The following is a 72,089-nucleotide window of genomic DNA, read 5'->3' as shown; positions in this document are numbered from 1 at the left end:
CCTCGGTGTTGGCAGGTCACCCGGGCATTTTTGGCACCAGAGATCTGGTGGCCAGGTCCTTTTGGTGGCCTTCCTTGTCAAGGGATGTGCGGTCATTTGTGCAGTCCTGTGGGACTTGTGCTCGAGCTAAGCCTTGCTGTTCTCGTGCCAGCGGTTTGCTCTTGCCCTTGCCTGTCCCGAAGAGACCTTGGACACATATCTCCATGGATTTCATTTCTGATCTTCCGCTATCTCAGGGCATGTCCGTTATCTGGGTGATATGTGATCGCTTCTCCAAGATGGTCCATTTGGTTCCTTTGCCTAAGCTGCCTTCCTCTTCCGATCTGGTTCCTGTGTTTTTCCAGAACGTGGTTCGTTTGCACGGCATCCCTGAGAATATTGTGTCAGACAGAGGATCCCAGTTCGTTTCCAGGTTCTGGCGATCCTTTTGTAGTAGGATGGGCATTGATTTGTCGTTTTCGTCTGCTTTCCATCCTCAGACTAATGGACAGACGGAGCGAACCAATCAGACTTTGGAGGCTTATTTGAGGTGTTTTGTCTCTGCTGATCAGGACGATTGGGTGACATTCTTGCCGTTGGCTGAGTTTGCCCTTAATAATCGGGCTAGTTCCGCCACCTTGGTTTCGCCTTTTTTCTGCAACTCTGGTTTCCATCCTCGCTTTTCTTCGGGTCATGTGGAGCCTTCTGACTGTCCTGGGGTGGATTCTGTGGTGGATAGGTTGCAGCAGATCTGGAATCATGTGGTGGACAACTTGAAGTTGTCACAGGAGAAGGCTCAGTGCTTTGCCAACCGCCGCCGCGGTGTGGGTCCCCGACTACGCGTTGGGGATTTGGTATGGCTTTCTTCCCGCTTTGTTCCTATGAAGGTCTCCTCTCCCAAATTTAAACCTCGTTTTATTGGGCCTTACAAGATATTGGAAATCCTTAATCCTGTATCTTTTCGTCTGGATCTTCCTGTGTCGTTTGCTATTCACAATGTATTTCATAGGTCCTTGTTGCGGCGGTACATTGTGCCTGTAGTTCCTTCTGCTGAGCCTCCTGCTCCGGTGTTGGTTGAGGGCGAGTTGGAGTACGTGGTGGAGAAGATCTTGGATTCTCGCCTCTCCAGGCGGAGGCTTCAGTACCTGGTCAAGTGGAAGGGCTATGGTCAGGAGGATAATTCCTGGGTGGTCGCCTCTGATGTTCATGCGGCCGATTTAGTTCGTGCCTTTCATGCCGCTCATCCTGATCGCCCTGGTGGTCGTGGTGAGGGTTCGGTGACCCCTCACTAAGGGGGGGGTACTGTTGTGAATTTGCTTTTTGCTCCCTCTAGTGGTTACTAGTTTTTTTGACTCTGGTTTTTCTGTCATTCCTTTTATCCGCACCTGGGTCGTTAGTTAGGGGTGTTGCTATATAAGCTCCCTGGACCTTCAGTTCAATGCCTGGCAACGTAGTTATCAGAGCTAGTCTGCTGTGCTCTTGTCTACTGATCCTGGTTCCAGTTATATCAGCTAAGTCTGCCTTTTGCTTTTTGCTATTTGTTTTGGTTTTGTATTTTTGTCCAGCTTGTTCCAAATCTACATCCTGACCTTTACTGGAAGCTCTAGGGGGCTGGTGTTCTCCCCCCGGACCGTTAGACGGTTCGGGGGCTCTTGAATTTCCAGTGTGGATTTTGATAGGGTTTTTGTTGACCATATAAGTTACCTTTCTTTATTCTGCTATCAGTAAGCGGGCCTCTCTGTGCTAAACCTGGTTCATTTCTGTGTTTGTCATTTCCTCTTACCTCACCGTCATTATTTGTGGGGGGCTTCTATCCAGCTTTGGGGTCCCCTTCTCTGGAGGCAAGAAAGGTCTTTGTTTTCCTCTACTAGGGGTAGCTAGATTCTCCGGCTGGCGCGTGTCATCTAGAATCAACGTAGGAATGATCCCCGGCTACTTCTAGTGTTGGCGTTAGGAGTAGATATATGGTCAACCCAGTTACCACTGCCCTATGAGCTGGATTTTTGTATTCTGCAGACTTCCACGTTCCTCTGAGACCCTCGCCATTGGGGTCATAACAGATATCATAAAGTCAATGAAATAGATAAAAATAAAATAGTGCAAATAAATAGTAGGGGATATTGCATATATACACTTACTTATTGTGTGAAGCTGTTATGTGCTACACTGTGAGGTATTCCTGTGTGGATACTGATATTAATCCGTCCACAGGTTTAGGAAATATTTCTGTAGGGAAATAGTATATTGCGTATTATGGAACATAAATATACAACCTCAACCTAATATTTAGTATTAATGTCGATTCGAACTACTCACTGCTTGTGTAGAGCTCTGGCAGCTGCACCTGTTAGTGCTTGCTTGCCGCAGTGAGGTGAACCGGTACTAATAAAAAAAGGGAATAGAATGGTAATGTAAACAATCTGACGTGATATGAACAAAATGTCCTAGAACTTGAAAGAACTGGCAATATCAGAGGAATTAAATTAGCCGTTCACTCACCAAATACTTGCTGGGGTTAGCGCTTGTATGTGTAGTTAGCAGCGCCAATTTCATCCGGCAATTGGTGGTGCGGGGTGATATCAGGGGTTTCCTGCAGAGACGCGTCCTAACGAGAGCGCAGGAGCGCGGGAGAGCACCAGTGCCTCGCGTGCCCCGGCCGGAAGCAACGCTGAGGACGCGGTGGTGAATAGGGGGCGGAGCTGATGTGACGTCACACAGAGTAAGGACGGGAGCGTGGTGGTCTCCACATACAAGCGCTAACCCCAGCAAGTATTTGCTTCCTCTGATATCGCCAGTTCTTTCAAGTTCTAGGACATTTTGTTCATATCACGTCAGATTGTTTACATTACCATTCTATTCCCTTTTTTTATTAGTACCGGTTCACCTCACTGCGGCAAACAAGCACTAACAGGTGCAGCTGCCAGAGCTCTACACAAGCAGTGAGTAGTTCGAATCAACATTAATACTAAATATTAGGTTGAGGTTGTATATTTATGTTCCATAATACGCAATATACTATTTCCCTACAGAAATATTTCCTAAACCTGTGGACGGATTAATATCAGTATCCACACAGGAATACCTCACAGTGTAGCACATAACAGCTTCACACAATAAGTAAGTGTATATATGCAATATCCCCTACTATTTATTTGCACTATTTTATTTTTATCTATTTCATTGACTTTATGATATCCCCTTTTATAATATACTACCATTAGGTTCTACCCCTCTTCTAAAGGAACAAGTGGCTCTTATACTCAATAACTGATTCCTTACCAAGTAAGTCTTAGCTTTTTTGTTCTTTTCTTGGGTAGCGCAGTGGTACATACTATCTTTTACTTCTTGGTTACTCATGGATGATGATGTCATAGAAACTGTTTCTGGTCCCACTCCGTGGGTCTCTCCACTTGTGGTAGTTCCAAAACCAAAGACTCCAGAGCAGGTGAGACTGTGTGTTGACATGCGCCTGCCCAACACTGCTATTCAAAGGGAAAGACACATCTCACCCACAATTGATGACATTATTCATTTATTAAATGGAGCAACCGTTTTTTCAAAGCTCGACCTCAATAAGGGCTATCATCAACTAAAATTGAGTCCAGAATCCAGATACTTAACAACATTTTCCACCCATGTGGGTCTCAGAAGATACAAAAGATTGACGTTTGGGGTCTGCTCAGCAGCGGAAATTTTTCAAGATACGATAAGGAGCGTCATTCAACATATTCCATATGCCTTTAATTACAGTGATGACATACTGTTTTTTGGGAAAACTCAAGCTGAACATAATTGTGCTCTATATGCTATCTTTGAATGTCTGCTCTCTGCTGGACTCACTTTAAACAAAGAAAAATGCAAATTTGATAAAAATTCATTGGAGTTCTATGGTCACATTTTCTCGGCGGAAGGAGTACGACCTGATCCCAAGAAAGTGGAATCCATCAGAGCAGCTTCAATTCCCACAGAATGCCAGTGAAGTGCGCTCTTTTCTTGGAATGGCAAGCTACTGTGCTAGATATATTCCAAATTTTTCGACAATCAGCACTCCATTAAGGGAACTTACGAAACAAAATTGCGTTTTTCAATGGTCCCAAGACTGTCAGGCCTCTTTTGAAACAATTAAAAACGAACTCTGCTCAACAACCACCATGGCCTATTTTGATCCAGCTCTTCGAACCGAACTGATTGTGGATGCCAGTCCAGTGGGACTGGGTGCAATTTTAGCACAATGCAAGGATGACAATCAAAGTCCCCACATCATTTCTTATGCAAGTAAAAGCTTAACAAGCACTGAAAGAAAGTATTCGCAACCTGAAAAAGAAAGCTTGGCAGTCGTCTGAGGATGTGAACACTTTCACTTATTTCTCTATGGAGCTCCCTTCACTATTGTCACAGATCATCAAGCTGTCCTTACAATTTTTGGAAATCCCAGAGCTAAAATACTGGCACAGATTGAACGATGGGGTCTACAGGACTATAATTACAAAATTGTTCACAAACCTGGAAAATACAGCAATCCGGCTGATTATCTCTCAAGACATCCTACGAATGATGATCTACCTGTGCATTCCTCCATTGAAGAATACATCCACTTTGTTACAGCTCACGCCGTGCCAAAAGCACTTTCTGTTGATCAGTTTGTGAATACAACAACAAGTGACAAGACACTCTGTGCCTTAATACAAATTATCCAAAACAGAAGGTGGCATGAAATTCAAAAGAAAAAATTTCCTGAAGATGGGATTGATCTGAAGGAGTTAAAACTATTTTCAAATGTACATGAGGAATTATCAGTCACTGAAGACCAACTCATCCTTCGTGGTACCAAACTGGTTGTACCTAAGGCCTTGCGCAACCTAGTCATACAGATAGCACACGAAGGTCATCTAGGAATTGTTGGCACAAAAAAGTTACTCAGAGAAAAAGTGTGATTCCCAAATATGGATAAATTGGTGGAAGAGAAGATTAGACATTGCTCCACCTGTCAATTAATTACTCCATCGTCAACTCTAGAGCCATTACATATGTCTCCGTTACCCACTGCTGTATGGGAGGAAGTGGCAGTCGGCATATATGGACCATTACCAAATGGCCAATACATTCTAGTTACAATTGATGAATATTCTAGATACCCTGTCATTTCATTCATCTCTTCAATGTCTGCTAATAGTGTCATACCAGAACTGGATGACATATTCTCTGCATATGGCATTCCAAGAGTGGTCAAAACAGATAATGGACCTCCATTCAATGGACATGTGTTTGCACAGTTTTCTGAATACTTGGGGTTCAACCACAGAAAGATCACACCTTGCTGGCCGCAAGCTAATGGAATTGTAGAACGTTTCATGCGCACCATGGGGAAACGAATCAAGGCAGCTAGCCTGGAGCACACCCCACTGAAACAGTCACTATACAAATTCATGCGCAATTACCGCAATACGCCACATTCCACCACTAATGCTGCTCCATCTCATCTAATGTTCAGCAGAACTCTTTGTACATGGATCCCTGATGTGACCAGTCATCCCTTACCAAATGACTCTTCAGTGCGATCAACAGATTTCTTTAGCAAGCAAGCCATGAAACATTATGCAGACAGAAGGGGAGGGGCACAGCCATGCGCCATCAAAAGAGGTGATATGGTTGTTGTGCGTCAAAAATCAACCAACAAAACCTCAGCTGTATATAGTCCTGCAAAATATAATGTTACTGAGAGAAAAGGCAATATGGTCACAGCTGAATCTGAATTTTAAAATCATACTGCAGAACAATGGTAATGAACTCCCACCAGAGGAAGATTTGATACTCAATGGTGGAGAGGACCAACAAGAGGTGGCTGATCTGTCAGCACTGGACACCCCCAATGAACCCAGACATTACCCTACACGGGAAAGAAGGGCTCCATCGAGACTTATTGAAGAGATATAATAAAAAAAAGGGGGGAATTAGACAATACAGACATATGGTTTTTCATGGACATTTTCGTGTTGTTGCATTGTCAATATTTGTTTTAGGTTGTTAATATATATATATTAAAAAAAAAATGGGATGATGTAATGTATAAGAATTAGATCTGTCTCTTTAAGAAAGTGAGGGTGGGAGTTGAGTTTAGTTTCAGTTTCTGATATAGCCTGAGGAGAAGATGTTATGCTGTGTACTGGAGGAAAAGAGGAGAAGAATAAAATAGAGTTAAAGCTTACTCTCTCTTAAATTCCTTACACCGTGTGGATGCTACACCTATGACATCATATCTCTCTTCCTGTGTTAGCAGCTCGAATTCTCCTTGTTTGTTTCCCATGCCCTGTGCATTTGTATAGACACATTTTAGTTTGTAGTCGGTTCCTCTATTTTCCTTCAGAGTTTGTTGTTTTTGTTCTTTATTTCCATTTCTAATAGCAGGGTTCTCTAAAGAATTCACTAGCTGCATATTTTTTCCTGGCCGTATATTTCCCATGCTATATTGCTTTAGTTTAAAGCTCTAGTATAGCAAGGAGTCTGCCAAATTTGTGTTTTCCTGTTTTCGTAAGATGTAGTCCATCATACAGGTAATTCATTCCATGGTCATGAAACCCAAAGCGTTGCTCACGGCACCATCGATGTAGCCAGTTGTTTACCTGTAGAATCCTGTTCAATCTCCTTGATCCATGTCCATCCACTTGGAGGATGGATGAGAAGAGGACCAGCGCTCCCACTTCCTTCACTTTTCGACCCAGGTCTTCAAAGTCTCTGCATTTAGCTTCCAGATGCTCTTTGCTGTGTCATTTGTTCCTACTTGTATTAGTAGTCATAGGTAGAGATGAGCAAATATTTCAATGTTTAATTCGAATTACGATCGCTGACTTTTCAATATTCGCCGTTTTATTTGTTGAATATTCATCGAACATAGCCGAACGCCATTCAAGTTAATGGGAGGCAAAAACAAACGCATGCACAACACCTTCTAACAGCCCTAAAAGCTGCCAAAACAGAACAAATGAGGGACAGACACCAGGAAAGTGGCCTCAATTCACCCACATTGCAAATTGTAGCATGGCACAGCAGCGATCAGCCATGCATGAGGTATCATGATCTGGGCCAGCATATATAGCTTTCAACTGAACGTCATAGCAAGACGAGGTGGGTGAGAGATCGGTGTAAACCTGCTGTGCTAGGAGCCCTGATACCACATACAACAGCTCAACCTGCTGTCATGCTGAGCCACTCTCAGGTGGCAATAAATATCAGTTCCATAGACTACCACTGTCAGAAATATCTAAGGATAGTAAGCATGAAGGATACCCAACCAAGAGTCTACACATTTCCAAAAATTATTAGCAGACACTACCAAAGTGGCATCAATTTCACCATGGTATAAATAGGATAATAGGGACCAACAGGTCTTCCAATACACCCAACCCAGCAGATGAAAACCCAACCAGGAGTGTTCACATTTCCAAAAATTATTGGCAGATACCACCAAAATTAGCATCAATTTCACCACAGTATAGATAGCATAATATGGACCGACAGGTCTTCCACTACACCAACCCCAGCAGATGGACACCCAATCAGGAGTTTTCAAATTTCAAAAAATGAGGGCCTGACACCACTGAAGTGGCATAAATTGCACTAGAGTATAAATAGTGTAGTAAGGACCGACACGTCTTCCACTAGGGCCAACCCGTCTGATGTAGACCAACCATGACAGTTCACATTTCCACAAATCTGCAGCAGCAACAGCAGGCACAGAAGCCACACTAAATATATCATAGAGTTCAGTTACGCAAGATTAAACATTCGCGGGTCCCTATCCAGGGTGGGAAGCATCTGGCAAAATAGGGTTTTATATCCTGGAGCTAACAGAGTGGCAATTCAGTAGTCAGCACTATTTCTAATCATACCTATACAGGGATCATGTTACAGATAGTGCAGCAAGAAGGCACTCATATGTTGGACTCTATCATGAAGTCCAAGCCAATGCTGTGTTGGTGGCTGGGTAACACTGATGCTTGTTTCCTCCATCCCTGTTATGACCTGGTGGTTACGGAGAAGCACTGATATGACCTGGTGGGTAAAATGAGTCATGGGACAAGCTCTGAGGAGGTGGTAACTTTACTGACCGCAAACCCTACTCCTAACACCAACACTAGAAATAGCCGTGGGACGTTCCAAACTCTCCCTAGACGCCTCGTCACGGCCTAAGAACTAACTACCCCTTAAGATGGAAACAGAAAACTATCTTGCCTCAGAGAAATTCCCAAAAGGAAAGATAGCCCCCCACATATATTGACTGTGAGTAGAGAGGGAAATGACATACACAGAAATGAAATCAGATCTTAGCAAAGGAGGGCCAATTCTAATCTAGATAGACAGAAAATAGGAAAGGATACTGTGCGGTCAGTATTAAAAACTAAAAAATCCACGCAGAGTTTACAAAAATGATCTCCACACCGACTCACGGTGTGGAGGGGCAAATCTGCTTCCCCAGAGCTTCCAGCTAGCCTGAATATTTCATAATGACAAGCTGGACAAAAGAAACATAGCTTAACTAAGCTGAAAGGTCCAAAGCAAATGGACAACCAATGAACTAGCAAGAACTTATCTTATGCTGAAATGGACAGGCCATCAGAGAAATCCAAGTAGAGATCTGAATCCAACCCAGAGAACATTGACAGCTGGCATGGACTACAGACCAGAGCCAAGTTAAATAGCAAGGCCAGTGGAGCCAATTAGTGAAAGCAGCTGCTGCAGAACCTCAAGGAGCAGCAGTTCCACTCGAAACCACCAGAGGGAGCCCAAGGGCAGAACTCACAAAAGTACCATTCATAACCACAGGAGGGAGCCCAAGAACGAAATTCACAACAGTACCCCCCCTTGAGGAGGGGTCACCGAACCCTCACCAGAGCCCCCAGGCCGATCAGGACGAGCCAAATGAAAAGCACGAACCAAATCGGCAGTATGGACATCGGAGGCAAAAACCCAAGAATTATCCTCCTGGCCATAACCCTTCCACTTAACCAGATACTGAAGCTTCCGCCTCGAAAGACGAGAATCCAAAATCTTCTCCACCACATACTCCAACTCCCCCTCAACCAACACCGGAGCAGGACGGTCAACGGAGGGGACCATGGGCACCACATATCTCCGCAACAAAGATCTTTGGAACACATTATGAATGGAAAAAGAAGCTGGAAGGGCCAAACGAAAAGACACAGGATTGATAATTTCAGAAATCTTATAAGGACCAATAAAGCGAGGCTTGAACTTAGGGGAAGAAACCTTCATAGGAACATGACGAGTAGACAACCAGACCAGATCCCCAACATGAAGCCGGGGACCAACGCACCGACAACGGTTAGCAAAACGCTGAGCCTTTTCCTGAGACAACGTTAAATTGTCCACCACATGAGTCCAAATCCGCTGCAACCTGTCCACCACAGAATCCACATCAGGACAGTCCGAAGGCTCAACCTGCCCCGAAGAAAAACGAGGATGAAAACCGAAGTTACAAAAAAAAGGCGAAACCAAGGTAGCAGAACTAGCCCGATTATTAAGGGCAAACTCGGCCAACGGCAAGAAGGTCACCCAATCATCCTGATCAGCAGACACAAAGCATCTCAAATAGGTTTCCAAGGTCTGATTGGTTCGCTCCATTTGGCCATTTGTCTGAGGATGAAATGCTGATGAAAAAGACAAATCAATGCCCATTCTAGCACAAAAGGACCGCCAAAACCTAGAAACGAACTGGGAACCTCTGTCAGACACAATATTCTCCGGAATGCCATGCAAACGAACCACATGCTGAAAGAACAATGGAACCAAATCAGAGGAGGAAGGCAACTTAGGCAAAGGTACCAAATGGACCATCTTAGAAAACCGATCACAAACCACCCAGATGACAGACATCTTCTGAGAAACAGGAAGATCAGAAATAATATCCATGGAAATATGCGTCCAAGGCCTCCCAGGGACCGGCAAAGGCAAAAGCAACCCACTAGCACGGGAACAGCAGGGCTTGGCCCGGGCACAGGTCCCACAGGACTGCACGAAAGAACGCACATCCCGCGACAAGGAAGGCCACCAAAAGGACCTGGCAACCAAATCTCTGGTACCAAAAATCCCAGGATGACCAGCCAATACAGAACAATGAATCTCAGAAATTACCTTATTAGTCCATCTATCAGGAACAAACAGTTTCCCCACTGGGCAGCGGTCAGGTTTATCAGCCTGAAACTCCTGAAGCACCCGCCGCAAATCAGGGGAGATGGCAGAAAGAATAACCCCCTCCTTGAGAATACCAGCCGGCTCAAGGACTCCCGGAGAATCAGGCAAAAAACTCCTAGAAAGGGCATCAGCCTTCACATTCTTAGATCCCGGAAGATATGAAACCACAAAATCAAAACGGGAGAAAAACAGAGACCATCGAGCCTGTCTAGGATTCAACCGCTTGGCAGACTCGAGGTAAATCAGATTCTTATGGTCGGTCAAGACCACAACGCGATGCTTAGCTCCCTCAAGCCAATGTCGCCACTCCTCAAATGCCCACTTCATAGCCAACAATTCCCGATTGCCGACATCATAATTACACTCAGCAGGCGAAAACTTTCTGGAGAAGAAAGCACACGGTTTCATCAAAGAGCCATCAGAACTTCTCTGAGACAAAACGGCCCCTGCCCCAATCTCAGAAGCGTCAACCTCAACCTGAAAAGGGAGAGAAACATCTGGCTGACGCAGTACAGGGGCAGAAGTAAAGCGACGTTTAAGCTCCTGAAAGGCCTCCACGGCCGCAGAGGACCAATTCACCACATCAGCACCTTTCTTCGTTAAATCGGGCAGAGGTTTAACCACACTAGAAAAATTAGCAATGAAGTGGCAATAAAAATTAGCAAAGCCCAAAAATTTCTGAAGGCTCTTCACAGATGTGGGTTGAGTCCAATCATGAATGGCCTGGACCTTAACAGGGTCCATTTCAATAGCCGAGGGAGAAAAAATGAAACCCAAAAAAGAAACCTTCTGAACTCCAAAAAGGCACTTAGACCCCTTCACAAACAATGCATTAGCACGAAGGATCTGAAATACCATCCTGACCTGCTTCACATGAGACTCCCAATCATCGGAAAACAACAAAATATCATCCAAATATACAATCATGAACTTATCCAGATAATGCCGGAAAATATCATGCATAAAGGACTGAAACACAGATGGAGCATTAGAGAGCCCGAAAGGCATCACAAGATATTCAAAATGGCCTTCGGGCGTATTAAATGCTGTTTTCCATTCATCGCCCTGTTTAATACGAACAAGATTATACGCCCCTCGAAGGTCGATCTTGGTAAACCAGCTAGCCCCCTTAATCCGAGCAAACAAATCAGAAAGCAAAGGTAAAGGGTACTGGAATTTGACCGTGATCTTATTGAGAAGGCGATAATCTATACAGGGCCTCAAGGAGCCATCCTTCTTGGCAACAAAAAAGAACCCTGCTCCCAACGGTGACGAAGACGGGTGAATATGCCCCTTCTCTAAGGACTCCTTTACATAACTCCGCATAGCGGCATGCTCTGGCACAGACAGATTGAAGAGTCGACCCTTAGGGAACTTACAGCCAGGAATCAAGTTAATAGCACAATCACAGTCCCTATGAGGAGGTAGGGAACTGGACTTGGGCTCATCAAATATATCCTGGAAATCCGACAAAAACTCAGGAACTTCAGAAGAGGGGGAAGAGGAAATTGACATCAAATGAATATCACAATGCATCCCTTGGCAACCCCAACTAGTCACAGACTTAGATTTCCAGTCCAGCACCGGATTATGTAGCTGTAACCATGGAAACCCCAGCACAACAAAATCATGCAAATTATGCAACACCAAAAAACGAATATTTTCCTGATGTGCTGGAGCCATGTACATGGTCAACTGTGTCCAGTACTGAGGTTTATTCTTGGCCAATGGCGTAGCATCTATCCCCCTCAAGGGAATAGGACTCTGCAAAGGCTCCAAGGAAAAACCACAGCTCTTGGCAAATTCTAAGTCCATTAAGTTCAGGGCAGCGCCAGAATCCACAAATGCCATTACAGAAAAGGACGACAATGAGCAAATCAGGGTAACAGACAAGAGAAATTTAGGCTGTACAGTACTAATGGTAACAGACCTAGCGACCCTCTTAGTTCGCTTCGGGCAATCAGAAATAGCATGAGTAGAGTCACCACAGTAAAAACACAGCCCATTCTGACATCTGAATTCCTGCCGTTCTGCTCTAGTCAAAATCCTATCACATTGCATAGGCTCAGGACTCAGCCCAGAGGACACCGCCATATGGTGCACAACCTTACGCTCGCGCAGGCGCCGATCAATCTGAATGGCCAGAGGCATTGATTCATTCAAACCAGCAGGTATGGGGAACCCCACCATAACATCTTTAAGGGCTTCAGAAAGACCCTTTCTGAAAATAGCTGCTAGGGCATCCTCATTCCATTTTGTGAGCACAGACCACTTTCTAAATTTCTGGCAGTATACTTCTGCTGCTTCCTGACCCTGACACAGAGCCAGCAAGATTTTTTCTGCCTGATCCACAGAATTAGGTTCGTCATACAGCAGTCCGAGTGCTTGAAAAAATGCGTCTACATTGAGCAATGCAGGATTCCCTGGCTCTAGGGAGAATGCCCAGTCCTGCGGGTCTCCACGCAGCAGAGAAATGACAATCTTCACCTGCTGAATGGGGTCACCAGAGGAACGGGGTCTCAAAGCAAAAAACAATCTGCAGTTATTTTTAAAGTTCAGAAATTTAGATCTATCCCCAGAAAACAAATCAGGAATAGGAATTCTAGGCTCTAGAACCGGAGTCTGAACAACATAATCTTGGATACTCTGTACCCTTGCAGCGAGCTGATCAACACGCAAGAACAGACCCTGAACCTCCATATCAGCACCAAAATCCGGAACCACCCAAAGATTAAGGGGAAAAAAAAGACAAAACAAGCTGCAAAGGAAAAAAAAAAATGGCTCAGAACTTTCTTTTCCCTCTTTTGAGATGCATTTAACACATTGTGGGCCAGCTGTACTGTTATGACCTGGTGGTTACGGAGAAGCACTGATATGACCTGGTGGGTAAAATGAGTCATGGGACAAGCTCTGAGGAGGTGGTAACTTTACTGACCGCAAACCCTACTCCTAACACCAACACTAGAAATAGCCGTGGGACGTTCCTAACTCTCCCTTGACGCCTCGTCACGGCCTAAGAACTAACTACCCCTTAAGATGGAAACAGAAAACTATCTTGCCTCAGAGAAATTCCCAAAAGGAAAGATAGCCCCCCACATATATTGACTGTGAGTAAAGAGGGAAATGACATACACAGAAATGAAATCAGATCTTAGCAAAGGAGGGCCAATTCTAATCTAGATAGACAGAAAATAGGAAAGGATACTGTGCGGTCAGTATTAAAAACTAAAAAATCCACGCAGAGTTTACAAAAATGATCTCCACACCGACTCACGGTGTGGAGGGGCAAATCTGCTTCCCCAGAGCTTCCAGCTAGCCTGAATATTTCATAATGACAAGCTGGACAAAAGAAACATAGCTTAACTAAGCTGAAAGGTCCAAAGCAAATGGACAACCAATGAACTAGCAAGAACTTATCTTATGCTGAAATGGACAGGCCATCAGAGAAATCCAAGTAGAGATCTGAATCCAACCCAGAGAACATTGACAGCTGGCATGGACTACAGACCAGAGCCAAGTTAAATAGCAAGGCCAGTGGAGCCGATTAGTTAAAGCAGCTGTTGCAGAACCACAAGGAGCAGCAGTTCCACTCGAAACCACCAGAGGGAGCCCAAGGGCAGAACTCACAAAAGTACCATTCATAACCACAGGAGGGAGCCCAAGAATGGAATTCACAACACATCCCCTCTCGCCAACCACGAACAACATTGAAGGGATGATTGTCCACAACTGATGGACTGCGATCTCCAAGGCATATCAATTTTAACACTGCCTGATTGTGGTAAGCCTTGGCTGCGCAGCATGGAGGTGGTGGGGATTCACTATGCACTGTTGGAATGCGTGTCTCATTAAAGCAGAGGTTGAGGGCACAGTTGGAGGCCCTAGGGGAAACAGAGGAGGAGGCAGAAGCAGTGGAGGAAGTGTTAAATATCGAGGTTTGTCCTGCAAGCCTTGGGGATTCCAAGACTTGTGGAGCAGCGCCTGCCCCCCACAGCCACCCAGTGCCCAGTCAGCGAGATGTAATGCCCTTAGCCATTTTTACTCATCCAAGTGTCTGCGGTGAAATGCACCCTAGCAGACATAGATTTAATCAAGGAATGGGTGATTTTGTCTTCAACACTCTGGTGTAGTGTAGTCACAGTTTTCTTAGAAAAGTAATGGTGACTGGGCAACTGGTGGAACTGGGGATCTGCGACGGCCATCAGCTTTCAGAAACCGTCTGTATCTACCAGGCGGAAAGGCAGCATTTCTGTGGCCAGCAGATTTGAGATGGTGGAGTTCAACCTCTTAGCTTTGTCATGCATAGAAGGAAACAATCTTTTATGGAGCACAGCATTAGCAACAAAAAATTATATTTTAAACTCTGCACCACCTCCGCAAACAGCTGAATTTTAGCGGCAGTAAATGACAAGGTGAAATATGGCATGCTGAATCGTGTTAGTCACAGAAGAAAGAATTGTTTGAGTGTGGATGAGTCTGACTCCTGTATGATAAAGATTTGCTCCAAACAATTTTAAAATACGATCTCCCCTACTGTATGACATTAGTAACACAAGAATTTTGGAGGGGGCCCATGGATCAGACTTCTGTAACAGACTAGATGCTACAAACAATTTGAAAGATGTCACTTACTGTACAATGTTAGTAACAGAAAAAATTTTTGGTTGTCTGTGGATTGGGCCTCTACAACAGACTAGATACTACAAACAATTTGAAAGTGTGATATCCCCTACTATACGACGTTAGTGACAGAATAAATTTTGGTGGGCCTGTTGATCTGGCCTCTATAACAGACTAGATGCTATAAAAATTTTGAAAGTGAGATGTTTCCTACCGTACGACGTTAGCAGCAGAATAATTTTTTGGGAGGGCCTGTGGATTAGGCCTCTATAACAGACTAAATGCTACAAACAATTTGAAAGTGAGATGCCCCTACTGTATGAAGTTAGCAACAGAATAATTTTTTGGGAGCCTGTGGATTAGGCCTCTATAACAGACTTGATGTAACAAACAAAGTGAAAGTGAGATGCCCCCTACTGTATGATGTTAGCAACACAATATTTTTTTTGGAGTGTGGATCTGGCCTCTATAACAGACTACATGCTACAAACAATTTGAATGTGAGATGACTCCTACTGTATTTCGTTAGTAATAGAAGAATTTTTGGGGGCCTGTGGGTCAGGCTTCTATAACAGACTAGATACTTCAAACTATTTGAAAGTGAGATGTCCCCTACCGTACGACGTTAGAAGCACAATAATTTTTTTGGGGAATGTGGATCCGGCCTCTATAACAGACTAGATGCTACAAACAATTTAAAATTGTGATGTCCCCTACTGTATGACGTTTGTACCAGAAGAATTTTTGGGGGGCCTGTGGATCCGGCCTCTATAACAGGCCAGATGTAAAAAAAATTTGAAAGTGAGATGTCTCCTATTGTACGACGTTAGTAACAGGATAATTTTTGATGGCCTGTGGGTCAGGATTCTATAACAGACTAGATACTACAAACAATTTGAAAGTGAGATGTCCCCTACTGCACAACGTTAGAAGCACAATAATTTTTTTGGAGTGTGGATCTGGCCTCTGTAACAGACTAGATGCTACAAACAATTTGAAAGTGTGATGTCCCCTACTGTATGATGTTAGTACCAGGATAATTTTTGGGAGGCCGATGGATCTGGCCTCTATAACAGACTAGATGATACAAACAATTTGAAAGTGAGATGTCCCCCACTGTATGACGTTAGTAGCAGAACAATTTTTGGGGCAATCTGGATCAGGCCACTGAACAGACTATATGCTGCAAACATTTTGAAAGTGAGATGTCTCCTACTGTACGACATTAGTAATAGAAGAATTTTTGGGGGGCTTGTGGATTAGGGCTCTATAACAGACTAGATGCTACAAACAATTTGAAAGTGAGATGTCCCCTACTGTACGACATTAGTAACAGAAGAATTTGGGGGGACCTGTGGGTCAGGCTTCCATATCAGACTAGATGCTACAAACAATCTGAAAGTGAGATGTCCCCTACTGTGCGACGTTAGTAACAAAATAACTTATTTTTTACCTTTGTGTGACGCCTGCATAACATAGATTTGCTCCAGACAATTTCAAATTTAGATTAAGCCCGCTTTATCACATTTGTAAACCCCCCAATTTTTTTTTTTTTTTTTAAAGCTACAGAAATTTGTTTTTGTTATGTGCGTGAGGTCTGCAGACAGCTTAATTTGAACCCAGCAAAATGACAATGTGTTAATCGGCAGGCTGTATCACATTTTGCAGCATAAATAATTTTTTTAAAAAAAATGTTAATGATAGTTAGGTCTGCAGACAGCTTCATATCACCAACTCAAAATTACAACGTTGAATACGGCGTGCTGTAACACATTTAGCACCAGAAAAAAATATTTTTTTAAAATTTGCATGAGCTACGCAGACTGTGTAATTTCACCGCCACTAAATAACAAGGTGAGATATGGCATGGTAAATCACGCTAGCAACTGCCCCCAAAAATAATTCTTCATGCTCAATTCACAGACCTATGTCACCACAGCACTAAATGACAAAGTGGGATATGGCATGCTGTTTCACAATTAGCTAGTGTAAAAATTAGATTTTGAACGCTATACTTGTGTATGGAGCACAATAGAAGCAGTGCACAACACACTTGCATGACATATGCCCTGCTGGCTTTGTCTGTGGACCTCAGTAACTGCAAGAAAAATTGTAAAAATTGCTGGACGGTAAGTGAGACACACAGGACACTACCTAGGTAAACTATCTGAAAAAGAAACAACCACCTAGCTAACTACCTACAATCTATCTGCTAACACTGTCAGCATCATTAGCAGCCTCTGTGCGCTGTTACAGGGTCAAAACGGTGCTAAAACAAGATGTCCGCTCTTTATATGGAGAGGGACGTGTGATTTCAGCAGCTAATGACACAAGCCGTTGTGTGAGTACATTGTGGATGTTTCCTGTGCTCTCATTGGCTAGCTGCAATGTGCACACATAAAGTTAAGGGGAAAAAAAATACTGTTTACAAGGGCTATATCCGTGCCGAATTTATGTTTGTCGATCATTTTCCAAACAATTTTGCTCATCACTAGTCATAGGTAGTCATCTATAGCACTAAAGAGTCTTGATATCCTATCATACACATCTTTGAATTTGGGCACCTTGAACACAGCAAACCTCTCATGTGGTAATGTCTGGTCAGCAGAATAGCAGCTTCTGTTATTCTCAGTAGGGAATCTCCCACAACCACCACTCTCCTTTTCTTCTTCACCACAGCATTAATCTTCCTCCTTTAAAAAGGCTTCTAATTTCTGGAATGTTCTTTGTAAGCAAAGCAATTTTTAATATATAACTTTATAGTTGTCCTGCGTGAAAGCCTGGTAGCTGTTTTTAGTTTCAATTCATAAACAAAACTGTCTTGACTTATTTTTGGAGTCATGACTAGTGATGGGCAAGCACTAAAATGCTTGGGTGATCGTTTCTCGGGTTGAGCAAATTGGAATGTGAGCCCAATGTAAGTCTATGGGAGACTTGTTTAGAATTGAGAGCCCTCAGTGGTTGTTACCTTTTAATGACTAACTGAAATGATGGTAGCAAATTGCAAGCTTTCGAGACTACTCAGGTCTCTTCATCAGGCATAGACTAAAAAAAATTCTGAAGAATCACATATTTATGCACAACACATCACAGAAAAACACCATAGATAAGACAGGTGACATGAAGCAGAATTGCCATTATGTGAGTGATAAACAGTTATGTCCATAAATATTGGACCAGTTCATAGATAAGGAATGTTTTATTGTCCTCTGAGTGGGATCTGGATCTGTTATGATGACCCCACATGATCTGAGGGGCAAATTCCTTAGTTGATGTAAAAAGACATAAATCCATGCGACACATTCATTCCTGCACTGAGAGTGTCACAGTTCATCATCAGCTTATATTCCCATACTCTTCTGTCTCTCTGAGATTTGAAGTTACCTTTTATTACAAGTAATTTCATGTCCATAATGTTATGATTGGGGAGACAAGCTCCCTGTCCTTTCCAACAGCTGCAGGAACCTTCCATTGCAACCAGACAAAATGTAAAACCTGTCCATTTATAATGACCACGGCCAAGATAAAGATCCCCAATTCACATCAGGACTACAAGATAGCAGGTACTTTCAGCTGCATCACTTCTAATGTGGTATACCTAATTATTTGTACTGTAAGAGTCATGTCGGTCTGGTAGTCGGGGGCAGGTATATCTCGCCCAGGTATTTGTCCTATGTGAATTAGGCCGCTCAGTATCTTCAGGATACCGAGGGGTTAATAAGTGCAGGAATAAAGGCTGACCAGCTGGAGGTTTCAGGTGTCAGCCTGGGGCACACAGAATGCCTGTCTGTGTGAGGCAAACGTGAGTGAGAGCTGTGCTCGTGACCTGTGTAATGTTAGCTGGGAGGGAGAAGCCCCCCAGTTGTTAGATAGGAACGTATTTGTATAGTTAGCGCCGGACAGGCAAGGATTTATTTTTATGTTTTGTTTTCTGTATTTGCTTTCACTTTAATAAACCTGACCTGAGGTCAGTCTACTTGGAAACCTGCTGTCACCTCAGAGTTCAATGCACAAACCACGTGACCTTTGACCCCAGCAAAGGCGATCCCGGAGTGTTTTGTTACATTGTGGTGGGGAACGCGGGCATTCCGTGGCACAGGCGACAGTATGGAAGACGTGGTGAAAGCCCTAGTACAGTCCGCTGCTGTACAGCAGGAAGCTAATCGCTTGATGGCCACACAGCTGAAGGAGTTGGTGGACGTGACGACTGCAGACCGCCAGCTTCTCCAACAGGTGGCGCAGCGCTTGGTGAGCATGCCTGAGGCTAACCCGGAAGCAGAGTCCAGGAGAATCCATGTGAGTCGGTACTGGCAAAAGCTGACCGCAGAAGATGACGTCGAGGCGTACCTGACAACGTTTGAGCGGACAGCGTTGAGAGAGAAGTGGCCGAAGGAACGATGGGCCGATCTAATTGCTCCGTTTCTCTCCGGTGAGGCCCAAAAGGCTTACCATGACTTGGACCCGGAAGTCGCTCAGGACTTTGAGAGGCTGAAAGCTGAGGTCCTGGCCTGGCTGGGTGTGACGACGGCTGTCCGTGCACAGAGGGTACATCAGTGGACCTATCAGCTAGATAAACCGCCGCGATCGCAGATGTTCGACCTGATCTACTTGATAAAGAAATGGCTGCAAACCGAGGTACTGACAACTCCGGAGATAATCCAGCGCATCGTTCTGGACAAGTACCTGAGAGTACTACCACCGGCGCTGAAAAAGTGGGTGAGCCAAGGAAATCCCGCGACAGCGGATCAATTGGTGGACTTGGTGGAGCGTTATTCCGTGGCGGAAGGACTTCCTGATGATACCGCTACTACCCGAACTGTACCTCCTCCTCGTGGAACTGGTAAGACTGTTCCAGGGACTGCGGGGGAAGGAAAATTGCCAAAAACTGTGGGGGAGGAACACGGGACTGCTCGCACCCCGAGATCAAGGGTGTCGGACTCTGGTTTCAATAGGGGGCCTGTTAGGTGTTTCCGTTGCCATGAGAAGGGCCATGTTTCTGCAAACTGTCCTGTTACCACTGAACCCATGCAGTGCGACGTTACGGACTCTAAGAAACGCATGTCTTTGGTTACACGGCTAGTAAGTGTGAATGCGGGTCAAAATGATACAGCGAAACACCTGCGTGAATTGTCTGTAGATGGGAAAAATGTTGTGGCATTGCTAGACTCTGGAAGTGTGGTGACTCTGGTGAAAGCCAGTCTGGTGGCACTTCCATCTGGTCCGTCTGATAAATTTTCTGTAACGTGTGTGCATGGTGACACCTGCTCATATCCTACAGCGGTCATATGTATCTCCACTCCCTATGGGTCTGTGCAACACAAAGTGGGACTCGTTCCCGCATTGTTACATGATATAATCCTGGGCAGGGATTTTCCTCATTTCTGGCAGTTGTGGGAGAATCAGTTGCTCCTTCACGGTAGCTGTAACCATGAATCTTCCCCCATGCCATCTGGAGGTCCCGAGTTCCTAGACGAGAGCCCACAGGAAGATGTTGCTGGGGAGGTTATTGAATCTAACCTTCAGTTCCCCTTCTCAGTTATGGCGGGGGAAACTGAGGAAACTGAGGAAACTCAGCGAGAGGCGGAGGCAGACAGCCATCCAGCACCCTGCCTACCCGATTTGGGAGTTAAGTTGGATGACTTCCACAGCGAACAAATGAAAGATCTTACCCTGACTCAGGCTAGGAAAAATGTAAAAGTGATAGATAGCGTACCCGTAGAACCTGACACTAGGCTAGCGTACCCGTACATGGTTCTTGAGAATGATTTACTCTACCAGGTAGAAAAAAAAGGGGAAGACACTGTGCAACAGTTAGTGGTACCCAAACCTTATCAGCGGAAGGTACTGGACCTGGCCCACGGACATATAATGGGGGGACATCTGGGGGTACAAAAAACCACAGAAAGAATATTGCATTATTTTGTGTGGCCTGGAATACACAATGATGTGCGTAACTATTGTGAGTCCTGTCCAGAGTGCCAAATCTCGGCACCTAAACCTCGGTACTGTAGCCCTTTGGTACCCCTCCCTATTATTGGGGTCCCGTTTGAGAGAATTGGGATGGATTTGGTTGGGCCCCTTCCCCGGTCCGCACGTGGGCATCAACATATCCTCGTCATCATGGACTATGCCACTCGTTACCCCGAAGCCATCCCTTTGCGTAACACTGCTACCAAAACGATCGCCAAAGAGTTGGTACAAGTGTTTAGTCGGGTGGGAATTCCAAAACAGATACTCACCGACCAGGGACTCCCTTTATGTCAAGGGTGATGAAGGAGCTCTGCAGGCTCTTACAAATAGACCAGTTGCGTACGTCTGTCTATCACCCTCAAACAGATGGCCTGGTTGAGCGGTTCCATAAAACCTTAAAACAGATGCTCCGGAAGGCGATAGACAAAGATGGGAAGAACTGGGATTACTTGTTACCCTATTTGCTGTTTGCCATTAGGGAAGTTCCCCAGTCTTCCACAGGATTCTCGCCTTTCGAGCTATTATATGCCCGTCGTCCCCGTGGACTGTTGGACGTCGCAAAAGAAACCTGGGAAGGTCAAGTCACTCCCTTTAAAACGGTGATAGACCATGTAACGCAAATGCAGGACCGGATTGCTGCTGTCATGCCCCTTGTTAGGGAACATATGTTACAGGCCCAGGGAGCCCAGAGGCAAAGTTATGATAGAGGCGCCAAGGTCCGTACGTTTGCACCCGGGGATAGGGTGTTGATCCTAATCCCTACGGTGGATAGTAAATTTCTGGCAAAATGGCAAGGCCCCTTTGAGGTCATGGAACGAGTTGGAGAAGTGAACTATAAAGTGCACCAGCCTGTTAAGAGAAAACCAGAGCAGATTTATCATGTGAATCTGATAAAACCCTGGAAAGACCGCGCTGCCCTAACAGCGGATCTGCCCCGTCCGGTTTGCTCACCTACCATACCGGAGGTGCAGATTGCCGAGACTCTCTCTGAACGACAAAAATCTGAGGTTAAGCAGTTTTTGTTACAGAACCAACAGTTTTTCTCGGAAAAACCTGGCCAGACTAGGCTAGTGAAACATGAGATTGTCACAGAGCCTGGTGTCACAGTTCATGTGAAGCCATACCGGATTCCGGAAGCACGCCGTGAAGCCGTCTCCCAGGAGGTGAAGGCCATGTTGGACTTAGGAGTCATTGAAGAGTCGCACAGCGCCTGGTCCAGTCCAATCATGTTGATACCTAAGCCGGATGGCTCTATACGGTTTTGCAATGACTTTCGGAAACTGAATGCGGTTTCTAAATTTGATGCCTACCCTATGCCCCGGGTCGATGAGTTGATTGATCGGCTGGGTAAAGCCCGATATATTACGACCCTGGATCTAACAAAGGGGTACTGGCAGATCCCTCTGGCCGAGGCGGCCAGAGAGAAGACGGCATTTGCTACACCGGAAGGGCTGTTCCAGTATATCTACATGCCGTTTGGACTTCACGGAGCCCCAGCAACGTTCCAGAGATTGATGGATCGAGTCTTAAGGCCCCACAGGCAGTACGCCTCTGCCTACCTAGACGACATCATAATTTACAGCGTGGACTGGGAAGCTCACCTCCGGAAGGTACAGGCGGTGATTGATGACCTGAGAGACGCAGGCTTAACGGCGAATCCTAAGAAATGTCACATCGGCCTTGAAGAAGCCCGATACTTGGGCTACGTGATTGGCAGAGGAGTGGTTAAACCCCAGATCGACAAAATACAGGCAATTCAGGGCTGGCCGCAACCAGTGAACAAGAAACAAGTTCAAGCTTTCCTGGGCATTGCCGGCTATTATCGCCGGTTCATACCCAACTTTGCGGCCATGGCTACCCCCTTGACGGATCTTACCAAAGGGAAGGATTCCGTCATGGTAAAATGGACCTCAGCGGCTGAAGAGACCTTCCACAGTCTGAAACGGGCTTTGTGCTCTCAGCCCGTACTAGTGACTCCTGATTTCAGCAGCGAGTTTGTGGTGCAAACAGATGCTTCTGATACTGGTATCGGAGCTGTACTTTCCCAGGTAAGGGACGGAGTCGAACACCCGGTCCTCTACCTCAGTCGGAAACTGAATGTACATGAGCAGAGGTATGCCGTGATTGAAAAAGAGTGCCTAGCCATCAAATGGGCTCTCGACTCCCTCAAATATTACCTGGCAGGTAGGAAGTTTAGGCTGGTCACGGACCATGCCTGTTGTGGATTCTGTTTGTGGGCTCCCTCTGGTGGTTACTGCTGGTACTGGGTGACTTTGGTGGGTTGCGGCCTTTGGTTTCCACCTGTCCATCAGTGGCTGGGTGTTTCCTATTTTACCTGGCCTTTCTGTCATTTCCCTTGCCGGCTATCAATGTATTCAGATGTGCTCTGTTTGGTTCCTGCCTACCTGCTCCCAGATCTTTCAGGATAAGCTAAGTGCTGATTTTCAGTTGTTTGGTTTTTTTGTCCAGCTTGCTTATTATGTCTCTATGCTAGCTGGTAGCTCTAGTGGACTGAGGTTCTCCCCATGTGCCATGAGTTGGCACATGGGTTCTTGTAATCTCAGGATGGTTTTTTTGATTAGGGTTTTTTGCTGACCGCTCAGTCCCCTTTTGTATCGTTCTGCTTTCTAGTTTACAGCGGGCCTCAATTTGCTAAAGCTATATATATCATCTCTATGTGTGTGCCTTCCTCTCATTTCACCGTCAATACATGTGGGGGGCAACTATATCTTTTGGGGTTCATTCCGCTGGAGGCAAGTGAGGTCTTTATTTTCTCTGCAGTGCTAGTTAGCTCTTAGGCTGGTGCGTGGCGTCTAGAACCAACGTAGGCACGCTCCCTGGCTATCTCTAGTTGCGTTTGTCAGGCGTAGGGCAGCGGTCAGCCCAGGTTCCATCACCCTAGAGCTCGTCCGTAATATATTTGTACTTTGCTTGTCCTGTGCTATCCCTAGCCATTGGGATTCATGACAGTATAGCCGGCCCACAAAGTGTTAATTGTTTGGGCTGAAGCAGGAGAAAGAGAAGTGTTTAAGGGAATTTTTTTTTTTTTTTTTTCTCCCTTCAGAGTTTTGCTGCCTAGCCCTTAATTGCTGTCTAGCTGCTTCTTACCTCCTCTTAACCCTTGAATGGCTCTGATCTTAGCTGTTTAACATGGATGTCCAGAGTTTGGCTTCCAGCCTGAGTAATCTCGCGGCAAAAGTTCAAAACATACAGGATTTTGTTGTTCACACTCCCATGTCTGAACCTAGAATTCCTATTCCAGAGTTCTTTTCTGGAGATAGATCTACCTTCCTGAATTTCAGGAACAATTGTAAATTGTTTCTTTCTTTAAAATCTCGCTCCTCTGGAGACCCTGCTCAACAGGTCAAGATTGTAATATCTTTCCTGCGGGGCGACCCTCAGAATTGGGCATTTGCATTGGCACCAGGGGATCCTGCATTGCTCAGTGTGGATGCGTTTTTTCTGGCATTGGGATTGCTCTATGAGGAACCTAACCTGGAGATTCAGGCTGAAAAGGCTTTATTAGCCCTCTCTCAGGGGCATGATGAAGCGGAGATATATTGTCAGAAGTTTCGGAAATGGTCGGTGCTTACTCAGTGGAATGAGTGCGCCCTGGCTGCAAACTTCAGAAATGGTCTTTCTGAGGCCATTAAGGATATTATGGTGGGGTTCCCTACGCCTACAGGTCTGAATGAGTCTATGGCTATGGCCATTCAGATTGATCGGCGTTTACGGGAGCGCAAACCCGTGCACCAGTTGGCGGTGTCTTCTGAACAGGCACCTGAGACTATGCAATGTGATAGAATTCAGTCCAGAAGTGAACGGCAAAATTATAGGCGGAAAAATGGATTGTGTTTCTATTGTGGTGATTCAGCTCATGTTATATCAGCATGCTCTAAACGCACAAAAAGGGTTGATAAATCTTTTGCCATTGGTACTCTGCAGCCTAAGTTCATTTTGTCTGTGACTCTGATTTTTTCACTGTCTTCCATTTCCGTCGATGCCTATGTGGATTCGGGCGCTGCCCTGAGTCTTATGGATTGGTCATTTGCTAAACGCTGCGGTTTTAGTCTGGAACCTCTGGAAGTTCCTATTCCTCTGAAGGGAATTGACTCTACACCATTGGCTATGAATAAACCGCAGTATTGGACACAAGTGACCATGCGCATGACTCCCGTTCATCAGGAGGTGATTCGCTTCCTTGTACTTTATAATTTACATGATGTACTAGTGCTTGGTCTGCCATGGTTACAAACTCATAATCCTGTCCTGGACTGGAAAACAATGTCTGTGTTAAGCTGGGGATGTCAGGGGGTTCATGATGATGCACCTCCGATTTCAATCGCTTCATCTACTCCTTCTGAGATCCCTGCGTTTTTGTCTGACTATAGGGATGTTTTTGAGGAGCCTAAGCTCAATTCGCTTCCTCCGCATAGAGATTGTGACTGTGCTATAGAATTGATTCCTGGCAGTAAGTTCCCTAAGGGTCGTTTATTTAATCTGTCACTGCCAGAGCATACTGCTATGCGGAATTATATTAAGGAGTCCTTGGAAAAGGGACATATTCGTCTATCTTCGTCCCCTCTGGGAGCAGGTTTTTTTTTTGTGGCAAAAAAAGATGGTTCCCTGAGGCCTTGTATAGATTATCGCCTTCTGAATAAGATTACAGTCAAGTATCAGTATCCATTGCCATTATTGACTGATTTGTTTGCTCGCATTAAGGGGGCTAGGTGGTTCACTAAGATAGATCTTCGCGGTGCGTATAATCTGGTGCGGATAAAACAGGGTGATGAGTGGAAAACCGCATTTAATACGCCTGAGGGCCATTTTGAGTATTTGGTAATGCCTTTTGGACTCTCCAATGCTCCGTCAGTCTTTCAGTCCTTTATGCACAATATTTTCCGTGAATATCTGGATAAGTTTATGATTGTGTATTTGGATGATATTTTGGTGTTTTCTGATGACTGGGAGTCTCATGTTCTACAGGTCAGGAAGGTGTTTCAGGTTCTGCGGGCCAATTCTCTGTTTGTGAAGGGCTCAAAGTGTCTCTTCGGAGTCCAGAAGATTTCTTTTTTGGGGTACATTTTTTCTCCTTCTACTATTGAGATGGATCCCGTCAAGGTTCAGGCGATTTGTGACTGGACACAACCTACATCTGTTAAGAGCCTTCAGAAGTTCTTGGGGTTTGCTAATTTTTATCGTCGGTTCATTGCTAATTTTTCCAGTATTGTTAAACCTTTGACTGATTTGACTAAAAAGGGTGCTGATGTTGCTGATTGGTCTCCTGCGGCCGTGGAGGCCTTTCAGGAACTTAAGCGCCGGTTTTCTTCTGCTCCTGTGTTGTGTCAACCAGATGTTTCACTTCCTTTTCAGGTTGAGGTTGATGCTTCCGAGATTGGAGCGGGGGCGGTTTTGTCACAGAGAAGTTCTAATGGCTCGGTGATGAAGCCATGTGCATTCTTCTCTAGAAAATTCTCGCCCGCCGAGCGCAATTATGATGTGGGTAATCGGGAGCTTTTGGCCATGAAGTGGGCATTTGAGGAGTGGCGTCATTGGCTTGAGGGTGCTAAACATCGTGTGGTGGTCTTGACTGATCACAAGAATCTCATTTACCTTGAGTCTGCCAGGCGTTTGAATCCTAGACAGGCTCGTTGGTCGTTGTTTTTTTCTCGTTTCAATTTCGTGGTTTCATACCTGCCAGGTTCAAAGAATGTGAAGGCAGATGCTCTTTCCAGGAGTTTTGTGCCTGACTCTCCTGGAGACTCTGGGCCTACTGGTATCCTTAGGGATGGGGTAATATTGTCCGCCGTATCCCCAGACTTGCGACGTGCATTGCAGGAGTTTCAGGTGGATAAACCGGATCGTTGTCCACCAGAAAGACTGTTTGTTCCGGATGATTGGACCAGTAGAGTCATCTCCGAGGTCCATTCTTCTGTGTTGGCTGGTCATCCTGGAATATTTGGTACTAGAGACTTGGTGGCCAGGTCTTTTTGGTGGCCTTCCTTGTCTAGGGATGTGCGTACCTTTGTGCAGTCTTGTGAAGTGTGTGCTCGAGCTAAGCCTTGCTGTTCTCGGGCCAGTGGGTTGTTGTTATCCTTGCCTATCCCGAAGAGGCCTTGGACGCACATTTCCATGGATTTTATTTCTGATCTCCCGGTTTCACAGAAAATGTCCGTTATCTGGGTTGTGTGTGACCGCTTTTCTAAGATGGTTCATTTGGTGCCCTTGCCTAAGTTGCCTTCCTCCTCTGAGTTGGTCCCTTTATTTTTTCAGAACGTGGTTCGTTTGCATGGGATTCCGGAGAATATCGTTTCTGACAGGGGATCCCAGTTTGTGTCTAGATTTTGGCGGACGTTTTGTGCCAAGATGGGCATTGATTTGTCTTTCTCGTCTGCATTCCATCCTCAGACGAATGGCCAGACGGAGCGAACTAATCAGACCTTGGAAACTTATTTGAGGTGTTTTGTTTCTGCTGATCAAGATGACTGGGTTGCTTTTTTGCCACTGGCCGAATTTGCTCTTAATAATCGGGCTAGTTCGGCCACGTTGGTCTCTCCTTTTTTTTGTAATTCGGGGTTTCATCCTCGTTTTTCCTCTGGTCAGGTGGAGCCTTCGGATTGTCCTGGAGTGGACGTGGTGGTGGACAGGCTACATCAGATTTGGAATCAGGTGGTGGACAATTTGAAGTTATCTCAGGAGAAGACTCAGCAGTTTGCTAATCGCCGTCGCCGCGTGGGTCCCCGACTTCTTGTTGGGGATTTGGTGTGGTTGTCTTCTCGTTTTGTCCCTATGAAGGTCTCTTCTCCTAAGTTCAAGCCTCGGTTCATCGGTCCTTATAGGATCTCGGAGATTCTTAACCCTGTATCTTTTCGTTTGGATCTCCCAGCATCGTTTGCTATTCATAATGTGTTCCATCGGTCGTTGTTGCGGAGGTATGAGGTGCCCGTTGTTCCTTCGGTTGAGCCTCCTGCTCCGGTGCTGGTGGAGGGAGAATTGGAGTATGTTGTTGAGAAGATCTTGGATTCTCGTGTTTCCAGACGCAAACTCCAGTATTTGGTTAAGTGGAAGGGTTATGGTCAGGAGGATAATTCCTGGGTGGTCGCCTCCGATGTTCATGCGACTGATTTGGTCCGCGCCTTCCATAGAGCTCACCCTGATCGCCCTGGGGGTTCTCGTGAGGGTTCGGTGACCCCTCCTCAAGGGGGGGGTACTGTTGTGGATTCTGTTTGTGGGCTCCCTCTGGTGGTTACTGCTGGTACTGGGTGACTTTGGTGGGTTGCGGCCTTTGGTTTCCACCTGTCCATCAGTGGCTGGGTGTTTCCTATTTTACCTGGCCTTTCTGTCATTTCCCTTGCCGGCTATCAATGTATTCAGATGTGCTCTGTTTGGTTCCTGCCTACCTGCTCCCAGATCTTTCAGGATAAGCTAAGTGCTGATTTTCAGTTGTTTGGTTTTTTTGTCCAGCTTGCTTATTATGTCTCTATGCTAGCTGGTAGCTCTAGTGGACTGAGGTTCTCCCCATGTGCCATGAGTTGGCACATGGGTTCTTGTAATCTCAGGATGGTTTTTTTGATTAGGGTTTTTTGCTGACCGCTCAGTCCCCTTTTGTATCGTTCTGCTTTCTAGTTTACAGCGGGCCTCAATTTGCTAAAGCTATATATATCATCTCTATGTGTGTGCCTTCCTCTCATTTCACCGTCAATACATGTGGGGGGCAACTATATCTTTTGGGGTTCATTCCGCTGGAGGCAAGTGAGGTCTTTATTTTCTCTGCAGTGCTAGTTAGCTCTTAGGCTGGTGCGTGGCGTCTAGAACCAACGTAGGCACGCTCCCTGGCTATCTCTAGTTGCGTTTGTCAGGCGTAGGGCAGCGGTCAGCCCAGGTTCCATCACCCTAGAGCTCGTCCGTAATATATTTGTACTTTGCTTGTCCTGTGCTATCCCTAGCCATTGGGATTCATGACACATGCCCCTCTCAAGTGGATGCATCTCCACAAGGACCATAATAGTCGGGTAACCCGGTGGTTCCTTGCTCTGCAGGCTTACTGTTGTGAATCTGCTTTTGGGCTCCTTCTGGTGGTGGCTTGCGGTACTGGTGACTCGGGTGTGTTTTCTTTCTCAGTTCACCTGTTTTCATCAGTAGTGGGGAGTTGCTATTTATTTCTGCTCTTCAGTCATTGCCTTGCCGGCCATCAATGTAACCAGAGCCTTTCTGTTGCATGTTCCTGCTCCTAGACTACTGATCAGCTAATTTGGACTCTTAGTCCTAAGTTTGTTTGCATTTTTGTTCCAGTTTACAGTTAAGTCATTCTCTGTAGCTGGAAGCTCTTGTGGGCTGAAATTACCACTCCGGTGTCATGAGTTGACACATGAGTTTTAAAGTAATTTCAGGATGGTATTTTAAAAGGGTTTTCAGCTGACCGTGCAGTTCCCTTTTGTATCTTTCTACTATCTAGTAAGCGGACCTCGCTTTGCTGAACCTACCTTCATACTGCGTATGTCTTTTCCTCTGAACTCACCGTCAATATATGTGGGGGGCTTCTGTCTCCTTTTTGGGGGAATTTCCCTAGAGGTAAGCCAGGTCTGTTTTTTCCTCTACTAGGGTGAGTTAGTTCTCCGGCTGGCGAGAGACGTCTAGGGATAAAACGTAGGCACGCCCCCCGGCCACTATTAGTTGTGTGGTAGGTTTAGCTCACGGTCAGCTCGAGATTCCATCACCCAAGAGCTCGTTCGTTATTTATGTGTCCTGACGTTCCCCTGCCATTGGGAACCATGACAGTATGGCCGGCCACGTGTTAAAACTGTTGGCAGAAGAAAGGAGAGAAAAAGAAGTCTGCAAATTTTTTTTTTTTCCCTCTGTGTTTGCTCTATAGTTGAATCAGTTGCATTTCAGCTCTAATTGCAGTCTTTGTCTCCCTCTCCTTCTAACCCTTGAATGGCTCTGATCTCACCTGCTTAAAATGGATCCTCAGAGTTTGGCTACAGGTTTGAATAATCTTGCCACAAAAGTTCAAAATTTACAGGATTTTGTTATACATGCTCCTATATCTGAACCTAGAATTCCTATACCAGAGTTTTTCTCCGGAGATAGATCTCGTTTTCTGAATTTCAAATATAATTGTAAATTATTTCTTTCTCTGAGACCTCTGTTATGGTTACCCCAATGACCATGGGAAACAAAAATACAAAACGGACTAGCTCTCGGGTGATGGAAACTAAGGTCGACCGTGACCTGAACCTGACCCAACACTTACAGTAGCCGGGGGATGTACCTACGATGCCCTAGACACCACGCGCCAGCCGGAGATCTAACTACCCCTACAAGAGGAATATACAGGCCTGCCTTACCTCCAGTGAGGAACCCCAAAAGATGATAGTAGGCCCCCACAGATATTGACGGTGAGTTCAGAGGAAATGACATACGTAGGATGAACAGCAGATTTAGCACAGTGAGGTCCGCTTACTAGATAGCAGAAGGACAGGAAAGAGTTACTTCACGGTCGACCTAAAAATCACTATTCAAAAACACCATCCAGAAATTACTTTAAACTCCAGTGACAACTCATGCCACTGGAGTAGTAATTTTCTGTCCACAAGAGCTTCCAGCACTGAAGAGTCACATTGCAGATAGCTGGACAAAAATAGCAAAACAAGAAACAAAATTCAACTTAGCTGAACTGGAACTTGAGGCAGGTGAATGCAACAGAATGCTACTAGCACATTGTTGGCCGGCATGTGACTAACAGCCAAGCAGCCTTAAATAGGAAACTCCCCTAGAGGGTGGCGACAGGTAATCAGAGATGGAGGAAGGCACATAAGAGACACTACCATAACAGACCACCGGGGGAGCCCACAAACCGAATTCACAACAGTACCCCCCCCCTTAAGGAGGGGGCACCGAACCCTCACCAGAACCACCAGGGCGACCTGGATGAGCACTATGAAATGCACGAACCAAATCGGGAGCATGAACATCGGATGCTGTCACCCAAGAATTATCCTCCTGGCCATAACCTTTCCACTTAACCAGATACTGAAGTTTCCGTCTGGAAACACGGGAGTCCAAGATCTTTTCCACCACATACTCCAATTCACCCTCAACCAACACAGGAGCAGGTGGATCAGCAGAAGGAACAACCGGTACCTCATACCTCCGCAATAATGACCGATGGAAAACATTATGGATATTAAAAGATGCTGGGAGGTCCAAACGAAAGGACACAGGATTAAGAACCTCCAGAATCCTATAAGGGCCGATAAACCGAGGCTTAAACTTAGGAGACGAGACCTTCATAGGAACAAATCGAGAAGACAGCCACACCAGGTCCCCAACACAAAGACGAGGACCAATACGCCGATGACGATTAGTGAACTGTTGAGTCTTCTCCTGGGACAACTTCAAATTGTCCACAACCTGTCCCCAAATCTGATGCATCCTATCAACCACAGCATCCACTCCAGGACAATCCGAAGACTCCAATTGACCGGACGAAAACCGAGGGTGAAACCCTGAATTACAAAAAAATGGAGAAACCAAAGTGGCAGAACTAGCCCGATTGTTAAGGGCAAACTCTGCCAATGGCAAAAAGTCAAGCCAATCATCCTGATCAGCGGACACAAAACACCTCAAGTAAGTCTCCAAGGTCTGATTAGTACGCTCAGTCTGGCCATTAGTCTGAGGATGGAATGCAGACGAAAAAGACAAATCGATACCCATCCTGGCACAGAACGTCCGCCAAAATCTAGACACAAACTGAGTACCCCTGTCAGACACTATATTCTCAGGAATACCATGCAAACGCACCACATTCTTAAAAAATAGAGGAACCAACTCAGAGGAGGAGGGCAATTTGGGTAAAGGTACCAAATGAACCATCTTGGAAAAACGGTCACAAATCACCCAGATGACAGACATCCTACGAGAAACCGGAAGGTCAGAAATAAAGTCCATAGAGATGTGCGTCCAAGGCCTCTTAGGAATAGGCAAGGGCAACAACAACCCACTGGCCCTAGAACAGCAGGGCTTGGCCCGAGCACAAACATCACAAGACTGCACAAACATGCGCACATCTCGAGACAAAGAAGGCCACCAAAAGGACCTAGACACCAAATCCCTGGTGCCAAAAATTCCAGGATGAGCTGTCAACGCGGAAGAATGAACCTCCGAGATAACTCTACTGGTCCAATCATCAGGGACAAACAGTCTACCAGGCGGACAGCGATCAGGCCTATCCACCTGAAACTCCTGCAAAGAACGCCGCAGGTCTGGGGAGACAGCTGACAATATCACCCCATCCTTCAGGATGCCGGTAGGTTCGGAATCACCAGGCGAGTCAGGCTCAAAACTCCTAGAGAGGGCATCCGCCTTCACATTCTTGGACCCAGGCAGATATGACACCACAAAGTTAAATCGGGAGAAAAACAACGACCAGCGCGCCTGTCTAGGATTCAGACGCCTGGCCGACTCAAGATAAATTAGATTCTTGTGGTCAGTGAGGACCACCACCTGATGTCTAGCACCCTCAAGCCAATGACGCCACTCCTCAAACGCCCACTTCATGGCCAGAAGTTCCCGATTTCCCACATCATAATTTCGCTCAGCGGGCGAAAACTTTCGGGAGAAAAACGCACATGGTCTCATTACTGAGCAGTCAGGATCTTTCTGCGACAAAACTGCACCTGCTCCGATCTCCGAAGCATCCACCTCAACCTGGAACGGAAGTAACACATCAGGTTGGCGCAACACAGGAGCGGAAGAAAAGCGGCGCTTAAGCTCTTGAAAGGCCTCCACAGCCGCAGAGGACCAATTAGCAACATCAGCACCTTTTTTGGTCAAATCAGTCAAAGGTTTAGCAATGGCAGAAAAACCCGCTATAAATCGGCGATAGAAATTAGCAAAACCCAAGAACTTTTGCAGACTCTTCAAAGAAGTAGGTTGCATCCAATCACAAATAGCCTGGACCTTGACAGGGTCCATCTCCATAGATGAAGGGGAAAAAATATATCCCAAAAAGGAAATTCTCTGAACTCCAAAACTACACTTTGAGCCCTTTACAAAAAGAGAATTAGCTCGCAAAACCTGAAAAACTCTCCTGACCTGTTGAACGTGAGACTCCCAGTCCTCCGAAAAAACAAGAATATCATCCAAATACACAATCATAAACTTATCCAGATATTCACGGAAAATATCGTGCATAAAGGACTGAAAAACGGAAGGGGCATTTGCGAGACCGAAAGGCATTACCAAATACTCAAAATGGCCTTCAGGCGTATTAAATGCGGTCTTCCACTCATCCCCCTGCTTAATCCGCACCAAATTATACGCACCACGTAGATCGATCTTAGTGAACCACTTAGCCCCCTTTATACGAGCAAACAGATCAGTCAGTAAAGGTAACGGGTACTGGTATTTAACTGTAATCTTATTCAAAAGTCGATAGTCGATACAAGGTCTCAATGAACCATCCTTTTTACCTACAAAGAAAAATCCTGCCCCTAGTGGAGACAACGAGGGGCGAATATGACCCTTTTCCAAGGATTCTCTGATATACTCCCGCATAGCAGTATGTTCAGGTACAGACAAATTAAACAAGCGACCCTTAGGAAACTTACTACCGGGGATCAATTCAATAGCGCAGTCACACTCTCTGTGGGGAGGGAGAGAATCAACTTTAGGCTCTTGAAAGACATCATAAAAATCTGACAGAAATGCTGGGATCTCAGAGGGAGTAGATGAAGAAATAGGAACCAAAGGTGCATCCCCATGAATACCCCGACATCCCCAGCTCAACACAGACATAGATTTCCAGTCCAAGACTGGATTATGAATTTGTAACCATGGTAATCCAAGTACTAATACGTCATGTAGGTTATATAATACAAGGAAACGAATAATCTCCTGATGGTCTGGGGTAAGACGCATAGTCACTTGTGTCCAATATTGTGGTTTATTGCTAGCCAAAGGTGTAGAATCAATACCCTTCAGGGGAATAGAAACTTCCAACGGCTCCAAATCAAACCCACAATGCTTGGCAAAGGACCAATCCATGAGACTCAGAGCGGCGCCAGAATCCACATAAGCATTCACAGTCACAGATGATAAGGTACAAATCAATGTCACGGACAAAAGAAATTTTGACTGCAAGGTACCTGTAGAAAAAGATTTATCAACCTTTTTATCAACCTTATTTATACGTTTAGAGCATGCTGATATAACATGAGCTGGATCTCCACAGTAGAAGCACAATCCATTTTTGCGCCTGTAATTTTGACGTTCGCCTCTAGACAAAACACGATCGCATTGCATATGCTCTAATGCCTTTTCAGAGGTCACCGCCAAATGGTGCACAGGTCTTTGCTCAGAAGACACCGCCATATGGTGCACAGGTTTTTGCTCAGAAGACCCCGCCATATGGTGCACAGATTTGCGCTCCCGCAAACGCCGATCAATCTGGATAGCCAATTTCATGGCATCATTCAGACCTGTAGGCACAGGGAACCCCACCATGACATCCTTCACGGCATCAGAAAGACCTTCTCTGAAATTAGCAGCTAAAGCGCACTCATTCCATTTAGTAAGCACCGACCATTTACGGAATTTCTGGCAGTATATCTCAGCTTCATCTTGCCCTTGGGAAAGAGCTATCAAGGCTTTCTCAGCCAAAATCTCCAAATTAGGTTCTTCATAAAGCAACCCCAAAGCCTGAAAAAACGCATCTACATTTAACAACGCAGGATCCCCTGGCGATAATGCAAATGCCCAACTTTGTGGGTCGCCGCGCAGTAGAGAGATAACAATTTTAACTTGTTGAGTCTGATCACCAGCAGAGTGAGATCTCAGAGACAAAAACAATTTGCAATTTTCTCTGAAACTCAAAAACCGGGATCTGTCTCCGGTAAAGTATTCAGGCAGAGGAATCTTAGGTTCAGACATTGGAGCACGTATAACAAAATCTTGTAGGTTCTGTACTTTTGTCGCAAGGTTATTCAAACCTGCAACTAAACTCTGTGGATCCATGTTTCAAATGGGTGTAACCCAAGCATTCAGATGTTAAGAGGAGAGGAGAAAAAAAAAAAGGCTGAAGACTGCAGTTTAAGCAAGAAATACAAATGATCAAACTAAGGTGCACTTTCAAACACAGAAAAAAAAAAAAAACCTTTTCTTCTCCTTCCTACTTTAGTGCATATTTTAACACATAGATTTTTTACAGGCCGGCCAAACTGTTATGGTTACCCCAATGACCATGGGAAACAAAAATACAAAACGGACTAGCTCTCGGGTGATGGAAACTAAGGTCGACCGTGACCTGAACCTGACCCAACACTTACAGTAGCCGGGGGATGTACCTACGATGCCCTAGACACCACGCGCCAGCCGGAGATCTAACTACCCCTACAAGAGGAATATACAGGCCTGCCTTACCTCCAGTGAGGAACCCCAAAAGATGATAGTAGGCCCCCACAGATATTGACGGTGAGTTCAGAGGAAATGACATACGTAGGATGAACAGCAGATTTAGCACAGTGAGGTCCGCTTACTAGATAGCAGAAGGACAGGAAAGAGTTACTTCACGGTCGACCTAAAAATCACTATTCAAAAACACCATCCAGAAATTACTTTAAACTCCAGTGACAACTCATGCCACTGGAGTAGTAATTTTCTGTCCACAAGAGCTTCCAGCACTGAAGAGTCACATTGCAGATAGCTGGACAAAAATAGCAAAACAAGAAACAAAATTCAACTTAGCTGAACTGGAACTTGAGGCAGGTGAATGCAACAGAATGCTACTAGCACATTGTTGGCCGGCATGTGACTAACAGCCAAGCAGCCTTAAATAGGAAACTCCCCTAGAGGGTGGCGACAGGTAATCAGAGATGGAGGAAGGCACATAAGAGACACTACCATAACAGACCACCGGGGGAGCCCACAAACCGAATTCACAACAGACCTCGCTCCGCTGGAGATCCCGCACAGCAGGTTAGGATTGTGATTTCCTTGCTGCGAGGTGACCCTCAAGATTGGGCATTTGCATTGGCACCAGGGGATCCTGCGTTGCTCAATGTGGATGCGTTTTTTCTGGCTTTGGGGTTGCTTTATGAGGAACCTAATTTAGAGATTCAGGCTGAAAAAGCCTTGATGGCCCTGTCTCAAGGGCAAGATGAAGCTGAAATATACTGCCAAAAATTTCGTAAATGGTCTGTGCTTACTCAGTGGAATGAGTGCGCTTTGGCGGCGAATTTCAGAGAGGGTCTCTCTGATGCCATTAAGGATGTTATGGTGGGGTTCCCTGCGCCTACAGGTCTGAATGAGTCCATGACAATGGCTATTCAGATTGATCGGCGTTTGCGGGAGCGTAAACCTGTGCACCATTTGGCGGTGTCTTCTGAGAAGGCGCCAGAGAATATGCAATGTGATAGAATTCTGTCCAGAAGCGAACGGCAGAATTTTAGGCGAAAAAATGGGTTGTGCTTCTATTGTGGTGATTCAACTCATGTTATATCAGCATGCTCTAGACGCACAAAGAAGGTTGATAAGTCTGTTTCAATTGGTTTATTCTGTCTGTGACCTTGATTTGTTCATTATCGTCAATTACCGCAGACGCCTATGTCGACTCTGGCGCCGCTTTGAGTTTTATGGATTGGTCCTTTGCCAGGCGCTGTGGGTTTAATCTAGAGTCTCTGGAAGTCCCTATACCTCTGAAGGGTATTGATTCTACGCCATTGGCTAGTAATAAACCACAATACTGGACACAAGTGACTATGCGTATGACTCCAGACCATCAGGAGGTGATTCGCTTCCTTGTGTTGTACAATCTACATGATGTTTTGGTGCTTGGATTGCCATGGTTACAATCTCATAATCCAGTCCTTGACTGGAAAGCAATGTCTGTGTTAAGCTGGGGATGTCAGGGGGCTCATGGGGACGTACCTTTGGTTTCCATTTCATCATCTATTCCCTCTCAGATTCCGGCATTTTTGTCTGATTATCGTGATGTTTTTGAGGAGCCTAAGCTTGGTTCACTCCCTCCTCACAGAGATTGCGATTGTACCATAGATCTGATTCCAGGCAGTAAATTTCCAAAGGGTCGTTTGTTTAATTTATCCGTACCTGAACATGTTGCTATGCGAGAGTATATTAAGGAGTCTCTGGAAAAGGGACATATTCGTCCTTCTTCATCTCCCTTAGGAGCCGTTTTTTTCTTTGTGTCTAAAAAAGATGGCTCTTTGAGGCCGTGTATTGATTATCGACTCTTGAATAAAATTACAGTCAAATATCAGTATCCTTTGCCACTGCTGACTGATTTGTTTGCTCGAATAAAGGGGGCTAAGTGGTTCTCTAAGACTGATCTTCGCGGTGCGTATAATTTGGTGCGAATTAAGCAGGGGGATGAGTGGAAAACCGCATTTAATATGCCCGAGGGCCATTTTGAGTATTTAGTAATGCCTTTTGGTCTTTCAAATGCCCCTTCAGTCTTTCAGTCCTTTATGCATAACATTTTCCGTGAATATTTGGATAAATTTATGATTGTGTATCTGGATGATATTTTGATTTTTTCGGATTACTGGGACTCTCATGTCCAACAAGTCAGGAGGGTTTTTCAGGTTTTGCGGGCTAATTCCTTGTGTGTGAAGGGTTCTAAGTGTATTTTTGGGGTTCAAAAGATTTCTTTTTGGGGGTACATTTTTTCCCCTTCTTCCATTGAGATGGATCCTGTCAAGGTTCGGGCTATTTGTGATTGGACGCAACCTACTTCTCTTAAGAGCCTTCAGAAATTCTTGGGCTTTGCTAATTTTTATCGTCGATTTATAACTGGTTTTTCGGATGTTGCTAAGCCTTTGACTGATTTGACTAAAAAGGGTGCTGATGTTGCTGATTGGTCCCCTGCTGCTGTGGAGGCCTTTCGGGAGCTTAAGCGCCGCTTTTCTTCTGCCCCTGTGTTGCGTCAGCCTGATGTTGCTCTTCCTTTTCAGGTTGAGGTCGACGCTTCCGAGATCAGAGCTGGGGCGGTTTTGTCGCAGAAAAGTTCCGACTGCTCCGTGATGAGACCTTGTGCGTTCTTTTCTCGAAAATTTTCGCCCGCCGAGCGAAACTATGATATTGGTAATCGGGAGCTTTTGGCTATGAAGTGGGCTTTTGAGGAGTGGCATCATTGGCTTGAGGGGGCTAGACATCAGGTGGTGGTATTGACCGATCACAAGAATCTGATTTATCTTGAGTCTGCCAAGCGCCTGAATCCTAGACAGGCGCGCTGGTCGTTGTTTTTCTCTCGGTTTAATTTTGTGGTCTCATACCTACCAGGTTCTAAAAATGTGAAGGCAGATGCCCTTTCTAGGAGTTTTGAGCCTGATTCCCCTGGTGATTCTGAACCTACAGGTATCCTTAAGGATGGGGTGATATTATCTGCTGTTTCCCCAGACCTGCGACGGGCTTTGCAGGAGTTTCAGGCGGATAGACCTGATCGTTGCCCGCCTGGTAGACTGTTTGTTCCTGATGATTGGACCAGTAGAGTCATCTCGGAGGTTCATTCTTCTGCGTTGGCAGGTCATCCTGGAATCTTTGGTACTAGGGATTTGGTGGCTAGGTCCTTCTGGTGGCCTTCCCTGTCTCGAGACGTACGAGTTTTTGTGCAGTCTTGTGATGTTTGTGCTCGGGCCAAGCCTTGTTGTTCTCGGGTTAGCGGATTGTTGTTATCTTTGCCTATTCTGAAGAGGCCTTGGACTCACATCTCTATGGATTTTATTTCTGATCTCCCTGCTTCTCAGAAAATGTCTGTCATCTGGGTGGTGTGTGACCGTTTTTCAAAGATGGTTCATTTGGTGCCTTTGCCTAAGTTGCCTTCCTCATCCGAATTGGTTCCTCTGTTTTTTCAAAATGTGGTTCGCTTGCATGGTATTCCGGAAAATATCGTTTCTGACAGGGGGACCCAGTTCGTGTCTAGATTTTGGCGGGCATTCTGTGCTAGGATGGGCATTGATTTGTCTTTTTCGTCTGCGTTCCATCCTCAGACTAATGGCCAGACGGAGCGAACTAATCAGACCTTGGAGACTTATTTGAGGTGTTTTGTGTCTGCGGATCAGGATGACTGGGTTGCCTTTTTGCCGTTGGCAGAGTTTGCCCTCAATAATCGGGCTAGTTCTGCCACTTTGGTTTCTCCTTTCTTTTGCAATTCGGGGTTTCATCCTCGTTTTTCTTCCGGTCAGGTGGAGTCTTCGGATTGTCCTGGAGTGGATACTATGGTGGATAGGTTGCATCGGATTTGGGGACAGGTGGTGGACAATTTGAAGTTGTCCCAGGAGAAGACTCAGCATTTTGCCAACCGCCGTCGTCGTGTTGGTCCTCGTCTTCGTGTTGGGGACTTGGTGTGGTTGTCTTCCCGTTTTGTCCCTATGAGGGTTTCTTCTCCTAAGTTTAAGCCTCGGTTCATCGGTCCTTATAGGATTTTGGAGATTCTTAACCCTGTGTCCTTTCGTTTGGACCTTCCGGCATCTTTCGCTATCCATAATGTCTTCCATCGGTGGTTGTTGCGGAGGTATGAGGTGCCGGTTGTTCCTTCTACCGAGCCTCCTGCTCCTGTGCTGGTTGAGGGTGAATTGGAGTATGTTGTGGAGAAAATCTTGGACTCCCGTATTTCCAGACGGAGACTGCAATATTTGGTTAAGTGGAAGGGTTATGGTCAAGAAGATAATTCTTGGGTAACTGCTTCTGATGTTCACGCCTCTGATTTGGTTCGTGCCTTTCATAGGGCTCATCCGGATCACCCTGGTGGTTCTTGTGAGGGTTCGGTGCCCCCTCCTTGAGGGGGGGGTACTGTTGTGAATCTGCTTTTGGGCTCCTTCTGGTGGTGGCTTGCGGTACTGGTGACTCGGGTGTGTTTTCTTTCTCAGTTCATCTGTTTTCATCAGTAGTGGGGAGTTGCTATTTATTTCTGCTCTTCAGTCATTGCCTTGCCGGCCATCAATGTAACCAGAGCCTTTCTGTTGCATGTTCCTGCTCCTAGACTACTGATCAGCTAAGTTGGACTCTTAGTCCTAAGTTTGTTTGCATTTTTGTTCCAGTTTACAGTTAAGTCATTCTCTGTAGCTGGAAGCTCTTGTGGGCTGAAATTACCACTCCGGTGTCATGAGTTGACACATGAGTTTTAAAGTAATTTCAGGATGGTATTTTAAAAGGGTTTTCAGCTGACCGTGCAGTTCCCTTTTGTATCTTTCTACTATCTAGTAAGCGGACCTCGCTTTGCTGAACCTACCTTCATACTGCGTATGTCTTTTCCTCTGAACTCACCGTCAATATATGTGGGGGGCTTCTGTCTCCTTTTTGGGGGAATTTCCCTAGAGGTAAGCCAGGTCTGTTTTTTCCTCTACTAGGGTGAGTTAGTTCTCCGGCTGGCGAGAGACGTCTAGGGATAAAACGTAGGCACGCCCCCCGGCCACTATTAGTTGTGTGGTAGGTTTAGCTCACGGTCAGCTCGAGATTCCATCACCCAAGAGCTCGTTCGTTATTTATGTGTCCTGACGTTCCCCTGCCATTGGGAACCATGACAGCTTACTCTTTCACGGTGGAGCACCGCCCCGGGGTGCAGATGGGGAACGCTGATGCCCTGTCCTGAGTACACTGTTTCGAGAGTATTCTTGCTCGACCTGAGTGGTCTGAGCAGGGGGGGAGGATATTTAAGAGTCATGTCGGTCTGGTAGTCGGGGGCAGGTATATCTCGCCCAGGTATTTGTCCTATGTGAATTAGGCCGCTCAGTATCTTCAGGATACCGAGGGGTTAATAAGTGCAGGAATAAAGGCTGACCAGCTGGAGGTTTCAGGTGTCAGCCTGGGGCACACAGAATGCCTGTCTGTGTGAGGCAAACGTGAGTGAGAGCTGTTTTCGTGACCTGTGTAATGTTAGCTGGGAGGGAGAAGCCCCCCAGTTGTTAGATAGGAACGTATTTGTATAGTTAGCGCCGGACAGGCAAGGATTTATTTTTATGTTTTGTTTTCTGTATTTGCTTTCACTTTAATAAACCTGACCTGAGGTCAGTCTACTTGGAAACCTGCTGTCGCCTCAGAGTTCAATGCACAAACCACGTGACCTTTGACCCCAGCAAAGGCGATCCCGGAGTGTTTTGTTACAGTACTAAATGTCCAACTGGGGGTCTGTATGTAGGGGAGACAGGGCAGAAACTGAGAACAAGGATTAACTCTCATCACCATACAATAAGAGAAAAAAAGAATGGATCTACCTGTGGCAATACATTTTTGTCTCACCAATCATGACTTGTATATAAGGCAAGGACATGTAATATAAGGCAAAATAAATAACAAAAAACAAAAAATATCCTTCAAACTTTGACTATGTTCACACGTAATGTTTTTGATGCATTTTTGAACTTTTGCATTGCTTTCAACCAAGACAAATGCATTCACTGGGAAATGTCATTTTAACATTTTACAACCTTATCTGGCCATGTGATGTGTGACACATCATCAGGCACATCCTGTTTCATTTATGAAGAAGGGACTCTGAAAGTCAACAAAGCCTATTTTTATAGGGCCATGAGGCGGCATTTACTATTCTTAAAGGGTCAGAAGTCGGCCCTCACTATTCTTAGAAAGCCATCAGCCAGCTATGCTTTGTTGCTCCCATTATTAAACATTGGGTCACCTATACTGTTATTGCGTATGCAGTGAGTGGCAGGGCTGCCAAAAATTTGGAGGGCCTCATGAAAAAATATTCCCATTATTAGGAAGTGGGTTTCCCATAGTGTTTTCTTATGCAGTGAATGCAATGGCTGCCAAAAATTTGGAGGCACTCCAATACCCCTTGGAAGAGATGTAGAGGAGGGCCTCATGAAAAAAAGTTTCCATTATTAGGAAGTGGGTCTCCCATATTCTTTGCCTATGCAGTGAGTGCAAGGGCTGCCAAAAATTTGGAGGCAATCCAATACACCTTTGAAGAGATGTACAGGAGGGCCTCCTGAAAAAAATGTTCCCGTTAATAGGAATAGGGTGTCCCATACTGTTTGCTATGTATTGCATGCAATGGTTGCCAACAATTTGGACTTACTCCAATGCCCCTTTGAAGAGATGTACAGGAGGGCCTCATGAAAAAATGCTCCCATTGTAAGTGGGTCTCCCATAGTGTTTGCCTATGCAGTGAATGCAAGGGCTGCCAAAAATTTGGAGGCTCTCCAATGCCCCTTTGAAAAGACGTTGAGGAGGGCCTCATGAAAAACATTCCCATTATTAGGAAGTGCGTCTCCCATACTGTTTGCCTCTGTAGTGAATGCAAGAGATGTAAAAATTGGGAGGCACTCCATTGATCCTTTGAAGAGACATAGAGGAGGGCCTCATGAAAAAATGTTCCCATTAATGGGAAGTAGGTCTCCTATGGTGTTTTCCTAAGCAGTGAATGCAAGGGCTGCCAAAAATTTGGAGGCACTCCAATGTCCCTTTGAAGAGACTTACAGAAGGGCCTCCTGAAAATAATGTTCCCATTATTAGGAAGTGGGTGTCCCAGTGTCCCATAATGTTTGCCTATGCAGTGAATGCAAGGGCTGACAAAGTTTGGAGGCACTTCAATGCCCCTATGAAGAGACGTGGAGGAGGGCCCCATAAAAAAATGTTTCCATTAGACAGGAGCGGGTCTCCTAGACTTGTAATGCCCATGCACTAAGTGTATGGGCAAACATTTACCCCTGGGGGGTATACATGAACATACTGTCTAACAAATTGTTTTTATGGGCATCATAAATAATTTTTTAAAAATGATGTGGGTATTGCATCACGGACCACGGTCACCCTGGTGATATGGTGGTGGAGGATGAGGAGAAGGAGGAGGACAGCAGCAAATAACCAAAATCAGGAACGTATGCCATGTGTGATGTAAAGAGGTGCATGGGAATAGACCTCTCAAAAAAAGAAACTAGATTTGAGTTTATGTTACGCTTCTAACATTTGGTGGTGTTGAGAAGTCTGGCCCAATCCAGCCCTTGTTCATTTTTATAATAGTCAGGCTATCAGCATTTTCAGTTGACATGCGGATGCGCTTATCAGTTGTAATTCCACCAGCGGCACTAAAAACCCACTCTGACAAAACGCTAGTGACAGGGCAGGCCTGGACTTCCAAGGTGTAAAGAGCCAGCTCATGCCACGTGTTCAGCTTGGATACCCAATAATTAAAAAGCACAGAGGAATCACGGAGGACGATGGTATGGTCAGAAAGGTACTCCCTCAGCATCTTCCCAAACTTTGCACTCCTTATAAGAGTACCTCGCGCCTCAAGGCCTGTGCGATGGGAGGGTCTGAGAAAAGTCTCCCAGAACATTGTCAGTGATCCCCTGCCTCTGCTGGATTGGAGTTGTGTCTCTCTCGCCTGTACTCCTTGGTTGTCCAACAAACTGTGACCTCTGCCTCCAGCATTTTCAGATGGAAATTTTTTTAATAATTCCACACTAAGGGCCTTATTCTACTGCCTCATCTTAGTAAACCTGTCCGCCTCGGGAATAAGAGATAGAAAGTTCTCCTTGTAGCGTGGGTCAAGAAGTGTCACCAACCAGTAATGACTGTTACACAAAATTTTGAGAAAGCGAGGGTCACGGGAAAGGCAGCATAATATAAACGCAGTCTTGAGTGCCAGACTGCTAACAGGCAAGACTTCTGTGTCTTCACCAAGAGGACGATTGACCATGCTCTCCTCCTCCTCCCTTACATCAGGCCACAGTATGACAGCTGTGCAGGTAATACCATCTACAGCGCATGAAACTAACCCCTGTTCTTCCTCCTCCTCTTCCTCATTTTCACCCAATCCTCGTTGGGATGAGATGAGGCTGGACTGTGAGCATTTCAGAACACACAGAAGTGAGATGGTGATGCTAATTATGGGGTCATCGCTGCTCACCATCTTGGTGGAGTACTCAAAGTTTTGGAGGATGGTACAAATGTCTGATATCCATGTCTACTCCTGAGGTCTTATGTGTGGAGTCTGAACTGAATATCGATGGCCTTGTTGATGCTGGTAGTCAACAATTGCCCTCTTCTGCTCACAAATCCTTTCCAACATCTGCAGTGTAGAGATCCAATGCATGGGGACATCACACAACAGTTGGTGAGCAGGAAGCTGCATGCGCTGCTGAAGCACAGCAAGGCTGGCGGAAGCTTTAGCTGACTTTCTAAAATGGACACGCAGGCAGCATACTTTGACAAGCAGATCACAAGGTTAAGCACATGGGTCAGGCATGGTACGTGTGTGAGCTCATCTCACTTCAGATCTGCCACCAGGTTCCAGCCATTGTCACACACGACCATGCCTGGTTGTAAGTTCAGCGGTGTCAGCCACAGATCTGCCTGCTCTTTCAGAGCTGTCCATAACTCTTTAGCATTGTGCGGTTTGTCACATAAGCATATTAGCTCCAACACAGCCTGTTGACGCTTGGCAGAGGCAGTGCTGCAGTGCTTCCAGGTTGTGACTGAGGTGGCCATTTCGGAGATGGAGGCTGAAGTGCAGGAGGAGAAGGATGAGTTGCAGGAGCTGTAGACTGAGGGGGCAACCCTGACTGACCTAGGACCCATAATCCTCGGCGTTGGGAGGATGTGTTCCATCCCAAGGTCTGACTGGGTCCCAGCTTCCACTATGTTAACCCAGTGCACCATAAGCGAGATGTACCATCCCTGCCCACAAGCACTTGTCCACTTGTCCATAGTTAGGTGGACTTTCCCAGTAACTGCATTGTTGAGGGCATGACTAATGTTGTGGGACACCTGCTTGTGTAATGCAGAGACAGCACACTGGGAGAAATAGTGGCAGCTGCGGACCGAGTACCGAGGGATAGCTGCCATCATCAGGTTGTGGAAAGCTTCAGTCTCCAGGAGCCTAAAAGGCAACATTGCAAGCGCAAGCAGTCACGAAATGTGGGAAATTAATTGTGTGGCCTGTGGGGCATTGGCTGTGTATTTGCGTTCCAAAGACTTTAGTAAGGACAAATGAACACTACCCTGGGACAAGGACATGGATGTCAGTATTCCGGGTTTTCCAAGTTACCTTGTGAATGTTTTTGCCCTTTGTTAAGATGGAGTTTGCTGTTTTTGTCTGCCCTACTTCCTGTTCATTTGTTTAAAACCCGGGTCAGGTGTCAGCCTCACTGCTGGAGTATTCTGCTTGGTTTCTCCATCAGCTCAGCTGCTTGTCTGCTGTACTTCTACCCGTGGCTCTGGACATTCTCTGCCTATGTAAGTTACGCTCTCAGTCTGTTGGCTTGGGAACTTAACCCTTGGTCCTCTCCTCCGGGTAAGAACTCTGTTTGGAACTGTGTTTGGGGCTTTGCTGCTGGACTTAGACTGTGTTTGCTACTTAATCCTTATTTACTCCCCCCGGTGGGAGCTACTGGAAATTACACCAGTATAATTCTTTATGTGAACTTGTTTCTGGACTTACCCGTGTTTATGCCACAACTGAGATAAACTTATGAACTTGTTTTTGGACTTACCCGTGTTCATCCCACACCTGGGATTAACTTGTGAACTTGTTTCTGGACTTACCCGTGTTCGTCCCACACCTGGGATTAACCTGAGGACTTGTTTCTGGACTTCCCTGTGTTTTCTTCATACCCGGATTTGACTCTTTCTGCACCAGCTGTGTTTGGATCTGCACGTCACCCGTCTCACTCACCTTGCCAAGGACTTTGGCCTAAGAACTCTTCTGTTTTGCTGTATATGGCTAAGGGACTTGTTTCATTGCAAGTTATCAGTATATTGTTTGTGTGTTTTTGCTGTGTTACAAATACACTATTTTACACTAAAGAAACCCGTCTCTGTCTGTTCATTGCCCCATGCTACCAGAATCTTAAGAGTTCCTACAATAGTATTACAATGGACGTGCTTGCTGATGGTGCTAGTTGTGTGTGTGCAACGACAGGTGCAGGGCTGGAGGCAGTGGCGTAACTACAAAGTTATGGGCCCCGGTGCGAACTTCCAAATGGGGCCCCCCCCCCCTACCTCCGTGACGCCCCCCCACCCCCTTCCCCTAGATACGCCTCGGACTGTTGCAGGAATCTCCTGCACTGCAACATGGTGTTGGGTGCCAGCACAGCCCGCACAGTGGTATATCCAGCACAGCCCGCACAGTGGTATATCCAGCACAGCCCGCACAGTGGTATATCCAGCACAGCCCGCACAGTGGTATATCCAGCACAGCCCGCACAGTGGTATATCCAGCACAGCCCGCACAGTGGTATATCCAGCACAGCCCGCACAGTGGTATGTACAGCACAGCCCGCACAGTGGTATGTACAGCACAGCCCGCACAGTGGTATATACAGCACAGCCCGCACAGGGGTAAATACAGCACAGCCCGCACAGGGGTAAATACAGCACAGCCCGCACAGGGGTATATACAGCACAGCCCGCACAGGGGTATATACAGCACAGCCCGCACAGGGGTATATACAGCACAGCCCGCACAGGGGTATATACAGCACAGCCCGCACAGGGGTATATACAGCACAGCCCGCACAGGGGTATATCCAGCACAGCCCGCACAGGGGTATATACAGCACAGCCCGCACAGGGGTATATACAGCACAGCCCGCACAGGGGTATATACAGCAGAGCCCGCACAGGGGTATATACAGCACAGCCCGCACAGTGGTATATCCAGCACAGCCCGCACAGGGGTATATAGAGCACAGCCCGCACAGGGGTATATACAGCAGAGCCCGCACAGGGGTATATACAGCAGAGCCCGCACAGGGGTATATACAGCACAGCCAGCACAGGGGTATATAGAGCAGAGCCCGCACAGGGGTATATACAGCACAGCCAGCACAGGGGTATATAGAGCAGAGCCCGCACAGGGGTATATACAGCACAGCCCGCACAGGGGTATATACAGCACAGCCCGCACAGGGGTATATAGAGCACAGCCCGCACAGGGGTATATAGAGCACAGCCCGCACAGGGGTATATACAGCAGAGCCCGCACAGGGGTATATACAGCACAGCCAGCACAGGGGTATATACAGCACAGCCGGCACAGGGGTATATACAGCACAGCCCGCACAGTGGTATATACAGCAGAGCCAGCACAGGGGTATATAGAGCACAGCCCGCACAGGGGTATATACAGCACAGCCCGCACAGGGGTATATACAGCAGAGCCCGCACAGGGATATATACAGCACAGCCCGCACAGGGATATATACAGCACAGCCCGCACAGGGATATATACAGCACAGCCCGCACAGGGGTATATACAGCACAGCCAGCACAGGGGTATATAGAGCACAGCCCGCATCTCATCTCCCCCCCCCCGATAATGGCCCCACAGTCCGGTGAAAAAGAAAAAAAAAAAACTCTCCTCACCTTTCCTTTTGCCCGCGCTGCTCCTGGTGGCTGCAGTCTGCCCAGGACACTGCAGGTGCGCGATGATATGACGTCATCGCGCACCCGCAGTGTACTGTCAGAGGCAGAGCGGGGAATGATGGGAGAGGGAGCGTCAGGTGACGCTCTCCTCCATCATTGCATTGAACTATACCGGTGTCATAGACGCCGGTATAGTTAAATGCGGCGGCGGCGGCGGCGGGGGGCGAGGAACAGTGCAGCGGCCCACTACTGGCATCGGCTCTTCTGGCATTTGCCAGAAGTGCCCGATGTCCAGCCCGGCCCTGCCCTGACCTGCCGGCCCGGGGCCCCTGACCTGCGGGGCCCGGTCGCAATGGCGACCGCTGCGACCGCGGTCGTTACGCCCCTGGCTGGAGGCATCTTCGCATGCACCATGGACGAGTGGACTGGGCAAGAGGCCTGAATCTGTAAATGGAAAAGTGAACAGCTCTTCAGAGTGTCCAAGTGTGGGATCAGTTTTCTCTGGGCACACGGCATGGAAGGAGCATCAGGGTGAGGAATATGCAGTTCATACTCACGGCTACTGAGACTTGACTGTGTGGAAGAAAGGATGTTGTTGGTGGTGGTGGCAAAGTGACTGGAAGCATTATCCGCTATCCATCCATCAACCTTTTGACATTGCTCTAGGTTCAATACTGTTGTTTTGCGGTCCCCTAGTAATTGGGACAGGAAGGTCTGGCGACGAGATGTGGGTGTTTGTTGTGGCACATTTTCAGCTTGCCCAAGGCCTCGGCCTCTGCATGCACCATCACCATCCCATCCAGTTCACTGTCTCTTGCCACACGCCTTGCCCATTTTAAATGGTGGACAATTTTTTCCACGTTCACTAGAAATGGCTGAATTTGGAGCAAACTTAATGTGACCCGTGTGATGGGCAAACCACAGTTTTGAATAGCTGGCCTCTAGGTAACTAGTTTTACCAGCAAACTGATGGCAATAACTTTGCTAGCACACTGCAACAAAATTTAAATGGAGGCCAGAAATGGAAGAATTTTGAGCACAATTATATGTGATCAGTGCGACGGAGAAACCACAGATTTGAATAGTTGGTCTGTAGGTAACTATTTTTACCAGCAAACTGGTGTCAATAACTTTGCTAACACACTGCAACAAAATTTAAATTGAGGCCAGAAATGGTAAAATTTGGAGTGCAATTATATGTGATCCGTGTGACGAACAAACCACAGTTTTGAATAAGCTGGCCTGTAGGTAACTATTTTTACCACCAAACTGGTGTCAATAACTTCGCTACCACACTGCAACAAAAATTATATTGAGGCCAGAAATGGTAGAATTTTGAGCGCAATTATATGTGATCCATATGTCGGACAAACCACAGTTTTAAATAGATGGATTTTTAGCTCTGTAATATAGAAAAGATCTGGCTGTATTCTTCAGCAACAACAAGCAAATGGAGCAGAAAAATTGTGTTCTCTAGATTGCTTTTTAATCAAATAACCAGGATTAAGATCCCCAAAAAATATTCCTTGGCCCTTATATCTGGGGCTATGTCTAGAAATATCTGTAATAGCAGCAGAGAGAACTGGAATGGACCCTCTTGCTATATGCACGCATTCTGCCACATGCACTGCATTCTTGCTATTCCTGCCTGGATAGCACTGATATCTATGCAGATTTATTAGTCCTCAGAAGAACTGTTAGCTAAGATGGGTATGTGTATAATACTATATATGGTATACCCACACTAAGAACCAGGCAGATCTCTCCCTAGCTCAGCAGCAACTCTCCCTAGACTGCCTGATTCCATAGTAGACTGTGACAAGCATGGCGGCACCAGGTCGGATATAGACCTGAAAACACTGTGTGGTCAGCCAAATTATTATAATGCCAGAACCAACATGGCAGCGACATTACAGTGTGTGGCATATAATCCCTGCATGTTCATTAGCTCTCTAAAGAGCGCCAAACATGCAGGGTGGGGACCCGAGCTCCCGACAAGTAACCCCGGAAATACTCGGTGAGCTCTGAGCATCTCGAGCAGTGAGATGCTTAGGTTAGTACCGAGTAATGGTGAGCATGCTCGCTCATCTCTAGTCATGACAGCTCTGGTTCTGCTTTAATTTAAAAGTGTTTTTTATTTTTGGCCTTCAAACGTTAATGTCAGTTACCTTGCAGGCAGCTGCTGTTTTGCTGGTCAGCTGATGTGGGTGGTGACAACTCCTACCATCCTTTAAATAGTCACCTGACAAATCAGCTGACTGTTGGTGATAAGAGTTTGGCACTGAAAACCAGTTGTGGAGTCGGGAGCTCTCTGGTGACAGCGTGTATCAGCTGTTTGTCATCCTGGTTCTGAATCCTTTACTGTGTGGAGCTTGCAGTCAACGTTTGAAAGCTAAGTTTTCTTGTTCCGTATCTTTATCTTTTCATGATTGTCACTATCCCCTGTGTTGTTTACCATCTGCAGTGGTGAGGCTAGCATCCTTGCCGGCCAGTGCACTAGCCGGGGTATAGTGAGGTGACAGCTATGGACCAGGCACGTGATGGTGTTGGGGGAAAAGGATCAGCACAGGGCATTAGGGTAGCTTAGGGATAGGCACAGGTTGTGTAAGGAGGTGCCCCATCCCTCGTTCACTATTGCTAGGGCCTTCTTCGCCCTTTTTCCATTCCGTTGTCGGTGTTTGCTTTGCCATCCACTGGACCGACCATTGTGGGTTGTCAAAAACCATACCATTCTTCCGGTGAACCTATGTCGTAAGCGGAGGGTTTGGCTCACTTGATCCAGACCCTCACAGATGAGTTAATGGAGTTGCAGTCACAGGTGGTATGGCAGGTTCAGCAAGTGTCTGATTTCATGGTCTCGGCTCATGTCTTGGCTCAACCAGAACCCAAAATATCTCTCTCTGACACGTTCTCTGGAGGGAGAGATACATTTTTGGCCTTTAAGGAAGCCTGTAAGTTATATTTCAAGCTTCACTCTCATTCTTCAGAGAGTGAGGAACAGCGTCTGGGGAATATAGTCTCCCTTCTTAAGTGTTATCCCCAATCATGGGTCTTCCCCCGCTAACCGATTCACCATCTTTGCAGTTGGTGGATGAGGTTTTCTAAGCACTGGCACTGGTGTATGGGGATCCTGATGGTGTCTCCCTGGCTGCGTCTTGACTCGTAAGATCAAGCAGGGGGGCTGGCCGGTTGAGGAGTACTGCTCAGAGTTTAAGTGGATTGAGGCATCCTCACAGTACGTCATTTCCGGTTTAGTCTGGAGTTCAGGGTCCAGAGACTCCTCATTGAAATGGGGGATACTGTCACGATTTATTTTTGTAGTCATGACAGCTCTAGTTGTGCTTCAATTAGGGCATTAGGGGAGTTTATGGAAAGGCACAGGCTGTTAGGAGGTGCCCTGTTATGATCCGGTGACCTTGGAGCCGCATGAAACTTTCTCTGGAGTAGGTGGAAACTATACTGACCGCAGATCCTGAACTAACACCGCAACTAGAAGTAGCCGTGGGGTGTGCCTAACAAACCCTAGACACCTCGACACAGCCGGAGGACTAAATACCCCTATAGATGGAAATAGGAATACTACCTTGCCTCAGAGCAGAACCCCAAAGGATAGGCAGCCCCCACGAATATTGACTGTGAGTAGGAGAAGAAAAGACACACGCAGGCAGAAAACAAGATTAAGCAAAAGAGGCCACTCTAGCTAAATAGGAAAGGATAGGACAGAATACTAGGTGGTCAGTATTAAAACCCTTCAAAAAATATCCACAGCAGATAATACAAAAAATTCCACAAACTAACTAAAGACGTGGAATGAATATCTGCAACCCCAGAGAATCCAACAAGACTGAGAAAATACTGACACAATCTAAGCTGGACAAGAAAACACAAAAGAATAGCACTGAATCATGAAGCACACAGCATGTGTGCCACAGAAAAAAAAACAGACACTTATCTTTGCTGATTTGGCAGAAAGGCAGGAGGAACCAGGCAGAGGTCCAACACCTCCCAACAACAATTGACAACTGGCAAGGACTAATGGATCCTGCACACCTAAATACCCCAGTCAGAACTGCAATCAGCAGAAACACCTGACCAGGACTGCAACTCAGGGACAACTGCATTACCACATACCACCACCGGAGGGAACCCAAAAGCAGAATTCACAACAGTACCCCCCCTTGAGGAGGGGTCACCGAACCCTCACCAGTACCCCCAGGCCGATCAGGACGAGCCAGATGAAAGGCATGGACCAAATCAGCAGCATGGACATCAGAAGCAAAAACCCAAGAATTATCCTCCTGGCCATAACCCTTCCATTTGACAAGGTACTGAAGCCTCCGCCTCGAAAAACGAGAATCTAAAATCTTCTCAACCACATACTCCAACTCCCCATCAACCAACACAGGGGCCGGAGGATCAACAGAGGGAACAACGGGCACCACATATTTCCGCAATAAAGATCTATGGAAGACATTATGGATAGCAAAAGAGGCCGGAAGCGCCAATCGAAAAGACATCGGATTAATAATCCCAGAAATCCTATAAGGACCAAGAAACCGAGGCTTAAACTTAGGGGAAGAAACCTTCTTAGGAACATGACGGGAAGACAACCAAACCAGATCCCCAACCCGAAGCCGGGAACCAACACATCGACGACGGTTAGCAAAACGTTGAGCCTCCTCCTGAGACAACACCAAATTGTCCACCACATGAGCCAAAATCTGCTGCAACCTGTCAACTACAGAATCCACACCAGGACAGTCAGAAGGCTCAACCTGCCCAGAAGAAAAACGAGGATGAAAACCAAAATTACAAAAGAAAGGCGAAACCAAAGTAGCTGAACTAGCCCGATTATTAAGGGCAAACTCGGCCAATAGCAAAAAAGCCACCCAATCATCCTGATCAGCAGACACAAAGCATCTCAAATAGGTCTCCAAGGTCTGATTAGTTCGCTCGGTCTGGCCAGTTGTACTGTTATGATCCGGTGACCCTGGAGCCGCATGACACTTTCTCTGGAGTAGGTGGAAACTATACTGACCGCAGATCCTGAACTAACACCGCAACTAGAAGTAGCCATGGGGTGTGCCTAACAAACCCTAGACACCTCGACACAGCCGGAGGACTAAATACCCCTATAGATGGAAATAGGAATACTACCTTGCCTCAGAGCAGAACCCCAAAGGATAGGCAGCCCCCACGAATATTGACTGTGAGTAGGAGAAGAAAAGACACACGCAGGCAGAAAACAAGATTTAGCAAAAGAGGCCACTCTAGCTAAATAGGAAAGGATAGGACAGAATACTAGGCGGTCAGTATTAAAACCCTTCAGAAAATATCCACAGCAGATAATACAAAAAATTCCACAATCTAACTAAAGACGTGGAATGAATATCTGCAACCCCAGAGAATCCAACAAGACTGAGAAAATACTGACACAATCTAAGCTGGACAAGAAAACACAAAAGAATAGCACTGAATCATGAAGCACACAGCATGTGTGCCACAGAAAAAAAACCAGACACTTATCTTTGCTGATTTGGCAGAAAGGCAGGAGGAACCAGGCAGAGGTCCCACACCTCCCAACAACAATTGACAACTGGCAAGGACTAATGGATCCTGCACACCTAAATACCCCAGTCAGAACTGCAATCAGCAGAAACACCTGACCAGGACTGCAACTCAGGGACAACTGCATTACCACCTACCACCACCGGAGGGAACACAAAAGCAGAATTCACAACAGTGCCCCATCCCTCATTCCCTACTGTTAGGGCCTTCCTCTCCTTTTTTCATCCCGTTGTTGGTGTTTTCTGTTTTGTCCGCTGGACTGACCCTTGTGGATTGTGACAGAAACTTGGATTCCAGAGACCAGGCAAATAGAAAATGTGTAAGGCATTTGGTAAAGGACCGGGTTGTGAAAGTTCTGATGGCGCATGCAGATTCTGAGAACGTAGAGCCGCTGCGACTATGCCTGTTGCTCGAGCACAAGAAAAGCACCGATCCATGACACATAGTTTCCTTTCCCATTTTCTAGAAAGGCATGGGACACCTTTTCTGAAGCCATACCAGTGCAAACAGGTGGTCGGTTGGATAGCAGATAATGCTTCCAGCATGCTTGCCAGCACCATCCAGTCATCCACACGGTCCAGCCTCAACAACCAACAGATTGGTTCACTTAATCCTCATCTTTATCTTCCTTCTTCCCACCAAGTTGACTCCAATAATACTCCAAGGAGATCCTGACAGCATAATTTATTGATTGTGGCCTCTCACCAAGCATGTTTCAAGAGGAACAGGAGGAGATGCTGTTTAGTGATGCACGAAACTTAGAGCAGCCAAGGTCACTAGAAAATGATGGTGGGGAAGGGCAAATTTTGACTAAAGAGGTAGATGATGATGAGACACAGTTGCTGATAAGTCAAGTTGTTGTTAAGTCACCAAGTCAGGAGGACCAGGGTGTGGCAGTGGAAAACAAGGTGGTGGATGATGAAGTCATCTACCTAACTTGGGAAGCTGGCATGCAGAGTGAAGTTAGCAGCACAGAAGGGAATGGATCAGCAGTACTGAATCGGGCAGGAAGAGGCAGTGGGGTAACCAGAGGGAGAAGCTGGGCAACAGTTCCGCAGAGCATCGAGACTCATGAATTTCTCCGTCAAAGAGTTAGGTGTTCCCCATTCTGGAACTTTTTCTAAAGAGAGTTCTGAGATAATAAAAATGGTAATTTGCAGCCTGTGCCATGCCAAGAACAGTAAGGGCCTGATCACTAAGAGTCTAAACACCACCAGTATGATCATACACATGCCATCTAAGCACTTGACTCGGTGAGTCGAGCAAGTCCTCGATTGGTGTCAGTTATCGACACCACTTCCTCTTTGCATGTGCTAGGTGCTTCCCAATCCTCTGTCCATGACACTGGTGCAGATGCCTCCTGCCCTCCACCTGTCCTTTTACAGTCTGAGTGAAAAATAGTAGCATGTGCACAGCTGTTAGGGAGGTGCCAGAGTAGGTTCCCACACCATAAGTATTAATTCAAGAAACTCGGCACTCAACTTAATTATGTGCAAGAATATACGATTTTAATGAAGTCCACAAGATGTAGTTAACATAGAAACGTTTCAATCACAAAACAGGACCATCATCAGTCACTAGCAACTCTTATTTGCAAAAAAGGTAGGACTCATTAAGGCACATTCGCATTATAGATATTGCAGAGATTATGAAAACAGCCACGTAGTCTCTCAGGGACCAGCGGTGGATACCACGTCCGTAGCGTCACACAGGCTAGGCGCACAATTCTATTACTAAGGTCAGCCACTTTTCTTGGCTCCTCCACTCTACGTGGCTGTTTTCATAATCTCTGCAATACCTATAATGCGAATCTGCCCAAATGAGTCCTAACTTTTTTGCAAATAACAGTTGCTAGTGACTGATGAAGGTCCTGTTTTGTGACCAAAACGTTTCTATGTTAACTATATCTTGTGGACTTCATTAAAATCATATATTCTTGCACATAATTAAGTTGAGTGCCGAGTTTCTTGAATTAATATTTGGACATAGGGTTGAGCGACTTTCATTTTTTTAAGATCGAGTAGGGTTTTGGGAAACCCGATTTTGTCCAGAGTCGAGTCGAGTGCAGTCGGCCGATTATCGCTAAAAGTCGGGGATCGACCGAAACACGAAACCCAATGCAAGTCAATGGGGAAGCATAGTCGGCAGTGAGTGGAGGCCAGGAAAACACCTACAGTGCCCATTTTAATGCCAAAAACATCCATTCTTGTTTCTGAAGCTTGCCAATCTTAATTAACTGTATAATAATAGTTGGGCATAGGGAATTGGGGGAAAGTTGTGGGGGGAGTAGGGCTGGCTCAAGTTTTTCGTGGGCCCAGGAAATGCGGACTACGTCACGGCGGTGTTGCAGGGAAAGGTAAGTATTTAAACGTTGCAAGTGCTGTGATCCTGAGCAAGCAGGGGGGGGCCCACTCGTTCGCATTGCCACTGGCACAGGGCCCCTCAAAGTACGGCGGTGTGTTTGCATGGCGGGGGCGCCTCCCACCAGCAGCGACACTTTTGCGTACTCTGAGGGGCCCTGTGCCAGTGACGTCGCCAACGAGTATGCCCCCCCACCTGATGAAGGAACCTGCACTTTCATCTGCACCTTCCTCTTTGTCCCTGTGTAAGGTGGTATAACATGCGGGAAGGGGAACCTTACTTTCAGCAGGGTCAGATTCTGGCTGTGTAGAGTACAAGGGGAATGTAGTGGTCTAGGTCAATGTACCAGCAGACTCATTTAGCAGTGGCTGGGCAATGGGCAGGATGAGGAGGAAACAGATATAGGGCCAAAGAATAAAGTAGGCTACATGCAGTTCAAAATTGGTAACAGGACTAAACAGGCGGCATTGCTTTGTTCAGTGGAGTAGCAAACCCAAGAGCAGCAGACACTGTTTCAAGGGCCTAACCACACTAGTAGGCCAAATGCAGTTTAATATCTGATAGTATAGGGCGAAAGCCAGAATGTGGAAGCTCAGCTTTGTTCAGTTGAGGACAACACCAGGGAGGGGCAGACACCTTTAGTAGGCCGGAAAAGCCTATTGCATTTTTTAAAATGGTAATTTGGAGCAGAAGGTTGAAGCTCAGCTTTATTTAGTTGAGGGCAACACCAGGCAGGGGCACACAGACAGACACCTTTAGTAGGCCGGAAAAGCCTATTGCATTTTTTAAAATGGTAATTTGGAGCAGAAGGTTGAAGCTCAGCTTTATTTAGTTGAGGGCAACACCAGGGAGGGGCAGAAGCCGTTAGTAGGCCCTAACCACCATTTTTTTTTTTTAAAACCACTTAATGAGAGCCGGAAGGTTGAAGCTCAGCTTTATTTAGTTGAGGACAACACCAGGCAGGGGCACACAGACAGACACCTTTAGTAGGCCGGAAAAGCCTATTGCATTTTTTAAAATGGTAATTTGGAGCAGAAGGTTGAAGCTCAGCTTTATTTAGTTGAGGACAACACTAGGCAGGGGCACACAGACAGACACCTTTAGTAGGCCGGAAAAGCCTATTGCATTTTTTAAAATGGTAATTTGGAGCAGAAGGTTGAAGCTCAGCTTTATTTAGTTGAGGACAACACCAGGCAGGGGCACACAGACAGACACCTTTAGTAGGCCGGAAAAGCCTATTGCATTTTTTAAAATGGTAATTTGGAGCAGAAGGTTGAAGCTCAGCTTTATTTAGTTGAGGGCAACACCAGGGAGGGGCAGAAGCCGTTAGTAGGCCCTAACCACCATTTTTTTTTTTTAAAACCACTTAATGAGAGCCGGAAGGTTGAAGCTCAGCTTTATTTAGTTGAGGACAACACCAGGCAGGGGCACACAGACAGACACCTTTAGTAGGCCGGAAAAGCCTATTGCATTTTTTAAAATGGTAATTTGGAGCAGAAGGTTGAAGCTCAGCTTTATTTAGTTGAGGGCAACACCAGGGAGGGGCAGAAGCCGTTAGTAGGCCCTAACCACCATTTTTTTTTTTTAAAACCACTTAATGAGAGCCGGAAGGTTGAAGCTCAGCTTTATTTAGTTGAGGACAACACCAGGCAGGGGCACACAGACAGACACCTTTAGTAGGCCGGAAAAGCCTATTGCATTTTTTAAAATGGTAATTTGGAGCAGAAGGTTGAAGCTCAGCTTTATTTAGTTGAGGACAACACCAGGCAGGGGCACACAGACAGACACCTTTAGTAGGCCGGAAAAGCCTATTGCATTTTTTAAAATGGTAATTTGGAGCAGAAGGTTGAAGCTCAGCTTTATTTAGTTGAGGGCAACACCAGGCAGGGGCACACAGACAGACACCTTTAGTAGGCCGGAAAAGCCTATTGCATTTTTTAAAATGGTAATTTGGAGCAGAAGGTTGAAGCTCAGCTTTATTTAGTTGAGGGCAACACCAGGGAGGAGCAGAAGCCGTTAGTAGGCCCTAACCACCATTTTTTTTTTTTAAAACCACTTAATGAGAGCCGGAAGGTTGAAGCTCAGCTTTATTTAGTTGAGGACAACACCAGGCAGGGGCACACAGACAGACACCTTTAGTAGGCCGGAAAAGCCTATTGCATTTTTTAAAATGGTAATTTTGAGCAGAAGGTTGAAGCTCAGCTTTATTTAGTTGAGGACAACACCAGGCAGGGGCACACAGACAGACACCTTTAGTAGGCCGGAAAAGCCTATTGCATTTTTTAAAATGGTAATTTGGAGCAGAAGGTTGAAGCTCAGCTTTATTTAGTTGAGGACAACACCAGGCAGGGGCACACAGACAGACACCTTTAGTAGGCCAGAAAAGCCTATTGCATTTTTTAAAATGGTAATTTGGAGCAGAAGGTTGAAGCTCAGCTTTATTTAGTTGAGGGCAACACCAGGGAGGGGCAGAAGCCGTTAGTAGGCCCTAACCACCATTTTTTTTTTTTAAAACCACTTAATGAGAGCCGGAAGGTTGAAGCTCAGCTTTATTTAGTTGAGGACAACACCAGGCAGGGGCACACAGACAGACACCTTTAGTAGGCCGGAAAAGCCTATTGCATTTTTTAAAATGGTAATTTGGAGCAGAAGGTTGAAGCTCAGCTTTATTTAGTTGAGGGCAACACCAGGGAGGGGCAGAAGCCGTTAGTAGGCCCTAACCACCATTTTTTTTTTTTAAAACCACTTAATGAGAGCCGGAAGGTTGAAGCTCAGCTTTATTTAGTTGAGGACAACACCAGGCAGGGGCACACAGACAGACACCTTTAGTAGGCCGGAAAAGCCTATTGCATTTTTTAAAATGGTAATTTGGAGCAGAAGGTTGAAGCTCAGCTTTATTTAGTTGAGGACAACACCAGGCAGGGGCACACAGACAGACACCTTTAGTAGGCCGGAAAAGCCTATTGCATTTTTTAAAATGGTAATTTGGAGCAGAAGGTTGAAGCTCAGCTTTATTTAGTTGAGGGCAACACCAGGCAGGGGCACACAGACAGACACCTTTAGTAGGCCGGAAAAGCCTATTGCATTTTTTAAAATGGTAATTTGGAGCAGAAGGTTGAAGCTCAGCTTTATTTAGTTGAGGACAACACCAGGCAGGGGCACACAGACAGACACCTTTAGTAGGCCGGAAAAGCCTATTGCATTTTTTAAAATGGTAATTTGGAGCAGAAGGTTGAAGCTCAGCTTTATTTAGTTGAGGGCAACACCAGGGAGGGGCAGAAGCCGTTAGTAGGCCCTAACCAAAGTTGAAGGCCAAATGCAGTTTAATTTCTGATACTATAGGCCGAAAGCCAGAAGGTGGAAGCTCCGATTTAGACAGTGGAGGACAATTTGAATTAGGGACTGCAGACAGACTTAGTAGGCTGTCCCCTGTGGACCATGCATCCACCACATTAACCCATTGCGCCGTAATGGACACGTAATCTTCCGTGGCCATGCCTACAGGTCCATGCGTCTGTTGTCAGGTGCACCTTTGTACTCACAGATTGCCAGAGTGCATGGACAATGCGGTCTTCTACATGCTGGTGGAGGGTTGGGATGGCTTTTCTCGCAAAAGAAGTGTCGACTGGTTAGCTTGTAGCGTGGTACAGCGTAGTCCATCATGGCCTTATTAATAGTAAATAAAATATATAACTAGGCTCTATGAACTTTTAAATAGGTTCCAGGGGTACACGGGCAGCATTGGTGTGGTCAGTGGAGGAGTATTGCAAGTAGGGGCTGCAGACAGGCTATCAAAGGCCTAAAATAACAAACAGTAGGCAGTCATGGCAGTTTTACATCGGTTACATGGATACACAGGCAGGCACTCCAGGCAGCATTGTGGTCAGTGGAGGAGTATTGCAAGTAGGGGCCGCAGACAGGCTATCAAAGGCCTAAAATAACAAACAGTAGGCAGTCATGGCAGTTTTACATCGGTTACATGGATACACAGGCAGGCACTCCAGGCAGCATTGTGGTCAGTGGAGGAGTATTGCAAGTAGGGGCCGCAGACAGGCTATCAAAGGCCTAAAATAACAAACAATAGGCTCATTGCAGTTTTACAGCGGTTACATGGATAGACGGGCAGGCAGCTTGGTGGTCAGTGGAGGAGTATTTAAAGTAGGGACCGCAGACAGGCTTCAAAGGCCTAACATAAGAAAATGGGCTGGCTGTAGGCACTTTATAATTGGTTCCAGGGGTACACGGGCAGCAGTGGTCTGGCCAGTGGAGGACTAGTGGAAGGAGGGACCGCAGACAGGCTTCAAAGGCCTAACATAAAAAAACGGGCTGGCTGTAGGCACTTTATAATTGGTTCCAGGGGTACACGGGCAGCAGTGGTCTGGTCAGTGGAGGACTAGTGGAAGGAGGGACCGCAGACAGGCTTCAAAGGCCTAACATAAAAAAATGGGCTGGCTGTAGGCACTTTATAATTGGTTCCAGGGGTACACGGGCAGCAGTGGTCTGGCCAGTGGAGGACTAGTGGAAGGAGGGACCGCAGACAGGCTTCAAAGGCCTAACATAAAAAAATGGGCTGGCTGTAGGCACTTTATAATTGGTTCCAGGGGTACACGGGCAGCAGTGGTCTGGCCAGTGGAGGACTAGTGGAAGGAGGGACCGCAGACAGGCTTCAAAGGCCTAACATAAAAAAATGGGCTGGCTGTAGGCACTTTATAATTGGTTCCAGGGGTACACGGGCAGCAGTGGTCTGGTCAGTGGAGGACTAGTGGAAGGAGGGACCGCAGACAGGCTTCAAAGGCCTAACATAAAAAAATGGGCTGGCTGTAGGCACTTTATAATTGGTTCCAGGGGTACACGGGCAGCAGTGGTCTGGCCAGTGGAGGACTAGTGGAAGGAGGGACCGCAGACAGGCTTCAAAGGCCTAACATAAAAAAATGGGCTGGCTGTAGGCACTTTATAATTGGTTCCAGGGGTACACGGGCAGCAGTGGTCTGGTCAGTGGAGGACTAGTGGAAGGAGGGACCGCAGACAGGCTTCAAAGGCCTAACATAAAAAAATGGGCTGGCTGTAGGCACTTTATAATTGGTTCCAGGGGTACACGGGCAGCAGTGGTCTGGTCAGTGGAGGACTAGTGGAAGGAGGGACCGCAGACAGGCTTCAAAGGCCTAACATAAAAAAATGGGCTGGCTGTAGGCACTTTATAATTGGTTCCAGGGGTACACGGGCAGCAGTGGTCTGGCCAGTGGAGGACTAGTGGAAGGAGGGACCGCAGACAGGCTTCAAAGGCCTAACATAAAAAAATGGGCTGGCTGTAGGCACTTTATAATTGGTTCCAGGGGTACACGGGCAGCAGTGGTCTGGTCAGTGGAGGACTAGTGGAAGGAGGGACCGCAGACAGGCTTCAAAGGCCTAACATAAAAAAATGGGCTGGCTGTAGGCACTTTATAATTGGTTCCAGGGGTACACGGGCAGCAGTGGTCTGGCCAGTGGAGGACTAGTGGAAGGAGGGACCGCAGACAGGCTTCAAAGGCCTAACATAAAAAAATGGGCTGGCTGTAGGCACTTTATAATTGGTTCCAGGGGTACACGGGCAGCAGTGGTCTGGTCAGTGGAGGACTAGTGGAAGGAGGGACCGCAGACAGGCTTCAAAGGCCTAACATAAAAAAATGGGCTGGCTGTAGGCACTTTATAATTGGTTCCAGGGGTACACGGGCAGCAGTGGTCTGGTCAGTGGAGGACTAGTGGAAGGAGGGACCGCAGACAGGCTTCAAAGGCCTAACATAAAAAAATGGGCTGGCTGTAGGCACTTTATAATTGGTTCCAGGGGTACACGGGCAGCAGTGGTCTGGTCAGTGGAGGACTAGTGGAAGGAGGGACCGCAGACAGGCTTCAAAGGCCTAAAATAACAAACAATAGGCTCATGGCAGTTTTACAGCGGTTACATGGATACACGGGCAGCTTGGTGGTGAGTGGAGGAGTAGTGCAAGGAGTGTCTGTCCCAGTACTCCCAAAATATAAATAGATGTTAATGTCTCGCAAAACAACCAAAACAAAAAAAAAGGTGGCATACTTAGGTACAGGGGTGGGCTCATCTGCTGAGTTTCTGACATAGTAATTTGGCAGTAACTATTTAATGGTGCCAATATAGGACACAGACACAGACTACTTTAAGTTGCATCATAGATGTCTACAAATTTGTATTGTCAGTGCCAGACATTGAATGATGTCAGCGAATAGACTAAAGATTGGTGGAGCTGTGCGACATAATTTTGCATGTGGTAGAGCACATTTTGAGCTGGGGTAGGGGGGAACTCTCTAGAGGCCGGCGGGACCGCCCCAGGGCCCCTCATGTTACAACGGTGTGTCTGACGTTGGGTGCGCACCACCACCGCCAGAGACACTACATTGTACTATGAGGGACCCAGTAGCAATGCCGTCAACCAAAAGCGAGCACACCCACCTCTTCAGACAAACAGCAGTCTCACGGGTGCTTGCGCCAAGTCGCGATACCACGGCCCCGTGTGGGGAGTTTGGCCATTTAGGGAGGTGTAAACATGTCGTATGCTGTACAATCAGCTGCAGCAAATTAGACATTAGAAAAGTAATTCACAGGCAAGAGCCTTTCATAGGAAAGCTAGGTGTCGGCCGGGCAAGGTGGGGCAAAAGATTTCGAAATCCAGTTGTGGTTCATTTTAATGAATGTTAGATCGTCAACATTTTGGGTAGCCAGACGAGTCCTTTTTTCGGTTAATATTGAACCTGCAGCACTGAATACTCTTTCTGATAGGACACTTGCTGCCGGGCAAGCAAGCTCCTGCAATGCATATTCTGCCAATTCTGGCCAGGTGTCTAATTTGGAGGCCCAGTAATCAAATGGGAATGACGGTTGAGGGAGAACATCGATAAGGGATGAAAAATAGTTAGTAACCATACTGGACAAATGTTGTCTCCTGTCACTTTCAATTGATGCAGCAGTACCTGTCCTGTCTGCGGTCATAGCAAAATCACTCCACAACCTGGTCAGAAAACCCCTCTGTCCAACGCCACTTCTGATGTGTGCACCCCTAACACTCCTAGTCTGCTGCCCCCTGGAGCTCGTGTGAGAACGATCACGTGCGCTGTGTGCTGGGAATGCCTGAAGCAAACGGTCAACAAGAGTTGATTGTTTGGTTGCTAATATTAGTTCCAAGTTCTCATGTGGCATAATATTTTGCAATTTGCCTTTATAGCGTGGATCAAGGAGGCAGGCCAACCAGTAATCGTCATCGTTCATCATTTTCGTAATGCGTGTGTCCCTTTTTAGGATACGTAAGGCATAATCCGCCATGTGGGCCAAAGTTCCAGTTGTCAAATCTCCGGTTGTGATTGGTTGAGGGGCAGTTGCAGGCAAATCTACGTCACTTGTGTCCCTCAAAAAACCAGAACCCGGCCGTGACACGCAACCAATTTCCTGTGCCCCCGGGAAAGGTTCGGCATTAAAAATATACTCATCCCCATCATCCTCCTCGTCCTCCACCTCCTCTTCGCCCGCTACCTCGTCCTGTACACTGCCCTGACCAGACAATGGCTGACTGTCATCAAGGCTTTCCTCTTCCTCTGGTGCAGACGCCTGCTCCTTTATGTGCGTCAAACTTTGCATCAGCAGACGCATTAGGGGGATGCTCATGCTTATTACGGCGTTGTCTGCACTAACCAGCCGTGTGCATTCCTCAAAACACTGAAGGACTTGACACATGTCTTGTATCTTAGACCACTGCACACCTGACAACTCCATGTCTGCCATCCTACTGCCTGCCCGTGTATCCTCCCACAAATAAATAACAGCACGCCTCTGTTCGCACAGTCTCTGAAGCATGTGCAGTGTTGAGTTCCACCTTGTTGCAACGTCTATGATTAGGCGATGCTGGGGAAGGTTCAAAGACCGCTGATAGGTCTGCATACGGCTGGCGTGTACAGGCGAACGTCGGATATGTGAGCAAAGTGCACGCACTTTGAGGAGCAGGTCGGAGAACCCAGGATAAGTTTTCAATAAGCACTGCACCACCAGGTTTAAGGTGTGAGCCAGGCAAGGAATGTGTTTCAGTTGGGAAAGGGAGATGGCAGCCATGAAATTCCTTCCGTTATCACTCACTACCTTGCCTGCCTCAAGATCTACTGTGCCCAGCCATGACTGCGTTTCTTGTTGCAAGAACTCGGACAGAACTTCCGCGGTGTGTCTGTTGTCGCCCAAGCACTTCATAGCCAATACAGCCTGCTGACGCTTGGCAGTAGCTGGCCCATAATGGGACAACTGGTGTGCAACAGTGTCATCTGCCGATGGAGTGGTTGGCAGACTGCGTTCTGTGGAAGAGCTGTAGCTTCTGCAGGAGGACAAGGAGGAGGAGGAGGAGGGGGTGCGAACGCCTACAGCCAACTGTTTCCTAGACCGTGGGCTAGGCACAACTGTCCCTAAATTGATGTCGCCTGTGGACCCTGCATCCACCACATTCACCCAGTGTGCCGTGATGGACACATAACGTCCCTGGCCATGCCTACTGGTCCATGCATCTGTAGTCAGGTGCACCTTTGTACTCACAGATTGCCTGAGTGCATGGACGATGCGCTGTTTAACATGCTGGTGCAGGGCTGGGATGGCTTTTCTGGAAAAAAAGTGTCGACTGGGTAGCTCGTATCGTGGTTCAGCGTACTCCATCAGGGCTTTGAAAGCTTCGCTTTCAACTAACCGGTAGGGCATCATCTCTAACGAGATTAGTCTAGCTATGTGGGCGTTAAAACACTGTGTACGCGGATGCGAGGATAAGTACTTCCTTTTTCTAACCAGAGTCTCATGTAGGGTGAGCTGGACTGGAGAGCTGGAGATCGTGGAACTTTCGGGTGTGCCGGTGTACATGGCAGACTGAGAGACGGTTGGAGACGGTATTGTTTCCGCCGGTGCCCTAGATGCAATATTTCCTCCTACAAAACTGGTGATTCCCTGACCCTGACTGCTTTTGGCTGGCAAAGAAACCTGCACAGATACTGCCGGTGGTGCGGAAAATGGTGGCCTTACAGTGACGGAAGGGATGTTGCGTTGCTGACTAGCTTCATTGGCCGAGGGTGCTACAACCTTGAGGGACGTTTGGTAGTTAGTCCAGGCTTGAAAATGCATGGTGGTTAAGTGTCTATGCATGCAACTAGTATTTAGACTTTTCAGATTCTGACCTCTGCTTAAGCTAGTTGAACATTTTTGACAGATGACTTTGCGCTGATCAGTTGGATGTTGTTTAAAAAAATGCCAGACTGCACTCTTCCTAGACTCGGATCCCTTTTCAGGGATTGCAGACTGAGCTTTAACCGGATGGCAACGCTGTGCTCCAACTAGTTTTGGCTTTGACACGCGTTTTGGGCCAGATACGGGCCCGGCAGATGGAACCTGTTGCGATGTTGATGCCTGCTGCGGCCCCTCCTCCACCTCCGCTTCTGAACTACTGCCGCCTGCACCCTGTTCCCCCAATGGCTGCCAATCGGGGTCAATAACTGGGTCATCTATTACCTCCTCTTCGAGCTCGTGTGCAACTTCGTCTGTGTCACTGTGTCGGTCGGTGGTATAGCGTTCGTGGCGGGGCAACATAGTCTCATCAGGGTCTGATTGTGGATCTGTACCCTGAGAGGGCAATGTGGTGGTCTGAGTCAAAGGAGCAGCATAGTACTCTGGCTGTGGCTGTGCATCAGTGCACTCCATGTCAGAATATACTTGTAATGGGCATGGCCTGTTAAATGTTTCACTTTCTAAGCCAGGGACGGTATGTGTAAAGAGCTCCATGGAGTGACCCGTTGTGTCGCCTGCTGCATCCTTCTCTCTTGTTGTAGTTTTTGCTGAGGAGGACAAGGAAGCGACTTGTCCCTGACCGTGAACATCCACAAGCGACGCGCTGCTTTTACATTTACCAGTTTCGGAAGAGGAGGCAAAAGAGCTAGAGGCTGAGTCTGCAATGTAAGCCAAAACTTGCTGTTGCTGCTCCGCCTTTAAAAGCGGTTTTCCTACTCCCAGAAAAGAGAGCGTTCGAGGCCTTGTGTAGCCTGACGACGAAACTGGCTCCACAGCTCCAGACTTAGGTGGAATATTTTTATCCCCACGACCACCTGATGCTCCACTACCACTACCATCATTACCAGCTGACAATGAACGCCCACGACGACCTCTTGCACCAGACTTCCTCATTGTTTTAAAATCTTAACCAAAGTAACTTTATTTGTTGCTGTCAAACAACTTACACGGTGAGCTATAACTTCAGTATGATTTCAATATCCCTTAACAGGTTGGTGAGACCACAAGGAAAATCAGGCACAATGTTACACACTCTGTTTTCTGTGGCACAAAATCACAGAGATGACACACACGCAGGACTGTCACTCAAGCACTAATGTCAATATTAATCTCCCACCTAATTTTTTTTTTTTTTTTTCTCAGGGAGACTTTAGAAACCAAATAATATTAAAAAAAAAAAAAAAAAAAAGGCTTTCTATGGCCCACAATTAGAGAGAGAGAGGTGGCACACCCAGGAGTCAAGACTGGCGCACAAGCTGAAAGGGCAATATTACTCTCCCACTGTTTTTTTAAGTTTTTTTTATTTCAGGGAGACTTTAGAAACCAAATAATATTAAAAAAAAAAAATAAAAAAATAGGCTTTCTATAGCCCACTGAATGAGAGAGAGAGGTGGCACACCCAGGAGTCAAGACTGGCACACAAGCTGAAAGGGCAATATTACTCTCCCACTGTTTTTTTATTTATTTATTTTTTTTTTTCAGGGAGACTTTAGAAACCAAATAATAAGAAAAAAAATAAATAAATAAATAGGCTTTCTATAGCCCACTGAATGAGAGATAGCACACACAGCAGTGGCACACAAGCCCTGACTGAGGCCAATATTTTTCTCCCACTGATTGATGTAGTGTTTTTGTGTTGAGGTAGATTTTAGAACACAAATCAAGGAAAAAAAAAAAAAAATGCTTTCTATGGCCCACTGAATGAGAGAGAGGTGGCACACCCAGGAGTCAAGACTGGCACACAAGCTGAAAGGGCAATATTACTCTCCCACTGTTTTTTTTATGTATTTTTTGTTTTTTAAGGGAGACTTTAGAAACCCAATAATATTTAAAAAAATAAATAAATAGGTTTTCTATGGCCCACTGAATGAGAGGGAGAGAGGTGGCACACCCAGGAGTCAAGCCTGGCACACAAGCTGAAAGGGCAATATTACTCTCCCACTGTTTTTTTATGTATTTTTTGTTTTTTAAGGGAGACTTTAGAAACCCAATAATATTTAAAAAAAAAATAAATAGGCTTTCTATGGCCCACTGAATGAGAGGGAGAGAGGTGGCACACCCAGGAGTCAAGACTGGCACACAAGCTGAAAGGGCAATATTACTCTCCCACTGTTTTTTTATGTTTTTTTTTTTTTTTTTCAGGGAGACTTTAGAAACCAAATAATAAGAAAAAAAATAAATAAATAAATAGGCTTTCTATAGCCCACTGAATGAGAGATAGCACACACAGCAGTGGCACACAAGCCCTGACTGAGGCCAATATTTTTCTCCCACTGATTGATGTAGTGTTTTTGTGTTGAGGTAGATTTTAGAACACAAATCAAGGGAAAAAAAAAATGCTTTCTATGGCCCACTGAATGAGAGAGAGGTGGCACACCCAGGAGTCAAGACTGGCACACAAGCTGAAAGGGCAATATTACTCTCCCACTGTTTTTTTATGTATTTTTTGTTTTTTAAGGGAGACTTTAGAAACCCAATAATATTTAAAAAAAAAAAAATGCTTTCTATGGCCCACTGAATGAGAGAGAGGTGGCACACCCAGGAGTCAAGACTGGCACACAAGCTGAAAGGGCAATATTACTCTCCCACTGTTTTTTTATGTATTTTTTGTTTTTTAAGGGAGACTTTAGAAACCCAATAATATTTAAAAAAAAAAATAAATAGGCTTTCTATGGCCCACTGAATGAGAGGGAGAGAGGTGGCACACCCAGGAGTCAAGACTGGCACACAAGCTGAAAGGGCAATATTACTCTCCCACTGTTTTTTTATGTTTTTTTTTTTTTTTCAGGGAGACTTTAGAAACCAAATAATATTAAAAAAAACAAAAAAAAAAATAGCCTTTCTATGGCCCACTGAATGAGAGAGAGAGGTGGCACACCCAGGAGTCAAGACTGGCACACAAGCTGAAAGGGCAATATTACTCTCCCACTGTTTTTTTAGGTATTTTTTTTTTTTCAGGGAGACTTTAGAAACCAAATAATATTAAAAAAAAAAAAAAAAAAAAAAAATAGGCTTTCTATAGCCCACTGAATGAGAGATAGCACACACAGCAGTGGCACACAAGCCCTGACTGAGGCCAATATTTTTCTCCCACTGATTGATGTAGTGTTTTTGTGTTGAGGTAGAATTTAGAACACAAATCACGGAAAAAATAAATAGGCTTTCTATGGCCCACTCAGTGAGAGATGGCACACACAGGGATGGCACTGTAGCAGAAATGCCAATCTTAATCTCCCACAAAAAAAACAAAAAAAAAAACAGGGACTGTCCTACAATTACTATCTCCCTGCAGTAATCTAAGCCAGGTATGGCAGGCAGCAATAGGAGTGGACTGATGCACAAATTAAATAAAAAGTGTGGACAAACAAAAAAGATAGCTGTGCAGAAAGGAAGGAACAAGAGGATATGTGCTTTGAAAAAAGCAGTTGGTTTCCACAGTGGCGTACACACAGCAATACAGCTATCACGGAGCCTTCTAGGGCAGCCCAATGAGCTACAGCGCTGAGGGGAAAAAAAAAAAAATAGCTTCCACAGTCCCTGCACACCGAAGGTGGTGTTGGACAGTGGAAATCGCTGCAGCACAAGCGGTTTGGTGGTTAGTGGACCCTGCCTAACGCTCTCCCTGCTTCTGACGAAGCGGCAGCAACCTGTCCCTAAGCTCAGATCAGCAGCAGTAAGATGGCGGTCGGCGGGAACGCCCCTTTATAGCCCCTGTGACGCCGCAGACAGCAAGCCAATCACTGCAATGCCCTTCTCTAAGATGGTGGGGACCAGGATCTATGTCATCACGCTGCCCACACTCTGCGTTCACCTTCATTGGCTGAGAAATGGCGCTTTTCGCGTCATTGAAACGCGACTTTGGCGCGAAAGTCGCGTACCGCATGGCCGACAAGCACAGGGGTCGGATCGGGTTTCATGAGACGCCGACTTAGCCAAAAGTCGGCGACTTTTGAAAATGATCGACCCGTTTCGCTCAACCCTACTTGGACAGTCTGAGGCATCATTATCAGGCACTTATAAAACTTCTCCCAGCACAGCAATCAACTGTCCCTATCCCAGGCCTTGGAACGAAAAAGAAAGTTCCCAGCCACTCACCCACAGGTCCAAATGCTAAACGGGCACATTTTCAGGCTGCTTTCCATTGAAATGTTGCCATTTATGTTTGTAGACATTGAGGATTTCCGCTGACTCATCGTGACAGCAGTCTCTCAGTACTCGGTCACCAGCCGATGCTATTTTGAATGATCCCCACCTTGTACCCGCACATGTCCAAGAACATCACCTGTGCCCTTACCAATGCACTTACAAGGATTGTCCACCTATTAACCGAATTGTGAACAAGTACTTGTGGCCAGGTATGCTACTGTGGCACCCCAGAAGTTCAGGTACCACAGTGGTATTACCTTCCTCTCGGGGAGGGTGATGCCATGCCTTGAAATGAGGAGGATCTCTATGACAGGTAACCTGTACATGCAACACTTTCTGACTCCAGGCCAGAAGGGGGAGCTCTAGACCCAATTTCAGGGGAGCTTCCCTAGATATATATTTTCTGGCTTGGAGGAGGAGTTAGTTAGATTGTGTGAGACAGTGAAGGAGGAAGGAGCACAGGAGGAGTGAGGAGCTGGAGGAGAGCTGTGACTGGGCTCCCTCCATGCTGAAGCATAGACACCGAACACAGGGAGTCCAAGGCTGCGTGCGACTGTATGCCCCACAGCAAAATCCAGAGGGCAGGAGATTGAAAGTAACTTGCCCACATCTACACCTTGAGGTACAGCAACCTACAGAGCCCAGAATCACCGTGAATAGAGACCCCTATAAAACGGCTTTTGTTGCCTACCATGCAGGAACTGTCCCAGGACAGAGAATGAGAGAGGACCTTGAAAGAAGCCATAGGCAGCTAGGGACTATTATACAGCACATAGTGGAAGGCTCCCAATCTGACCTGGCAGAAGGAATTTAACTCGATTCCAGGCTGCCTAGACTCCACCATCACCTGTTGCTGGTACCCTGGACTGTGGCCGTGAACCATCAGTAAAACAGGTAATGAGACTGCAACCTTGTGTCCTCTAATTATTTCTGGCACCACACCATCTTTTCCTACAACGCCGGGAGCCCCGGGGACCCAAGTTCACCTGTGGGAAGCCATAGCATCCTTGCTGCACTACCATCACTCCCTAGAGGATCCCTTTAAGCAGCATTGGTCACTCCTGACTGAATATCACAGGTGGCATCACGAACATTCTTATTTCTAATAACCCCTTTAAAGACCTTCCTTTTAATTTGGACTCCCGGGGCCACAGAAACGGTCACCGCCACCGTGACCACCCCTTTAATGACAACTGGACCCGGTAATGAGTACCCCTAGGCCCTGGCAGGCGCTCCACTACATTTTCCTGATGGCACATTGTTTGAACATTGTGCCCACCCTGGCACATCACATGGGCTACTGCTGTCGAGAATTGCTGGACCTACTTCTATTAGTTTCCTCCACTTCCTATACCAGTTCCTGCACCCCGTCCAGCTCCTCCTCATCCTCCATCTCCCATTTGGTATCTCACAGCATGTTGTCCACATCAGCTGGAAGCTGGAATCTCTGCAGCACTGATGCAGCGAAGCAGCAACAGGCACTGCTGAAGCTAATTTGTCTAGGAGAAGAACTGCACAACCCGACAGAGTTATTGAAAGGAATAACAGACAAGAGAGCTCTGTGGCTCTCAACCACGCATGGTCATGTGAGATAATGGGCATAACCTGGTGGCGGATGTGAAACTTGGCAAGCTCACACATGTACCATGTTTGGTCCATGTGCGAAACTTGGTGGTTTAGCAGTTTCTGAAAACCTACCCAGATTTGACAGAGCTTCTGGTCAAAGTACACCCCGTTAGTGTCCATTTCCGCAATTTGACTACAGCTGCCGTTGCTCTGGCAGTGCTTCAGCAGCTCATGCAAGTTTCAGCTCACCAACTGGTTTGCGACGTCACCACGTGCTGGAAGTCCACAATGCACATGCTGGCAAGGGTTGTCAGCAGAAGAGGCCAATTATGGAATACCAGCTCCAACACGCCTGTCAATATTCTGGGCACTCTTCGAACATAATAACTGGAGTGGTCATGGATATCTGACATTTGTGTGGTTCTCCAAGACTTTGAGGACTCCATAAAGATGGTGAGTGGTGATGACGTCATAGTCATCACAACTATCCCGCTTCTGTGTCGAATGAAACAGCTTTGTCCCTTCTCTCCAACATGGATGAGCTGAGGAGGGGAATGAGAAGGAAGAGATGGAGGAGGAGAAGATGGAAAGTCATTATCATGGTGGAGACAGGGAAGTGTTGGCTGTAGGGAGTATGTCACATATTGGCAACTTCATGTACTGCTGCCTTTCCTCGCATTGTATTCATCTTGGCCCAAAAAAAATGAGTACTGGTTATTGACCCTGCTAGACCCAATCTACAAGGAGAACTTTTAATCTCTCCTTTCTGAGAAAGAGGTCTACTAAAATGGTGCTATACTAGAAGGCCATTGTGGAAAATAGGTTGATAAAATTCCCATCAAACAACTCTAGCGGCAGGGTCAAGCTTCTTTTCCCAACCAAGGCCATGGAGACACACCAAGTACAGCAGATGCAGTAGTACACTGTCAACCACCATAGCCAATTTCATGATACCCTCCAAGCAACCATGCCCTGATGAGTGGGTATTTTAGACAAGGAGGGAAAAGTTTTTAAAGATGGTCAAGCAATACCTGGCCAACAAAACCAGCGTACTCTGTAATTCCTCTGCGACTTTCAGATATTGGATATCAATGCTGGACACCTTGCACAAGCTGTCCTTCTATGCCTTGGAGGTGATATGCTGCCCTGTCGCTAGCATCTTGTCTGAATAGATTTTTAGTACCGCCGGTGGGGTAATGACAGACAGGCGCTTTCGGCTGTCAACAGAAAATGCTGACCGGTTCACTCTGATAAATATGAACAAAGTCTGGATTAGCACCACTTTTCCACACCACCAGATGACAGCAGCACATAAAGTGTTTTAAATCTTAAGTATTTGAATGAGGCTCACCAGTTGTTGCCTTCAAGGGTATATGTATGATTGGATGGCCTTCCTTATAATTTTTTCCTGGATTTGCAATTTTTGCAAAGTCTTTATGGATGTAGGAATGCCATAAATGCACTTTGTTCACAATATTTGAATGAGGCATACTACATTTGGTGCCTTCAGGAGTGTATGGATGACCCTTCTTTTAATTTTTGTCTGGCTTTGCACTATGAGCCTTTATGAGTACAGAAGTTATGTCACTTATCCATGTTATGTAAATAAAAGCTTATAACCTGATGTTAAATTCATCCATTGCTTGTATAAATTATTATTTTGAAAGCTGAAACCCTCTGAAATGTGGTTTAGGTTAAGAAAATAAAATGGCATCAATGCAGAAATATTGATCAGTTAATGGACACAGAATGATCAGATTTTGGCAAGACAAAAGTTTTATCGCCCACAGAAAGTAATGTGATATTCAAACAAATAATTAACTTAAAATACAAGTATATGTTGCATAACATTGGTGATTGAAGTTGTTGTGCTATTAGAGTCATATATTTAATATTTTGTGTGACTTCCATGAGCTTGAAGGACTACATTCATGCGATTCAACAATGATTCATACAATATATTAATTAAGTCATCAGGAATAGCAAAGAATGCAGTCTTACATGCCTCCCAGAGTTCATCTAG

This window comes from Ranitomeya variabilis, chromosome 1, assembly GCF_051348905.1.
Source record: "Ranitomeya variabilis isolate aRanVar5 chromosome 1, aRanVar5.hap1, whole genome shotgun sequence".
NCBI lineage: Eukaryota > Metazoa > Chordata > Amphibia > Anura > Dendrobatidae > Ranitomeya > Ranitomeya variabilis.
The sequence above is the reverse complement of the archived record's forward strand: the minus strand, read 5'-3'. Positions refer to the sequence as shown.